This window comes from Cydia strobilella, chromosome 1 (assembly GCF_947568885.1).
Source record: "Cydia strobilella chromosome 1, ilCydStro3.1, whole genome shotgun sequence".
In the NCBI taxonomy this organism is placed as follows: Eukaryota; Metazoa; Arthropoda; class Insecta; order Lepidoptera; family Tortricidae; genus Cydia; species Cydia strobilella.
In genome coordinates this window covers 18,882,386-18,940,109 of record NC_086041.1, presented here as the reverse complement: position 1 = coordinate 18,940,109, position 57,724 = coordinate 18,882,386, and the positions used below count along the sequence as shown (strand labels likewise).

General features: G+C 38.0%; 1 protein-coding gene across 2 annotated transcripts; it reads left to right on the top strand.

The window, feature by feature from the left end:
• Positions 1 to 1,735: 1,735 nt before the first annotated feature.
• Positions 1,736 to 55,659, top strand: LOC134745992 (phosphopentomutase). 2 transcript variants are annotated; one of them, XM_063680167.1, is made up of 13 exons: positions 1,736 to 1,894; positions 17,123 to 17,290; positions 20,663 to 20,754; positions 24,331 to 24,499; positions 27,757 to 27,833; positions 28,698 to 28,920; positions 34,188 to 34,372; positions 38,123 to 38,313; positions 38,993 to 39,114; positions 40,163 to 40,339; positions 40,609 to 40,708; positions 53,437 to 53,590; positions 53,897 to 55,659. In XM_063680167.1, the coding sequence occupies exons 1-13, from the start codon at positions 1,826 to 1,828 to the stop codon at positions 53,997 to 53,999; spliced, it is 1,830 nt and encodes a 609-aa protein (XP_063536237.1). In that variant the 5' UTR covers positions 1,736 to 1,825; the 3' UTR covers positions 54,000 to 55,659. The 2 variants fall into 2 exon arrangements, with proteins under 2 accessions (XP_063536237.1, XP_063536230.1); XM_063680160.1 differs by lacking the exon at positions 1,736 to 1,894 and adding an exon at positions 14,954 to 15,242 and having other exon boundaries at positions 53,897 to 55,658.
• Positions 55,660 to 57,724: the final 2,065 nt, after the last annotated feature.

The following is a 57,724-nucleotide window of genomic DNA, read 5'->3' as shown; positions in this document are numbered from 1 at the left end:
CTTGACTACTATTACGTATTTTCAATATATAAGAAACAAATGAAGGGTACACGGAAAGAACATGTATAGTCAATTCTACTATTACTAATTTCCATAATTATACTGGGATCCTAACCCTGACTTCCATTCATCGGGATAAAGTATATCTGAATAAAACCGGACAAGTGCGAGGGTTCCGTACTTTTTAGCATTTGTGGTTACAGCGGAAACAGAAATACATCTTCTGTGAAAATTTCAACTGTCTAGCTATCACGGTTCATGAGCTATCACTGGTGACAGACAGACAGACGGACAGACAGACAGATGGACAGACGAACAGAGGAGTCTTAGTAATAGGGTCCCGTTTTTACCCTTTGGGTATGGAACCCTAAAAAGAAACGTCTCGACGACGAAACGAGTCTCGGAGGATTTAGCATAGGAGACGCCTTCATGTCGTTTCCCCTCTGTCAAATACACCGGTACAATGTTCCGACCATTTTATTAAAACTGACATTTTATTAATTTGGCCGACTAATCAGCTAAATTAGTTCGACTTCGAATCAATCCGTGTATGGGCGCCGCGTATATCCTTCGGGCTGAAAGTCGCAGGCGATAATCATTGGTAGTCCTTACTCCATCTCCAAGCTGTCTTACCAGGTCTTGCCAGATATTATGTTCAACGGAACTCCTATTCCTTTCTCTTCCACTGTCAACAACCTTGGTATTACTATGGACCAGACGCTCTCATAGGATCCTCATGTTTCTGAAATCAGCCGAAAAATCTTTGCTTCTCTCCATTCCCTGAGGCGCCTGCAGAATTTCCTCCGCTTTCATTTTTGTTTCTAATAAAGCACTTAACAACATATTAAATTCATTGAGAAAACCAGACATCTAGAGTCGATTACATAATAAGGTAGTTTGAAAAAAAAAACTCGCAAACATTTCGTATTAGATAAATTAAATTGAGCATGTTACAAGCAAGTGTATTAAAATAGTACATTATAATACAAGTGTGCTACGTTGGTCACTACATACGAGGCGATATTGTGCGCGCGAGCTGTAAGCGAGCGCGCAATAAGAAAGCCGATGTGTGTAATGACCAATGCACCACGTTTCATACGACGTTTTTCAACACACTTGCGAGGACAAAAAGGGAACTTTCATATTTCAAATTTTAATTGTTAAAACAGTAAATGTCTTGCATCTGTCATACTGCCTGCCGCGACTCTTGCCTGCCCCACTGGCGGGTCGGCGGGTCGGCGGGTCGGCGGGTCGGCGGGGCGCCGGCACCCGCCAGTCCGTGTTATAAAATCTATTCGACAAATATTTAAGAAGGCTCCGTTTCCATACCTATTATAGCAATCAGTAACCTTCTTAAGTCAGTTGGATTATCATTCATTACCTAACAAGTTCTATAATATAATGAAAAAGCACGCGTGTTTAATATCTAGGATTATGAGCCTAAAAGCGGTTCAATAACTTGCATGTTACGAGCAAGCGTGTTGAAAAATAAATTAAGTACAGATGCAAACTAAACGCAGCTAAGGTGTCAAGTCTCAAGTGTCAAACGTTATCACAAATTTGTGTAACACTTGTGTTGCTCTTTAATACATCGCCACAAAGGCCATTTTAAAAAAGCTTGATAATTTCTTGGTCATTGTTGAATTCGATTCTTGTCGAAAAAAATAAGTTAAAATTCTCAGACCAGACACGACGGTACCGATTCCAAGCAATTATTGAATACAATAAAATTCAATAACGTTTCTCAAATATAAATATAAAAACAAAAGTGAAGTTTGCCTATGAATTGCAGTTTTTATACAAAAATACATAAATTTTTAACAAAATGCAAGTTTGTAACAGTGGAGACCTAAAATTAGATGCTGCAGTGGAAGGATGGCTAAAAATAGATAAGGTAGGTAATTTTTTTCTACACCTGTGAAATTTTACTTTACTTGCTTTCGCCTAAGCACTATGTTCAGTAAGGTCATTTTAATAAATGCACAACTGGTGGAAACTTAGTTTGATTGGTTGGTGTGAGGTAATTGCAAATTGAATCCGGTTTTATCTAGATATTTCGGCATATTCAATTGACTATGGTAAAAGAAATCACTGACAGTTCCTTATTTTGAAATAATCTGTTATGTTTAGTCTATAGTTATGTGCTGTTTCTCTGTTTTGTATTATTTTCTATTCGTGTGTGCCAAAGAATAAATTATTTCTATTCTATTATATTCTTTTCTGTTATAATAGAAATAATAATTAAAAATACACAAAATTTACACAATACACAACACAATTACAACACAATACAATTACAGATTTTTAGTACAAAATTATTTTTAACAAAAAATCTAAAGCGATAACATATCTTTGTTTTGTACTCAATTTAAAGAAGACTAAATTAACTTTCAAATGATAGTAAATAACCTGATAGCTTTCTTATAAACATGCTGAGTTTAAGTAATTCAATTCCCGATAAGAAACGTTTGAATGACTCAACTTGCCGTGAAACAATACGTATTATGTTAATGATTGTTTTGTGGCCAAATTAAACACTGGAGTAATAAAATATAGTCATAATATAATAGTTTGACACACTTATTATCCTTAAATAAAATGTATATTAATACTGTAATTGTTGGTTTTCAATTTAAAATAACAGAAATGATCTTGGGTGCCAAAGGCACCGGATTGTACTTACAGCTCACCGTCACATTGTTTTGATCGCTAATCCTGTGTAGTTGTAGTACATTATGATTTAGGACATTATTTTTATGGTTTATACGTAATATATTAATGTTAGGCGAATCGATGTCTGCGAATCGATAATCTGCTAAAAATTTCTCGGAGAATCATTAGGTACCCGAAAAATAAATATGGACTTTTATTTACATGTGTAATAAGCTAATCTCATTCCCACTTTGGTAAAAAAGTGTAGCAGTTCATGAAAACTAGTGCAATAATAATTTTATGGTTTACACTATAAAATATAAATTCGATTAACAGTAAGTACTGTTCCTATGATGTAGAACCCAGAAACAAGGAAGGAGGTCCTCGACGACATAGCCAACTCGCGATGGGACAAGCTGCGTGGGAGCATGCTGAAGGGGCAGAAGTTCGGCACGGTGGGACTCCGCGGCCGCATGGGGCTCATTCTTCAAACGGTAAATTTTCTGCTTCCAGAGGGAAAAAAGTACCTGAGGAATTAAAATATCTGCCCGCATTTTTTTTTTCGTTACTACCACGTATTCTAACTGGGGCACGATTCCTTTTTTTTAATTTATTACATTTAATTTATACTCGAAACAGCAAATTGTATTTTTTTTACAAAGGGCCGAAACCTCAGAACCCTGGCGCGTGTAGCTCCCATTTTTTGAACAAACTACCCCGAAAAAACCAAGTTATGCATCGAAAACAAGTGTTTAGTCGAATGCTCCTTGTATTACTGCAATGTTCTACGCCAGAGACCACATATTGTAAACCATAGAGTACATACAGTTTTATGAGAAGTTTTCACTATGACATTGATGCATCAAGGCGGTTTGTTTAAATTAAAGAGGCTTACCGCAAAACGCGAAAATCGAAATTTTATTACCTATCTGCCTCTTTATCTCCTGGATATGCAAGAGTGATAGAGAGGCAGATAACGAAATTTAGATTTTCGCGTTTCGCGGTAGACCCTCAGTATGCGCTATTGGTGCCCTCTACGCAGACTTTTGCGTAATATGCTCTACTAGCTTTTGCCCGCGGCTTCGCCCGCGTGATTTAAGAATAGTTATGTCGTCTTGTCTAATGTATATGGTGCGAGGGAGGCAGGGGAAGGAAATCTACGAAAATATGGTTTTTAATACAGTTGCTCAAAAAGTGCTACTTTTCGTGGCTGGTTTTCGCGAACTAGTGCTTTTTACTTTTCCAATTTTTTTAAATTTTTACTTGTTCCAATTCATGACTACTTATTGATGAGTGTTAATATTAGTTTCCTTTAAACGTCGTAATCAACATAAAAACCTACTGTTAATGTAAGAATACGAAAAATATGCATATTTCATATACCTCCTCATCACAACAAGTGTCCTAAGAGTTTATATTTTTTACTCTAATAACATACTTACAGCTAGCTGTAAGTGTCGATTTAGGCGCACTTTATAAGAGAAGTCTCACTTATAGTCAACTTATAACGTTCTTATTGAAGATACAGAGAACAGAAAAGAAGTGTTAAGTATAACACTTACAATAATCTTGTTACTGCTGTTGTAATACCAAAATAATTTACAAAGGTTTTATAATGGCATGGTTTAAAGGAAATAAGACTTAGAGAGCTCTTACGACTGCTCTTATAAGTGTTATTCCTCTTATATTGCACTCTGGGAGATCATACTAGGAGTATTTATCACAACAACCAAAATAAGTGCGAAGTGCGAGCTCGTGTAGTAAAAAATAATAACAAACTTATGTAAGTACCTTTTTTTGTATTTGTAGTAAAGATTAATTCTTTTCCGTCATCATTTCGTTCATTTACTTGATAGTAATCAAAAAAAAAATAAAAAAAAATAAAAATTATCTTTATTCAGTATTATAAAAGACATATATATGCTTACATTTTTATACAACTACATAGTGTAGTGACCTTATGGTCACTAGGCGCAGCACAGTTAAGAGACCAACCGACGTCCCTAAGTCGTTAGATTAGAATAAGGTCTACAATTGGTCAGTCAACTGCACTGTCCAGTAAAGATAACAACAAAATAATATAGGTACTTTAACATTTTATGAATAAAGTACGCTACATCTGTTCCCCGTACTAGTATTAAACTGTATCACGGTAGAAACAGGATTCGCCATCCTCTATTTTCAATGTGTTGACACTTGACAGTCAATAAGCAACATCATTTAATTTTATTAGTTAAGTTAAATATTAGCCGTACACGTGGGTCGTTTGACAAAAAAACCGCATTCCGATGGTTAGTTGCAGTAAGAGTAAACATGTAGTATATGCAAGACTAACACATTATTCTTAATTTATTTAAGTATATTTAAGGTTTCATTTTAGGATCTTTTTTAATTAATATAGGCCCATAGTGTTTTGTAAGAAACTATTTGTAGTAATGCATATTACTTACCTATGAACTTAAACAACTTGCGGAGTACATTTCTTCGAATATTTTGTGAAATGAATTCAAATATTTTCTCAGGCCCACTTCGTAATGTATTTAGAATAAGTGTATAAAAATATTAATTAATTGTAAAAATAAAAACTGACGCCATTAGAGATTGATGCAACTAATTAGTCTTCTATAAGAAAGCTTAAATACTAAAATGTCTTATTTCACACTCCCTAAGTCAAATTTAAACCTTTTGGTCTTATTGAACACTTGCAAAAGGTAACTACTTCCAGCCATTTCATAAAATTAGGGTTCCTTTTGCCGTAAAACCGTGGCATACAATACAAATTATCATTTTGTGGTAGGTATAGTTTTAGGTTAGCTAAACATGCATAAGTATTAGGCCAGTCAAATTAGATTTTTTCCAGGAATTAATTCCCAGCACGATGGAAATCATCAAAAAAAAATAAAAATAAAAAATACCTTCATTTGGTTCTAAATTAGTGTAATCAGAGTTTGCTCCATTCTAGTTGTGGAATTTTTTTTTGCTCTTTCAGTTTTTGCTTGTAGTTCAAAAACGGTACGTCCTACGGAAAATATGCACTAATTATCATAAAAAATGACATTTGAGGATCCGAAAAGTACCTTAATATGAATTCGTAGTCAAGGATTGTAAAATATGGCGGCCACTTTGTTTTTTTTTTTTTTGTTTAATCGTGTTAAAATCCGATTTTTTTTTCATTAGTGTCTGATCCACAACAACCTTGCTGGTAGTCACATTGTAATTGATGATGGGTTCCTTCTATATCGAGTGGTTTTGTCAATCCAAGGTAAAATGTATCTCCCAAGGCTCCCAAAATTTATCCACACCTCCTGGGATGGAGCAAACTCGGATTATACGCATTTAGGACCAAATGAAGGTATTAAAATGATTTTCAGCTTGCTGGGAATTAATTCTTCAAAACCAGTTCAATCTCTTCAGAGCTGCTGTCTTCTTTTTTTTGTAAGGAACCATCTAATAATTTACAATACGTTACGAGTATATATAATGGCCGATATTCTTAATAAAGTGTTCAGAAGACTTTTAAAAGACAAAATATTCTAATAGAGTTCTACTAATATGCTTCTTCTCTTTAATTTGGCTCAGACAAGACAATTCAAACTTACAACTTGTTAGTTTTACAGCAGTTGTATGCAAAACTTTATTAAGGTCATAATTCTAATAAAACACTCACTGCAGACTATACTAAGAAAAAAAAGACTTTTAAGATGCTTTTTTAAGTGCAAATAATATTCAAGAGCAACTGCTCTTTGAAAATGCCCTTATAAGACAACTGTACTTATAAATGACTAATAAAACACTCAATGCAGACTCTACTAAGAAATCATACACATCAAGGTTGCTTTTTTAAGTGCAAAAAATAATCAACAGCAATTGCTCTTTGAAAATGCACTTATTAGACAACTGTACTTATAAATGACTAATAAAATACTCAATGCAGACTCTACTAAGACAGAATGCACTTTAAGGTTGCTTTTTTAAGTGCAAAAAAATAATCAAGAGCAATTGCTCTTTGAAAATGCACTTGTAAGACAACTCTTCTTCCTACCCTTATCCCACGTTATGTGGGGTCGGCACAACATGTTTTTCTCTTCCATTCTCCTCTATCTTTCGTCACCTCAGCACTCACTCCTTTCTTTCTCATATCCTCTTTTACACAATCCATCCATCGCTTTTTGGGTCTACCATACGCTCTCCGTCCATCAATATTCATCCCTAACATTCTTTTGCCTATATGGCATTCATCCCTCCTCATCACATGCCCATACCACGCTAACCTACTACTTCTTATCTTCTCTGTTACTGGTGCTACTTTCAAACTTCCCCTAATATACTCATTCTTAATCCGATCCTTCCTCGTCACTCCACACATCCATCTCAACATTCTCATTTCCGCTGCGTGCACTCTTCTTTCATCCGTCACTTTCGTCGCCCAGCATTCTGATCCATACATTACAACAGGTCTCACGATCGTCCTGTAAATTTTCCCCTTAAGTTTAAGATGGATGGCAAGTTGTTCCAGAGACCTGTCGCCATTTCATCCATCCCGCATTTATTTTATTTTTCACACAACAGTTCTTATAAATGTCTTACAACGATTCTTTATAAACCTCTAAAAGAGGACGTACTAAGTGTCAGTGTTCTTATAGTACAAAATATCTTAAATCATGCTTTTATAAGATGTACTGTCATAGTCAAGACACATGTAAGTCTGCTGTAACACCTTAGTTCTTAAATCAGCATATCCGTAAGAGAAAATTGCTAGTTGGGATTATAACACGTTTATTTTTTAATGCTAAAAAACCGTTCTTAATAAGTTGTCTGAATGGAACGGAACGCCTGTCAAAGAAGAGGCGTATTTTCTTACTGCAAGAATGTTTTAAGTTTCCAAAGGCAACATTCGATATTGTTTTTATAAATATACGATACACAAATAATCGTAAATAACGATATTTAGGTAATAATAGTACAATGTTTTAATATTTACAATTGTTTCTGTCTTATAGAACAAAGAACATGCATTTGAAAAAAAAACTTTCATTGAAGTTGGTTCAATAACAATAACAAAATCTATTTTAGTCGAATAAAAGCTAGAAAAACACCTCTTCATAATGTTAATGTCAATGATTTCACAGAATTAATAATATAAAAGTTTCGAATTCCATTCCATACTTGTTGCTTTTTTTATTTTTTCGCAACTGTATTAAAAAACGTCGTTCGATACACGTGCGGATATGTCATTCTTCACTCGTACCGAGTCTTGCCACTCGCCTACGACTCGCATACTTTCCGCACTAGCATCGAAATGTATTATTTTATGGTTTATGGTTCGTAGGAAGAAAAAATATATATATATATATATATATATAAGTACTTACAATTTTTTGCATTTTACTTAGAATGAAAAACTAAACTTATAAGAAGCAAACAGTCAACAACCTTCTTGCAACACCTTGAATGCACTCATTACGGATGCAGGAAGTTTCCCGATATTTTACTCCTCCCACCCCGTCCGTCCCGCCGCGCCGCCCGCACTCGCCTAAGTACCGATTGACGACATCGATATACAATACCCGACGATCGAGATGGCATTTGGTAATGCAAACTTAAAAATCTATTAGGATAACGTGGGTGTCCATACCTCAAAAGCAAAAATAGAACCCTTATAGGATCACGTGTGGCTGTCTGTCAGTCCGTGTGTGACCACCGATTTGCTCCGAAACTACTGCACCGTTTGAATTGTAATTTGGCACAAATACTTTTAAGAATTTTCATGACCACATTATTAAATTTCAAAATCGATGCCATTTTCGTCATTTACGTCCCAAAAAACCATAAAAACGACACCCATATTGATATTTAGACATTTCAACATTTTCAACCATTGCACCCCAACAGGGGAGATGGTTTTTCACGTCCGCCACGTTGGATTTTAAAATAGTTGTTGTTTTCGTAATCATCGACCCGATAAACCATAGAAACAATACCCGTGTTCATTTTCATACCTTGTCACCACATTTCCCCCTTTTAGGGGTTGAATTTTCAAAAAAAACCTGAAACACGTGTTTATTCATTTATCGTTAGGCATACTCCTGTGAAGTTCTGGATAAAATAGTCTAACTAATCTTGTTTCCCCATACAAACTTTGGCCCCCATTTCACCCCCTTAGGGGGTGAATTTTGAAAAATCCTTTCTTAGTGCACCTCTAGACCTTATAAGAAACCAACGTGCCAAAATTCAGTTCTCTAGGAGCAACGGTTTGGGCTGGGCGTTGATTTAAGTGAGTCAGTCAGTCAGGACTTTTACGTTTATATATGTATATGCTCTATTTGTCGCAGTTTTGTTTAAAATTACAACAATAGTACATTTCGATGCTAGTGCGGAAAGTATGTCATTACTTCACGAGTACCGAGATATCTTGCCACGAGCCGTAGGCGAGTAGCAAGACTCGGGACGAGTGAAGAATGTAACTGGCCATATGTTCTATCCATAGGTATAAAGCTTTTAAATAGTAATGCCTTCAAATAAGGTATTTCGCTTAATAAGCGTTTTATTGTAAGGTAAAACGCTGCTATTAATTTCACAATAAAATTAGTTTTTTTATATAATATTCATATGATCTTATGACGATTTTATTTGATATTCTCTCTCTCTCTAGGGTTTTGACAAAACATTACAATATAAATACAATCGTATTAAAGTAAAAACAATAAGAAAACTATTAGACAAAAACTTTGAAAATAACATCAACTTTTGAAAAGAACGCCATCTGTGGGCCGCGTGAGAAATTCAGTGCATTACGACGTACGTATAAAAGTATTGATCGTCGAAACATTATCAACGAGCTGTTTAACGTTCAAGTGGTTGCATGAGAGGGATCATAGATGGCTCTGATTAGGGTCACGGCGTGGTCAATTAAAAACAAATCTTATGTATGAGGAATAAGGGTTACTCGAAAGACACGTTGTTACGACTTTTGTTCTGAGAAATCGAATGTCCGCGCAGGTGCATGTTGTCCGACTTATGTTATCAAACAAAAATGAGACTTAACTAAAGGAAGTACAGACTATTTTATGAAAAATTTGCAAGCTTAAAATTCTGAGTATTTGTAACTCGGACAAATTTTCTTAGAACAGTGTCCGAGTTAATGTAGTGGCAGATCTTAGGTCCACCACCTTGCATTTTTGAGACAAAGCAAACCGTTTGGAACAGTTGTTTCTGGGGGTGATCTGAGCTGATTTAGCCCGGTTGCCACGAGGTCCCCCCCAGCAGGTGGGCAGGGGAGGGGGGGGGGGAAAAGTGGCTCCGGCGCGCCTCACTCTAAGCTTTATATCTGCATACATCTAGCAAATATATCAAGTTTGGTGTCTTTTTCGTATAATTCGAGGATGAAGAATTCATTTCTGTGATTAAATTTTCACTCACCCATACAAAAAATACGAGAAATTCAAAATTCAAAAATTTTCTTTACACTTTTTTTTTCGAAAATCCTCTACAAAATTAAAACTATGGCGATTTGCTCTAGAAAAAAAATACCTGTGAATAGCCCAGTTATCCTTCTATATAAAATAGTAAACTTGTCAAACATTTTTCTTTTATAACTCTGTTAATAAAATGTTTTGTGTCGCGCGGCGTACCCGCGTTGTAAGAGCGGTATGCAGCTTTTAGGATTTTTAAGTATGTTTAGATGATTTCTGATGAGTTGTTATTCTTCTGTTCGTAGATTACATTAATAAATTACTTCTGGACGTGATATATATACAAATATATAAATAAAGACTGGGAAAACTTTACTATTAACTAGCTTTCGTATTACTTCTTTAGCTAACTTCGTCTGCGTGGAGTTAGTAATTTGGGTAGCTTATTTTTTATCCCATATGCTTTTTATCGATTTCCCATACAAACATCCACCTCCCTTTTCACCCCCTTAAAGGATAATTTCTGAAATAAATACCACCCCGGGACTCAAACTATCTCTATATCAAATTTCAACTAAATCAGTCCAGCGGTTAAAGCCTGAAGAGGTAACAGATAGACAGACAGACAGACAGACACACTTTCGCATATATAATACTAGTTCTTGCCCGCGACTTATCCAATCTCCTTTTTATTGATTCCCCATATAAACTTCCACCCCCCTTTTCACCCCCTTAAGGGGTGAGTTCTGAGATAAAAACTATCCTATGTCCTTCCCCGAGACTCAAACTATCTCTACACCGAATTTCAAGTAAATCGGTTCAGCGGTTTAAGCGTGAAGAGGTAACAGACAGACAGAAAGACACACTTTCGCATTTAAAATATTAGTATGGATGTGATAAAATTAACAGTTAGATGTTTGACAAAAAATGCGGGTTGAAATAAGATATATATTGTTCGCAATTGCCACTACATGCACATAAATATGTCAGTGCATTTTAGTTTTTTTTAACGCAGTTGCACCTCCCTGTGCATTTTGTTTTGCAGCGGCAACGAATAAACTCTAAACAAGTAACAGCCGCCGCAGGTAGGCTTGTCCATATGGGCTCCCAATAACCTGTTGCTGAGGGGCTATAATATGTCCCCAAACATAGCCTCCTTGGTATACTGCACGGAGAATAATGTTTACTTAGCGCATCTTCCGTTGGAGGCAGATTCTCTAACTGGAGATTTCTTCGGCACTTATTTACACTCGTACTTGTACCTGATCTGAAATCAGTAACAAAATGCATAGTGTTAAAATAAGTCTAGGGTTGACACCTCGCGTAATTCAAATTTGTTCAGACTTAATATTGTAAGACTTACTTGAGTTACTTGTCATATAAGACAATAACAAATTTTTCCAATATTGGCAACGCCTGCTCAATATTGCCTTGTTTGCCAAATTTAAATCCCTTCGTTACAGCAGGATATGCGCTCCAAGCTTGAAATACGATTTTTGTCCCCTTTCCACACAAAAAAGAAATAGTGTCGCAACCTGAAAAGGCGTGGAAGAATGGCAAGACTTCAGTCCTTTCTGGTCCTGTAAAATAAATTATACATCTATGCGTTACAAATAAAATCATATATTTAAAGGAAGTTTGCAGCACGTGACCAGTTGCCCTCGTACAGGAAGCAGACACGCGCATGATGGTCCATTATGTGGCTGATGCTGTAGCCACAGGTCACACAAAAATTATGCTACGCACAGTGGATACTGATGTTGTTCTCGCAGTTGCTTGTATATCACAATTGCCGGAGCTCCAGGAGTTATGGGTACATATTGGCACAGGAAAGAATGACCAGTTCCTCTCGTGCCATGCTATTGCATCTTCATTAGGTAACTTTTGTAGTTCCTCCATTAATTGTAAATAAAATAAATATGTCACCGCAGTACGAGACAGGTCATCTGGGCAATTGGTCACGTGCTGCAAACTTTCTTTAAATATATGATTTTATTTGTAACGCATAGATATATAATTTATTTCACAGGACCAGAAAATACAGTAGTCTTGGCATTCTTCCACGCCTTTTCAGGTTGCGACACTGTTTCTTTTTTGTGTGGAAAGGTGAAAAAAAGCGTATTTCAAGATTGGAGGGCATATTCTGCTGTAACAGAGGGATTTAAATACGACAAACAAGGCAATACTGAGCAGGCGTTGCCAAATTTGCCAATATTGGAAAAAATTGTTATGGTCTTGTATCACAAGTAAGAGACTTACATTTTTAAGTCTGGACAAATTTGAATTACGAGGTGTGAATTGATTCCTAGACAGTATTTTAACACTATGCATTTTGTTACTGATTTCAGATCAGGTACAGTACAAGCTGTACAAGTACGAGGTACGAGTGTAAATGAGTGCCGAAGAGTACTTTATACAATAAGAAATCTCCAGTTAGAGCAGGGTTTCTTAAAGTGGGGTCCACGGACCCCTTAGGGGTTCGTAGCATGTTTATCAGGGGTCCGCAGTGAGTCAAATATCTACTGTAAATATACTTATTAGGAAATGTTGTAATAAACTTGACGAGACCTAAGGGTAATGAAACTTATAATAAAAGTAAATTTTAAAATATAAATAAGGGTTTTTATTATTTTTCTAAAATATATTTTAACCGGGGTCCGTGAAATTGTTTAAATTGTGAAAATGGTCCGTGACAGCAAAAAGTTTAAGAAACCGTGAGTTAGAGAATCTGCCTCCAACAGAAGATGCCCTACGTAAACATATTCTCCGTGCAGTTTACCAAGGAGGAGTTTGAGGAGGAGGTTTGGGGACAGATTATATCCTCTCAGCAACAGCTACCATGCCCCGCTGACTGGGGCTGGTCCAAACAAAATGGTTATTGGGAGCCCATATGGACAAGCCGACCTGCGGCGGCTGCTACTTGTTTGGAGATTATTCGTTGCCGCTGCAAAACAAATGAGCAAGGAGGTGCAACTGCGTTAAAAAAACTAAAATGTACGGACCTATGTGCATGTAGTGACAATTGCAAACAATAGATATCTAATTTTAACCCGCATTTTTGTCAAACATCTAACTATGTTAATTTTATCACATTTATAATAACTAATGGCAAATTTATAAAATGTAGGCGCGAAGGGATATCGTCCCATATAGAATTTGAATTTCGCGCCTTTTTTTGCTGACATGATTTGCTTAACCAACTATATATCACATCCAGAAGTAATTTATTAATGTAATCTACAACCAGAAGAATAACAACTTATCAGAAATCATCTAAACATACTTAAAAATCCTAAAAGCTGCATACCGCTCTTACAACACGGGTACGCCGCGCGACACAAAACATTTTTTTAACAGAGTTATAAAAGAAAAATGTTTGACAAGTTTACTATTTTATATAGAAGGATAACTGGGCTATTCACAGGTTTTTTTTTTCTAGAGCAAATCGCCATAGTTTTAATTTTGTAGAGGATTTTCGAAAAAAAAAGTGTAAAGAAAATTTTTGAATTTTGAATTTCTCGTATTTTTTGTATGGGTGAGTAAAAATTTAGTCACAGAAATGAATTCTTCATCCTCGAATTATACGAAAAAGACACCAAACTTGATATATTTGCTAGATGTTTGCAGATATAAAGCTTAGAGTGGGGCGCGCCGGAGGCAGATAGTTTCCGGTGTACTGTTGCCACTAAAAGAACATTTCAGGTATTCAGTAGATTATTAAATTGGATAAAATTTGAGAGGACGCGAACGCGAGTCTGGAGCCTAGTTCGCTAATCAGCGAACTAGGCTCCACACTCGCGTTCGCGGCTTCACGCCGCGATTCGCGCATGAGTGTGGAGGGACCTTATAGTTTGTCAAAGGACTGTTCGGTCATTTCCCCCCACCCCTCATGCCCGATCCAGTTATACTATAGTTTGTTAAAGGACTGTCTCATTTTAAACATAGACAGAAAGAATCCTACTATCTTTGTCTTACACTTACACTATTACTAGCACCCAAAAGAAAAGGATGAGTATAGTTTTTTTGTTCTTGTTTACTGTCAATTTGGTTTGACCAACTATATTTCATTATAAATTATAATCATTACGTGCCTATTTGGTCCCTATCATGAATCTATAGTTGGTCAAACCAAATTGGCAGTAAATAAGAACCAAAAAACTATACTCCTCCGTCTCCTCCTTTTTTTTGGGTGCTAGTACTAGTGTCAGACAAAGATAGTATGATTCTCTCTGTCTATGTTTGAAATGAGACAGTCCTTTGACAAACTATAGTATAACTGGATCGGGCATGAGGGGTGGGGGGAAATGACCGAACGGGATAGGAGTAGTAGAGAAAGCGCTGTTATTGTTTGTCCCTGTCACAGTCTCACTTTTGTTTTATTCCCCACCGTAAATTTATAGTTTGTCAAAGGACTGTCTCATTTCAAACATAGACAGAGAGAATCATACTATCTCTGTCTTACACTAGTATAACACCCAAAAGAAAAGGATGAGTATAGTTTTTTTGTTCTTATTTACTGACAATTTGGTTTCACCAACTATAGTATGGTTTATGGTGGGCTACAAATCTACTCGACCAATCATATTGTCGCATTGCGTATGTTCTGTCTCTCACGGGCGCACGCGTATAGCTCATCTATGTAATGCTAGGTCTATGGTCCCTATGTATTACAGCCGCAAACCAGCCGCAAACTAAACGCATCTGAGGTGTCAAGTCTCAAGTGTCAAACGTTACAAATTTTACAAAAATGTGTAAAACTAATGTTGCCCTTTAATTCATCGCTTTAAAGACTATTTTGCAAAAGCTTGATAATTTGTGATCCTTGTTAAATTCGATTCTTGTCGATAAAAATTAAGTAGTGATACTAGTGATTAGTATGCTCTTTGAAATAAGTTTAGAGATTCGGAGACCGGACAGGACAGGACGGTACCGGCATTCGAAGCTATTATTTAATATATAAATTATATAATAAAATTCAATAACGTTTCCCCTATTTGCCTTGGATGTTTTAAATATAGTTATTACTTTTCAAATTTAAATATAAAAGCAAACGTGAAGTTTGCCTAAGAATTGCAGTTTTCGCACAAAAATACATAAATCCTGAACAAAATGCAAGTTTATAACAGTGGAGACCTGAAATTAGATGCTGCTGTGGAAGGATGGCTAAAAATAGATAAGGTATATTTTTCTTTACCTGTGAAATTTTACTTTATTTGTAGTAGGTGAGTGACAGTATGAATTATTAATTTTTCGCCCAAGTAAGTGAAAACAAGCAAGGTTCAGCAAGGTCATTTTAATAAATGCACCCCTGGTGGAAACTTAGTTTGACTGGTTGGTGTGAGGTAATTACAAATTGAATCCGGTTTGTGCTGGAGATTTCAGCACATTCAATTGACTTTGCTGAGATCACTGACACTGTTCCTTATTTTGAAATGATCTGTGAAACTGAGTTACATACTGGATAATGATTAAATATCATTATTAAAATACAGTAGAACCCATTCAATAGGTATGATCACATTTAAAACAATTTCCCATGTATGGTGTCCCAGGTAGCACATCAATTATGGATGAAAAATGGAAATGTATAATAATTATATATTTTTTTCTTGCATGTAAATTAAATGTTATACATACTGCATTATATTATTATATTATATTGTTTAATACACTAGCAGCTGAAAGCTGATGCGTGTATATCACTCCACTTATTTTTTTTTTACTATTAGGTCTATTAGTGTTCATTTTGTTAGTTGTTTTAAGTGTTTGTCAAGTCTGTTTTTAAAGGTGTTCACTGAAGGAGCACATATCACTGCTTCTGGTAATTTATTCCACTCGTGTACGACGCGGTTTGATAGAAAGTGCTTCCTAGGATTGCTTGTGCTGGGAACTCGAATAATCTTTAAGCTGTGGCCTCTTAGACAATTATTCTCGCTCATAACAAACAGGTCCTTTAGTTCAGGTAAGTCATACTGATCGTGTATGATCTTGAATGTTTCAATGAGGTCACCACGCTGTCTTCTTCGCTCCAGGGTTGTCAAACCAAGATTGGCAAGCCTTAGGTCACATGGCTTATTACGTAATCCATATACTATCTTGCGTTGCACCTTTTCAAGTAAAGTTATATCCTTCTGAAAGTATGGACTCCAAATTTGGTAAGCATATTCCAGAAGAGGCCTTATGTACGTCTTATATAGTTTTAGAAACAGTGCTTTATCAATTGCCTGGAAGGTCTTCCATATAAGGTATACTAGTGAGTTGGCTCTTTTTGTTATTTCCAGAATGTGCTTATCCCACTTCAGGTTGCTTGTTACAGTGACTCCAAGGTCTCTTTGTGAGTTCACTTCTTCTAGGACCTGCGTACCCATGGTATATGTAAGCTGAGGATTTGTAGGCCCAATATGAAGAATGGTACATTTATCCGAATTAAGTGACATGAGCCAGTCCTGTGTCCACCCGCTAATTCGATCTAAGTCTTCCTGAATAATATTATGGGAGATGAGAGGGTTCCCCATTATTTTCGTGTCATCAGAGAACAGTGACAGTTTAGATTTGACAATGGACTTAAGATTGGTGACAAAAATCCCAAAAAGGATTGGACCGAGGACAAATCCTTGTGGGACACCACTAAGGACCTCAATGGGTTCAGACAGCTCCTCTCCTACTCTGATTTTCATTTTTCTTGCACTTAGGAAGTCTTGAATCCAGTTCAGAAGTCTTCCACGGATCCCGTAATGCTCCAGCTTACTAATGAGCCTTTTTATAGGTACCCGGTCGAAGGCTTTCTCGTAATCTATGTAAACCACATCCGTTGGGAGGTGTTCGTTCCAGTTCTTAGTCCAGTAATCGAGACAAATCAGTAGATTAGTAACCGTTGACCATCTAGGAATAAAACCGTGTTGTTCTTCAATTATGATTTGCTCTTCAGATAAAAATTGTATAATACATTTAGCGATAATTTTTTCCATTACTTTACAGGCAATGCACGTTAGACTTATTGTAAAAAAATGAGAGATAATGAAAGGCTCATTTATTTATTTACTGTTCCTATGATGTAGAACCCAGAAACAAGGAAGGAGGTCCTCGACGACATAGCCAACTCGCGATGGGACAAGCTGCGCGGGAGAATGCTGAAGCGGCAGAGGTTCGGCACAGCAGGGCTCCGCGGCCGCATGGGCGCCGGCTACACCGGCATGAACGACGTCGTCGTGCTGCAGACCGCGCAGGTCAGTTCCTATCATCATTCGCTTGTCCCATTCACTTGGGGCCGGCGTAGCATGCCTTTTTTTCCATTCTTCTCTGTCACCCGTCATCTCATCATTATTTATTTATTTATTATTTATTTTAAACTTTATTGCACAAGAACAAGTACAAAAGGCGGACTTAATGCCTTGAGGCATTCTCTACCAGTCAACCACTGGGCCAAACAGAAATTGTTAAGGTATCATTCACTTGCGTTCGTTTCATATCCTCTCTCACATAGTTCATCCACCTTTTCCTCGGTTTTCCTCTCCTCGTACCTCCCTCCACATTCATTCTTAATACCTTTCTCGTCACATGACTTCAGTAAGGTCAGGTTTAGGTCAGTTTCTATATTGCCTTCTATAATTTAATTAAACTATCTTCGCGTTCTAGAGCAGTGGTTCCCAAAGTTGACTGGGCTGCGACCCACCTTACAAAAACTGCCATTTTTGAGACATCTTAAAGCGAAACTTGAGAGCCTTCAAGAAAAAGCTGAAGACGTGGGCCTGCGAATCAACCGACGTAAGACTGTCAACATGCGAGTAAAATCAGATTGCACAGAACCTTTGCTGCTCAAAAACGATCGCCTTGAATCAGTCTCTAAGTTTGTATATCTCGGTAGTACACTTACATGTGGGGGAGGTGCAGACGAAGACGTCGAGAGCAGAATTAAGAAGGCAAATGCTGCATTTGCCCAACACAAGCCTGTTTGGGACTCAAATGTTCTTACTCGCCGCGTTAAAATCTCCCTCTTCGAATCCATCGTCAAATCCGTGCTGCTCTTCGGGTGTGAGACATGGAGAGTGACTAAGGGGCTGACACACAAGCTACAAGTGTTCGTCAATAAAGGTGCTCCAAAGAGGTGAAAGTTACATTGTTCAGGGCGTTTTGCACTTCCCTCTACACCTGCAATCTGTGGGCTCAGTATTCGCAACGGGCATATGGGGCTCTTAGGGTCCAGTACAACAATGCGTTTCGGGTGTTGATGGGGCTGCCTCGTTTCTGTAGCGCATCGGGGATGTTCGCGGCGGCGCGCGTGGACTGTTTCTACACTACCATGCGTGCACGCGCGGCATCCCTGGTGCGCCGGGTGCGCGGCAGTCCCAACAGCATTCTGCGATTGATAGCGGACAGGGTTGACTGTCCCTACTTGTCACACTGCGAGGGATTGCATTCTCCCGTTAGTGTTATTTTGTTTTAAATTTAAGTCTAGCTGTACCTACCTACTAACCCCTTAGTCTTGTAAGTGTTACTAATAAAATGTGTCTTTGTTACATGAAATAAATGTATTGAATTGAATTGAATTGAATAAGTCCCTCCGGTCGATTCTGGCCGAGGACCATTAGAAATGAGGATTTGTGGAGTATGTGCCGACAACCTCCGATCGCCAAAGAAGTAGCGCTGCGGAAATGGAGATGGAACCGACATACACTTCGAAGAGGAGCTGCGAACAACGCCAGTATCGCGTTTGAGTGGCGGCCTCAGGACGGAAGGCAGGCCAGCAAACGCCCAGTACACAGCTGGAGGCGGAGCATAGAGAACGAGCTGCGAGCCGTGGGACTGAGCTGGAGCGAGGCCAAGAAGGTTGCAGAAAACAGAAAGGCGTGGCGGGATCTTGTGGAGGCCCTATGCACCTCTGGGGTGCCGTAGGACATACAACAACAACAACTCTTGGCCGTCTTAAAAGGGACATAAAATATTATTGGCAACGCTCAGATTTCCTAGTATTTCCAGGCCCACTTAATATTCGCTTGCGACCCACCCATGGGTTGCGACCCTTAGTTTGGGTTCGTCCGCGTTAAGAATGTAGTAAAATCATCATTGTCCGCCGGCCTAGCAATGCTCTTAACCAATCAAACCGTTCCTAATTAGAAAGTATGCCTTAACTTAAATTTACTGGTCACTGTGAACTTGACTTTCTAATCGAACTATTTGATTGGATAAGACAATACTGATTTTACAAGAACGAACTATAGTAGTAAATATACCCAGGGAAGCGGCATAGGTTTTTTTGAATTCTACAAAGGAAAGTCTCTTTTATAGCAAATAAGCGGGCTTCACATTTAGTGCTAGCAGTACGCCACAAGACGCTGTAAATTGTGTTAAAAGCATCGGTACGATTGATCTTTAGGCCATTTGAATCAATTTCACCGGTAGTCGGACTCGCCCACCGAGGGTTCCGTACTTTTTAGTATTTGTTGTTATAGCGGCAACAGAAATACATCATCTGTGAAAATTTCAACTGTCTAGCTATCACGGGTATTCATGAGATACAGCCTGGTGACAGACAGACGGACAGCGGAGTCTTAGTAATAGGGTCCCGTTTTTACCTTTTAGGTACGGAACCCTAAAAAAGGAGAGGAGTTATGATGCAGAAACCTATCGTGTGTAGTATTAAATGAAAGGGTTTTTTGAGCCGATTCTACCGATGCCGAGCCGATGGAAGAGCCCCAGGCGAGGACGGCGTTACAAGTTACAACTGAGCTTCTGAAAGCGGGAGGCTAACCTGCACTGAAGGGTTATTCCCACTAGTTACCACCAAGTTGTTACCTGTCGTCTCTACTGGAAAAAAATTTCCCACCTTTTACCAGTGGTAACTACTGGAAAAAAAACCCAGTAGTTACCACCAATCAATGTTAGTGGTAAACTTGGAACTGGAACTTGATATTACCAAAGGAACATGTAATCAATGTTAGTGTTAAACTTGGAACTGGAACTTGATATTACCAAAGGAACATGTAAACCAAGTTTCAAAACTATTATTTTGAGTAATTCGACAAGGGTATTATCACACTGTAATAATTAAAAATGTAAATACTTAATGTAATTTTTTTTTATTTGCTTTCTTGGGGTTATATATTAGGTATTATTTCAGATATATAAAAAAACTAACGGTATTAAGACTCACGATTTTTACTCATTATTATTCACAACGACGGGACTTAATCGCGTTTCAATTCTATGCGATTAAGTCACGTTAGTATCTGGAGGAACCCAAACTTGGTATGTTTTGAAACATATGTTTATTCTAATTTTAAAAAAAGTGACTGAAATGTAATGATGGGATATTTTTGGAATTGGCTTAAAAGCCCTTTGCTACCACACGAGGCACACGACAGGTTACTGAACAATTTTTTTCCCATTCAAAAAAGATGACGTCTAAAGTCATAACTCCTCTCTTTTTTTTGGTGCTATGGGTCAAATTGATTCAAATGGCCTAAATAAAGATCAATCGTACCGATTTTCATACTTTTAACACCATTTGCAGCATTTTACTGACTTTCGGGGAGTACCGCTAGGACTAATTGGATGCAGATTCGCATGCCGCTTCAGTATGCGCCGAATGTTCTTTTCAGGGCCTGTGCTCTTATATCCAGAAGGAATGCCGGCAGAGCCAGCTGCAGAATGGCATCGTCATCGGATACGATGGCCGATACAATAGCAAACGGTAAGTTGTTTCACTCACTTTCGATGGCGGCCTGCATGCGCATTAAAAATATAAAAATTGGCCAAGAGCATGCCGGCTATGCTCAGTGTGGGGTTCCGAAGTTACCATTTCGTCAGAATATGCTAAACCCGCGTTTTTACCCTTTGGGTACGGAACCCTAAAAACAGCTGTTTTTGCATTATGGGATTTATGGGAAAATAATCATAAGTCATTTAAAATGGAACAACAATCCTAGCAATCCTAGGAAGCACTTTCTATCAAACCGCGTCGTACGCGAGTGGAATAAGTTACCAGAAGCAGTGATATGTGCTACTTCAGTGAACACCTTTAAAAACAGACTTGAGAAACACTTAAAACAACTAACAAAATGAACACTAATAGACCTAATAGTAAATAAAAACAAGTGCAGTGATATACACGCATCAGCTTTCAGCTGCTAGTGTATTAAACAATATAACAATAATATATAACCACATAGAACAATGGTCCAACGGACGAGAATGTACAAAATTTCGAGCATACGAAGTTTCCTAAAAAAGTTTTCCTAAGGAAGATATAATCGTAACAAAAAAAAACCAACATTCGTGTTTTTGACATTGATGGCTTTAACCATAACTTTAAAAATCTCACATTTGTATAAACTTTATCTTGCATGTAACGTTGTATAAATACATTATTAAACATGACCATGTTGATACTAGACCATGAAAATAACCATGTTGTTTTTATTTAATACGACATTGAATTTTGTTCAGATTTCACTCCGCATACGTTATAAGTTTTAAATTTCAACCTCTGTTTTCGTGATACTTAGAGTCCGGACAATGGAATCCACATTGAATACGCTTTGTTGTGATTAGATAATGATATATTGTTTAGTAAATTGGCTCCATTTAGAGATAAGCTATCGGCTGTCATAAAAACACTACAGATTTCATCACAAGAAACAGTCTGTAACAAGTAATTTACACTTATGTTAGCAGTACGTGACGTAGACGCTCGTGCGTGCGCTAATAATCTGAAAACGACGTTATTGTGATCACAGTTGCATAACGAACTAGGAACAGATAAATGAGAATAGCTTAGCTACGTAGTGCCTGTGACATTGACGCTGATTTGGCTAGTCTTGGGTTTTTTGCTACATTATTACTTACTTCTTTGATTTTCGTTAACAGTTAACTGACATTTTTGTAAACCAAGGCTTATTGTAAAGACTTAAGGTTTACCGATCGATAGGCAGGAAAGAGTGTTGCTGTTAGTTCCCAACTAACAATCTACTTGTAGAGCCTACTGACATTTGCAAATTGCTTCGTTATTAAGACGATTCTCGCTGATTTGGCCTTGAGCATCTCAGCGTCTCTGTACCCGCACCCCGCTCACTGCGATCGTACGTGAATTTCGTCTCGGTGCGGCGACTGCGGCGGAACGAGGTTCAAAGAATAACCTACAGCCCAGAGGCGCGCGGCATTTGGCGCTATACCTCGTATTTGTGTATCTTTTGCAGATATTTTGTTGTTTGAGTATGAGTAGATCATGCGTGTAGTGGAGGTCGTAAATTATAATAAAAATATATTCCCTTATGCATTATACTTTACAAGCCTCAATTAGTTAATTTGTGTTTTATCTGTTTCTTACAAATAAATACCTAAGTCAAATCGACGGATTAAGATTTATAGCTAAAGCTTGGTATGTACTAAATTGAGGCATACAGTGCGTTTATTTTACCGTAATAAATAAATATAAATAATGCCATTAATAGTTAACTTATAAAATTAAAGTACCTACTAGCTTCATAAACTACTACAAATGTGTTATTTTTCGAAGTTCGAAGTTTTCTCAATCATTACGTGGGAATATCATCATTATTAGGGTTCCGTACCTCAAAAGGAAAAAAACGGAACCCTTATAGAATCACTCGTGCGTCTGTCTGTCCGTCTGTCACAGCCTATTTTCTCGAAAACGACTGAACCAATTAAGTTGAAATTTGGTGTATATATGTAAGTTTGTGACCCAAAGACGGACATGTAACGTAAACAAATTAATTTTAAACACGGGGGCCACTTTTGGGGGGTAAAAGAGAAAATTAATAAAAAAAAATTTTTAAACTATATCGTGTTACATATCAAATGAAAGAGCTCATTGTGAGAATCTCAAATGTATATTTTTTATAATTTTAGGATAAACAGTCAATTCAATTCAATTCAATATATTCTTTATTCAAATAGGCCTAGCAACAAGCATTTTTAAATTGTTTAGAAGTTATTCACGAAAATAGGCAAAAAATGAGCATGTTTTTTAACAGGTTACTATTCATACATACAACGTAATAGGTAATAGTTAGCTTATGTTAAATCAATTATTTATTGTTTCGAGATGGAATGGAACATTATTCAAAACGTAAAACTTGAATGACATTATAATATGTCGGTTAGAAAACATTTATTTATTTATTTCAAATGAAGTTTTCTCAAACATACGTATATTATAGTATAATATATACGGATATTATCATTACATTCATTGTAATAGACCGCAAAATACCGTGTTGCGCTCGCTAATGCGCGTCGCAACCAAATCAGCGCTCTGCAGTTATTTATTCTTTGGCCACAATAACTCCGATATTATAGCACTTTGCTTGTGCATAAGCGAACATAGTGCAAGGAAGGCACGGAGCGACGAGCGACACAGCCTCCTCGTCTCAAAGCTGGCACGCGACTGCCGGCCACGCCATGTTCAGGCTGCATACGCATGAAATGTGGAAAAACGTTCGATTTCTTAAGAAAATATTTTTTGATTAAGAAAAGCTATGTTGCATTTGTAGAACCTGTTAAAACATGTATGTTAGTTTAAAAATAATTTTAATCGATTAAGCCGTTTAGAAGTTATAAGCAAAGTTAGCCGCAAAACGGCCTGTCGTGTTATTTTTTTTTTCGGTGAAACTACAAATTTCAGGAAAAAAGTCAAATGTTGCGATTGCTGTCCATAGAGTGAAGATGCATATATATTTTTTTCATAATTTTTGGTTGACTCATTAAGAAGTTATAAGCTCTAAAATGTAACAGTTTTTGGCCAAAAACTGCGCGAAGCGCCTTAAATAAAGAGTGCCTCTAACGATGTTTTTTTAAATAATAATTGTAGACGATAATACTAACAATCAGCGCCTTTTAATCAAGCAATTTTGTAAGCCTTGTGTTAAAACCGATGCTAAATACAAAACAAAACAAAAACATTGACGTCATTCATAATAATATTGTCTTCGGTTACCGCGATAGTTACTCATGAACTCATGATATAAAACTATGAAAACGGATTATATCGCGTATTTTATAATACATCCCGACGTTTCGAACCCTTTACAGCGTTCGTGGTCAACGGGAGTCACCCGCGATACCAATATAGGCGATATAATCCGTTTTTAATAGTTTTGTCATTCATAATAGTTATTCATAAATGCTTCAATTTGATATCAATTGTTTCTCATAAGCAAAGGGCCAAAACATAAATTAACTAATTGAGGCTTGTATAGGTATAGTTTTATGAATAAAGGGGCTAATCACGATTTTAAATTTTTCCCAGGTTCGCCGAATTGACCGCTAGGGTGTTCGTCTCTGCGTCCATCCCCGTGCACCTGTTCTCGGCCGTGTGTCCCACGCCGCTGGTATCGTTCGCCACCATCCTGTACGGCGCGGCCGGCGGCGTCATGGTCACCGCCTCGCACAACCCCAAGGAGGACAACGGGTACAAGGTGACCTGATCTACCATGTGACATATATCCATCCCCGAGCACCTGTTCTCGGCCATATGCCCACGTCGCTGGTATCGTTCGCCACCATCCTGTACAGCGCGGCCGGCGGCGTCATGGTCACAGCCTCGCACAACCCCAAGGAGGACAACGGGTACAAGGTGACCTGATCTACCATGTGACATATATCCATCCCCTTGCACCTGTTCTCGGCCATATGCCCACGTCGCTGGTATCGTTCGCCACCATTCTGTACAGCGCGGCCGGCGGCGTCATGGTCACCGCCTCGCGCAACCCCAAGGAGGACAACGGGTACAAGGTGATCTGATCTGCCATAGCGAATTTACGATATCCAAGCTTGCCGTTCGTCGTCTCGTTGGAGCTAACTTGATCCCGCGCTTTGATTAAAGCTTGGTTGACGGCAGATGCCGGCAGAAGTCAAGGCATGAACAGTAATGTCGCTAGGGTCCCCTAGACCCATATAGTGGGAAGATTTGCTGACTATGGATGAGGTCTTGGTGGCTCAGTTGGCAGAGCGCTGGAGTATCTATCCAGAGGCCGTGAGTTCAAGTCTCACCCAAGGCAGTAATTTTTCCACTTTTAAATTTATTCTAAGCTTAATGAACAGTAAGGTGTCGTGTTTATAATGTGCAATAACCAACCTTTTTGTAGTCTATCGTGTCGTGTTTATATGGTGTACCAAACTTATTGTAGGCTAGCAATAGGGTATTATACTGTATTTAAAATAAATTATTTCACACCATGCATGAAATGAAGCACCAGATAATTATTCGAAAAACATAGATAGAAGTTATTTTTAAACACAATTTATATTTAATCAATCGGATTGAAGTATAAAAAGTAGGTGAGTTGACCGTGGCGTCATTGTGTAATCTTTCAGGTGGTTCCCTGAGCCAGAAGGCGAAAAATCTCCTTATATGATCCTATTTTTCTAATAGTCGTTGATATTCGTAGACGTGAAAAAAATATATGTAGTTCTTGACTATATTATCTTTAATATCATAGCTTCCGATACACGAATGGACTTTTAATCCAACTTTACTCGGTTATTTATTATGTGATACTATAAACAAAAAAAGACGAAAACACAATCCTAACTTAAATATTAATTTCATAGCTTTCTAATTTCGATATTGTAGGGTAACGTTTTTAAAATAAATAAAAATCGACAAAATTCGATTAAAATTGACCCTTGGCGCGCATGATCTTTCCCGTTCTTTCTTGCGAAATGTGACAGAGACAGCGGCAATCCGATGGAACGGCCTTCATATAAATTCCATATTAGCCAAGTAGCGGAAGCCGCTCGACCCCAATTTCAAAGGAATACCGCAAATCGATGTACAGGTTCGCCGTTTGGCACACACATACTAGAGGCCAAAACAAAATTTTTGACCCGCAGTTCCTAAAAAAATTTCGCTGCGGGGGGAGTGGTAAAACATTTATTTTTGTATGGAAAACATATTTTTTTTTAAACCTATCGAGTGTGGTATCATACGAAAAGGTTTTTTGAGGCGATTCTAAAAATATATCACATCATTACATTTCGGGCATTTTTTTAAATTAAAACAAAAAGAATTTTCGAAACATTCCAAGTTTGGGCTCCTCCAGACACGATATGGCTGATTTTTTTGTGTACAATATACCACAAATGATACGTGATATCCTCATGTCTAATCCCAAGAAAGCAATTTTGAAAATAATATCATTAGCATTTTTTTATTTATTTACAAAGTGACACAGTTCTACTTCAATACCTATTTCACGAGACTTATGGAACTATACTGCAGATACGGTACATATTAATCATAAAATGATACGTAATATCCATATATCGAACGGGAAATACCTCTTTAACCCTTTAACTGCACCTTTTCATCGGTTGGTATAGTTTGTTTTGTTTTTGACACAAAATATCAAGATTGTATCCTTCAGATACGATATATGTACCTTACTGATTTTTTTTGTACAATATACCATAAATAATACGTAATATCTTGATATCTAACCCCAAGACAGTAATTTTTAAAATAATTTCATTAAGAATTTTTTTTATATATTTTTTATGTGTATAATTTTTCAATATTACAATATTGAAATATTAAAAACAAAATCTAAATGAAATTATTTTCAAAATTGCTTTCTTGGGGTTAGATAATAAGATATTACGTATCATTTGTGGTATATTGTACAAAGAAAAATCGATAGGGTATATCGTATCTGAGGGATACAATCTTGATATTTTGTGTCAAAAACTAAACAAACTATACCAACTGATGAAAGGCGCAGTTAAAGGGTTAAAGAGGTATTTCCCGTTCGATATATGGATATTACGTATCATTTTATGATTAATATGTACCGTATCTGCAGTATAGTTCCATAAGTCTCGTGAAATAGGTATTGAAGTAGAACTGTGTCACTTTGTAAAATTGAAAAATTTAAAAAAAATGTTAATGATATTTATTTTCAAAATTGCTTTTTTGGGGTTAGACATAAGGATATCACGTATCATTTGTGGTATATTGTACAAAAAAAATCAGCCATATCGTGTCTGGAGGAGCCCAAACTTGGTATGATTCGAAAATTCTTTTTGTTTTAATTTAAAAAAAATGCCCGAAATGTAATGATGTGATATATTTTTAGAATCGCCTCAAAAAGCCCTTTCGTACGATACCACATACCATAGGTTTTGGAAAAAAAAAATATTTTTTTCCATACAAAAAAAAATAATGTTTTACCACTCCCCCGCAGCGAATTTTTTTTAGGAACTGCGGGTCAAAAATTTTGTTTTGGCCTCTAGTATGTGTGTGCCAAACGGCTAACCTGTACATCGATTTGCGGTATTTTTATACGAACGGGTTAGACTAAAGGGCCTGACACTCTTTGATAGAGAAAGATAGTCTTATTGCGATTCCTATAAGAGGAAAGAGAAAATAGTGCCATGCTTTGTCCTTATCACCGACCGGGTTTTTTTTCATGGTCGGGTTATGGCAGCATAGGTAGGAGGCGATGGCGAAATACCGAAATTTATAAGTGAAAGAGAAAAAGCATTATGCTGCCATACAGGTTAATACCTGTCAATACATGAATATGTCTTTCTCTTACCCCTGGTCGCTCGGTTTCATGTCTATAACTACTATACTATGTTTTGACAGTTCTAAAAAAGAAACTGAGTTGACTAGTAGGATAATACCCTATTATTGATGATTTTGAACCGATCGCCACATTTTTTTTTTTTTCAGGTATACTGGGGCAATGGATCACAAATTACAGCTCCCCATGACCAACTCATATTGGATGAAATATTACAGTATTTGGAGTAAGACTTATTTTAATATTATCTTTTTCGTTAGCTTAAATTTACCACCAAGACCGCGTACCCCTGACCGCGATTTGCTCCAGGGTCTTCCCTTCCTTGCCTGTTCTCGGAGTCAACCAGGTCGAACAGCGTCTTGTACTAAAGGCTAAACGCGTTGTATAGCATTCACCTGGAGTACGTTTTTTGCATTCGATTTGCAGGTTTTTCTACAAGAAGGGCAATCTACCCAATGCAGTGTTTAACATGAAGCAACGAGTTATCGAACGTATAAGAGGAGTAAAATCTAAGAAAGAAATCGTGCCCTCGAGTTGGACAGCCAAACTAGAAGGGTTATACGGGGACATATGTTTTGTGGAAACTGAATTGTCAAACCTAAACTTTTGACATCCAGAGTTACCGAATAATGTATGGGGCTGCACAGTGATATGCATAGGTAGGTAGGTATAGGTACTTTAGCTGTCCATTTCGAGGCACGAATTTTTCTTACACTATTCCTCTTCTGTTAATAACGACCTTGACGAGTACGGTTATTTTAGTGAACTTCTACATATATTGTTGTAGTGAACAATTTGTACTTCTGTTAGTCCTGCCCAGATAGAGAGTTTCCTGATACTCTGTCATCCTAATTTTTAGGGTTAGGGTTAAAAACGGGACCCTATTACTAAGACTCCGCTGTCCGTCTGTTCGTCTGTCTGTCTGTCACCAGGCTGTATCTCATCAGCCGTAATAGCTAGACAGTTGAAATTTTCACAGATGATGTATTTCTGTTGCCGCTATAACAACAAATACTAAAAAGTATGGAACCCTCGGTGCGCGAGTCCGACTCGCACTTGGCCGGTTTATTATTGTTCGATTGTTTTTCAGTATACCGGACTCGCACTGGATGACAGACGGCCTGCGCAGCCACGCGCTCGTGTCGGACTGTCTGTCGGAGGTGACGTCGCGCTACATGCAGTACATCGCGGACAGCGTGGGTCCGGAGCAGCGCGCCACCAACGCGCGCGCCGCAGTGGACACCGTGTACAGTGCCATGCACGGCGTTGGATACGATTATGTGGTGAAGGCTTTCGAGTCGGCCAGTCTGAAGGTAGGTAAAGTTAGATCTTTTGTCGGTAACCTCAGATATGTAAGCTCAGCATAATAAGGCAGACTGAGAATGTGACTTTCGTATCTTTAAGGTCGCCTATTACACAGGTGATTTACACTTTTTAGGGTTTCGAAGCCGAAATGGCAAAGACGGAACCCTTATAGTTCGTTGGCGTTCGTTGGCTTGGTGTGTACGCACTACGCACCTTAAAGGAAACAAAGTCTATTCAAATTATTAGCAGATAATCTGTTGCGTCGTTCGTTTCCCGCGCTTTTCAAACTGCGATATCGGGTGTATTTAAATCAGCGATGCCGATATATCGGCCCGGCCTGCCGATTATATCGTTATCGGTATCGTTACATCGCTACTCCATATATTTAACTAAAAATGAGAAAAAAAATAGTAAAAATTAACGTGTGGCACACTGGCACATCATTCAATAGGTCTTTAAAAACAACTTTAAGGTTTCAAAAAAAAATTGAGTGAATGTTTTGAACTTGATTTCCTAAAACAATTTCTTTTTATTAAAATGACCTAAGTGCCGCGAAACTACGACCTTTTACTTGTATGGCTTTTTCATATTACTTAAGGTGGTTCGACTAGGTTACCCAAAGCTTAAACCCCGCTAGATGGCGTCACTTTCGCAAATTTTCAGGTTTTATTTTTTTGTGGAATAGTGTTGGTATCTGTATACCTAAAAGTATGTTTAGCGCACTCTTTACATAAATATTGAACTATTATAATAAACATTGAATACTTCATTAGTGCAAAAAACAATTTTAAAGTCGACAGAGTGTTTCTGTCATGCTATTTCCTACTATTACTCCCACATGCAAACAGTGTTTCCGTGATGCTTGTTGTGACAATTTCATGCAGTGTAAGTATGCTGCAATGGCGTTGCGGTATGTTCGTGGAAATACGTGCCAGAGGATTCGGGTTCGAGACTGGTACGTCAGGGGTACTTTTTTTTGTCCTTTTTGTATTATGTTTCTTATACCTTTTAGTCTTCGAATTCTTGTCCGATTCCGATATAACCGAAATATATTTCAGTGATATCGGAAACGGCTCTAACGATTTCGATGAAATTTGCTGTAAGGGGTTCGATCTAGCTAGGTCTTATCTCTGGGAAAACGAGCATTTTTGAGTTTTTACTTATGTTTTCTTTTTCTCCCAGATATTCAGTATTATTAATAAATTAGTTTATAACGTTTTATAAAAATACGTGACGTTTTGAACTAAAAGGTACCACATTGTCGGTTGTCGATTAGGTTGATTTCGTTTTGAAGCTTTATGGAAATATGACAACAATAAGTAGGTACCCGTTTGGTTGAAAACTCAGAAAAAGAAAGGATGGCCGAGAATACTGACGATTCTTAGTAGCACTAGCACTAGACCAAGGAAGTCCAGGTTTGTAAGTGTCAGGTATCAGTTTTTTTTTAAAGCGCTAAATATAGTTCTACAAGTAAAGCAATCCCTTACTGCCCAGCCTCTATAGTATTTTTCAAACTGGAAGGGTACGATGATAGATTTCATCTCCATACAATTTATAACCTAATAATGCCAAATGTTGCAAAATTATATTGAATTGAGATCTATCATCGTACCCTTGCAGTTTGAAATAGTTATTTACGATACAAGTGCGGAAAAGAGAAAATTCGAAACGAGTGGCGACAGATTAAAACACGACCGCAGAGTGTTTTAAATCGACACGAGTTGCGAATTACCTATTCGCACGTGTATCGTACAACGTTTTACAGTACATATGGCCCTTTAAACTTTCGACATATGCATGAAAAGTGCTCTTTACGCACTAGGGCGAGAAAGTTGCACCATATGTACTGTAAAATACTTTTTAGTACATATGGTGCTACATATACGTTACCGCCCTAGTGCGGTAATTAGTACAATACGTGCATATGTCGAAAATGTAAAGGGCCATAATTATGTACTGTAAAACGTTGTACAATACACGTACGAAAAGGTAATTCGCAACTCGTGTCGATTAAAACACTTCCTTCGGTCGTGTTTCAATTTATCGCCACTCGTTGCCAATTTCCTACTTTTCGCACTTGTATCGTAATGTACTAATAATAAAGTAGTAATTGTAAAATAAAATTAAAACTTTTTTTATATTTTTTTTTTGGATTCAAGTAGGTACAGTGAGTAACAACATTGCATGGCCTTCTAATTATAACTATTATAGAAAACGGGATATTTATCATGTTTATTTATATTATTTATTTCTCGATATTTTGGCCGGTCTTGCAAGACCAGTCGTTGTGGAGATCCCTGGGGAGGCCTATGTCCAGCAGTGGATGTCTTGTTGGTGTAGATGGATTCACACAACAAATGAAATAACATTTTTTCATATTTGTTATCCGTAGTTGTCCCTGTACCTGAAGGAAAAATAATATCATGATAGCACAAATTCTCTAATGTTATAGGAAGAAAGATGATGCAACAATATGGATTCTAATAAAGTTATCATTTACTTACCTAGTAATAATTGTGTTTTTCATTCATAGACAAAATTCCATAATTTTCATCCCCAGGAAATGTTTTATTTTACTTTATTGCAGTGAGGATGTCCTGATTATTTCTGGCTAATGAAGGAAAACATTTTATTTCCAAGAATGCCTCTTCATTTTGCACAATACCTAAAAAAAACCTAGTGTTAGTGACACATTGACTATTCGGCAACCAAAACAGTAATAATTACATTATATAGGTATTGTTCACTGCTTATATTACGGAAGAAGTGAGAATTATTTTCTAAAAAGATCGGCACGAGAAAATTACAATGTACAATGAAGGAATGAAACTGTACCTACCTTACGAAACTTCACCATCATGAATTCCGCTTCAATTGAGTCTGAATTTTTCTGGATTTTCGCGGACCAGAACACCGATGATTTTTGTAACTTGATTTAGACGTTGCTATCATTTTCAATTTATACAAACAAATTGATGTCACAATAAACATGACCCTTAGTGTCAGTGTCAACACTGTCAAATAAAAATGCACTAAACATGACGGCACTGCAAATCCTGCCAGGTCGGCCAGGCAACGTCGCCAACGTCATAAGAGTGGCAACGCCGCACGCAACGTATTTGTACACGACATTTGTGACACACACATACGTAAAATTGATGAAAAAATTACGTTGATTTATGTATGATTTCTGTATGAAACAAAGTTTTTTTATTGATTTAGCGCAAACGAATATTCGAAAGTAGATAAATGAGCAAATATTTGTGTAGTAATAGTGTGTACTTAATTAAAGCAGATTGAATTTTGTATGAAAATCGAACCACCTTAACATAGTTTTAAATATAGTTTTATCGTTCATTTAGTTCGTTCATTTTTATTTTGCATCGTGTTTGTTATGTATATTTAATCATGCCGTGTCTTTTATTATTTGTTTTATATATTGTGTTACTCTTGTTACTGCACAAGTTCATAGCCCCGACGGAAGATCAGCGCTAGCCCAGCCAGGCTAGCACCATGATGAGTCGGGACCACAGAACTAAATCAAGATAGAAGTAAAGAGCTCGGCAAATTGTAGGGAGACCGAGCGTGTAACATTTTGCGTAGGTACTTTGATGTCACGAGCGTAATTTAGTGATGAGAAACATAAGCCGCGCGAAACGATTCAAAAGCATCGATTCACAGATCGATTAGAACACGGCATCGATTCTAAAATATCGATAAGAACCGACAGAAGAAATGATAATTATTTTCGACAGAGGAAATGATAATTCACGTTGACGATTCAACGGAGCCACGACGTTCTATTGCCAAAATAGTGTTTAGTTTTTAAGTTTATGAAATTTATATGTATGTTAGTCTATAAGGTATATGTAATATAGGCCTTGTTGTCTGAATTAAATTTTAAAATAAAAATCACAGAACTATATCAAGATAGAAGGAAAGAGTTCAGCAATTTGTAGGGAGACCGAGCGTGTAACATTTTGCGTAGGTACTTCGACGTCACGAGCGTAATTTAGTGATGAGAAACATAAGCCGCGCTAAAACGATTCAAAAGCATCGATTCACAGATCAATTAGAACACGGCACCGATTCTATGCACCGCCACCCCCACCGCACCGCGCCGCGGCCCCGCCGCTCGGCTGTCAGTCACAAACAAAAACAGTCGCACAAATAGTAATATTAATAAGACAAAATATACCACACACACGCACGCACGCACATTTTTAAAAATAATATTTAGCCTTATGTAAATGTGTACCTTTTCATCATTTGATATCATCACTACATCAATAGTCGGATAAGCTGTACTGATTACTCGTCGGTACTTTGATGGGCCAGTAAAGGTGTCTTCGTGGAAATGTATAGAACACATCCGGCTGTTCTTTGTAGGAAACCATTTTTTACGACCAGTTGCTTTAATCCATTTATTTTTAATATTGGGATCATTCGGAAAACTAAAACAAAATTACAATATAGAAGTAACCATAACCTGTTTGTTAATAATATTTGCTTTGCACTACGTACATTATATAGCTGCATAATAATATAAAACGTAATTATCATTTCGTCTGTTTTCAAAATCGATTTTAATAATCGAGTAAGAAAATCGCAGTGTACAGCACTATTCTTGCTTTTGACAGAAAAAATGAGAAATCGACCTTGAACGTGACTCGACAGTGCTCGACAGTTTGAATAGCTTATTTTTACATCGCTGGTTTTGAACGCACGCCAAGTCTGGCTTGTCAAATTTAAGCCGCAATGGAAAGCTAAATTTGGCACATAATCGCCCGCTACTGTTTTGATGAACATAATAAAATAAATAGTTTTTTAATCAATAATAGATATTTAAGGACAAATTGTACTTACCAATGAAAGGAAATACCTCCATTAACAGCTCCAACTTTATTGGTAGTGTTTGAACAGTTAATTATTGCGCAACAAACCATTTTGTTTTTAAAACCTGACGTCGCAAGCAGACATCGATCGGGAGCAGACTGAAGTTCGCGGCGAGCAACTGAGACACCGTGTCTTAGTTTCGCCACGCGAGGTACATACACTCTTTCCTTCTATCTTGATTTAGTTCTGTGGTCGGGGCCATTTCGTGGCTTATATTATTTATGTTGTGTGTATTACCATTACCTACGTGTTTTCCTCTTTTTGTGCCACGAATAAACGCTATCTATCTATCTGTATTGTATGAAGTTACGAAATTCTCTTATGCGTGGCCTGCCAGTCACGCACTCGGCCGGTTTTATTAATGAATGAGTTGTTTTAGCCGCCCATCAGCGTGCCCGAGCAGCAAGACCCCAACCCTGACTTCCCGACCGTGGAGTTTCCCAACCCCGAGGAGCCCGAGTGCCTGGAGCTCAGCAAGCGGCTCGCGGAGCAGAAACGTGCCAGGCTGGTCCTGGTTAACGACCCTGACGCTGATAGGCTGGCTGTAGCCGAGTTTGACAAGAGGTATTGTTGTGGTGTTGCAATAATGTTATATTTTAACTACAAGAAGGCTAGGTGTCTAGAGCTAAGCAAAAGATTTGCTGAGCCAGGCTACGCAAATGTAGGCAAACTGCATTATATGATTTATGTTTTAACTTGATAAGGTTAATCTTACAAGTCCATGGAACTCGACGCTAATTGTACAAGTCATTGAACGTTAGGGCCTGGATGAATTAATGTAAATAGCATAGCAACAGTAACGGCTAGCGGACTTGAAAGGGCTACCTAATGCTAATCAACGACCAGCACCGGTATCATGGTCGCGTTTTTGTCACTTGTCATATCATGCGTCACTTTCGCACTTACGTACTTGTTAGAGCGTGACAGGTATGGTGACAAATGATAGACAGCCGTCCTTCTTAGCCCCGTTAACCAAGGGTGGAAAGTGGCCTATATCACCCGAGATATTGTTAGTTTATTATTATTTTTGTCATAAAAAATAAAAATGTAGCTACTGCCAAAATGCTTATTATTATGTATAAAAATTATACTATTTGTATAATATTTAAATGTATGAAAAAATCAATATTTTAAATGACGATGAATGTTTAAAACATTATCATTACATTACATTCATTCATTCAGTTTCACTCTTTTTAAGGCGCGTATACATTATTTTTTCAATCAAAATGTAAATGGCGCCAATTTCAGTCTAATTCTCTTAACTGGCAATATTTTTTTTATAATGATATGCAATTGACATTTAATTTCGATAATACTTGGTCTGAAAATGCGGAAGCTAATATAAGAGCTTTTAACTAAATAATATGGCATAATATATGGCTGTTAGCCGTTGCTCGAAGTACAAATTAAAAATAAAAACTTTTATAAAAAAAAAGATAAACCGACTTCAAAAAGGATGAAATAAAATATTATCCTTTTTAGGGTTCCGTGTTTAAGTATATGCGTTACCAACTCATATGTTTGAAGTCGGTGCCAAGCGAAATTTAAAACCATATATTCATATTCATTCGAGTTGTAGATGTAGGTGTCCAGACCGCTAAGCTTAAGTGGGACTGGGCTGGGCATGTCTGCCGCATGCACCCTGAAAGGTGGGCCAAAATGGTTACCGAGTGGGACCCACGGAACACCATAGATGGTGCTGGCCGGGGTGCAGGCAGGCCGAAAAGGAGATGGCGGGACGACTTAGACGCATTTTATCCGGATTGGCGGGACACTACAAACGACAGGGTCGAGTGGAGGAAACGAGGGGAGGCCTTTGCCCAACAGTGGGACACTAATTTAGGCTAGTAAAAAAAAATTCATAGTGATTTTGGTGCAATTCGATAAGGATGCGGCTATATAAGTATGTACGTTGGATTACGTAACGCACCGTACTACGTAGGCGAACAACACGCGAATGCGAAGCGGCGCGGCACGGCGCCTTAATTAATCCTTTGATACATATAGAAGTGTCCTACGTGGGCGATCTCGTTGCGAACGCGAACGCCTTGGGCCGGCCGCGCCGTGCCGCGTGGCTTCGCTTCGCGTTCGCGAGTGTTCGCCTATGTAAGACGCAGCGTTACACGACGACAATAAACGAACTTCCTGTACACCTCAGAACAGAACACACGGTTGAACCTTCTTGGCGCAGTTCGTACTATGCTTGTCGGCACGTTAGTGTAAATCTAATACGTTTTGTCGTCGTATTTTTTTAAAGAGCATTTCTTACTTGTTCTTAAACAGTCATAGCACGCAAGTGTGGGATTGGGACTGAGTTATTTTCTGTCGCTTATCCAGAGGACTACATTTCAAAATATAAAACAATTCAAGGAACCTTCATGCAAAATTTCAGCTAAAGCGGTTCAGTTGTTTAGCCATGAAAAGGTAGCAAAGAGGCAGACATAATTGCTTTCACGTTTATAATATTTGTACAGTTGTAATGGGATTTATAGACATTAAGCGGATTATTTTTGACTGGTATTGTTACTACTTGGAGTACTTGGCTTGGCACCGACTTCAAACATATCAGTTGGTAACGCATATACTTAAACACGGAACCCTAAAAAGGATAATATTTTATTTCATCCTTTTTGAAGTCGGTTTATCTTTTTTTTATAAAAGTTTTTATTTTTCCATTTTTAGTTTTAAGACATTGTTAAGAGCGTGACGCATGAATAAAAACATAATCATGTTTATCTGTAAATTCGTAAACTTTATTAAATAATCAGAATTTTCCTCGAGTCCGTCTGGGAAATCATTCCTGTCACTAAATCCATTCTCCGCCCCGCCACTGACCCAATCCCTCAAACCCCCCGATCACTCAACCTCACAGCACAACAACCCCTGATCACTGAACCCCTCGACTCTAAACCACCAACCCTTCAACCGCCATTCCCCGACCCCTAACCCCAGACCCCTTAACTCCTAACCCTAACCCCCAATCCCTTAACTCCCAACCCCTCAGTCCCCGAACCAACCTCAAACCCCCCAAACACTAATACCCTCTACCTTCACCTCTCAGTCTCTTTGGTTGTTTCCAACACTAACTACTTCAAAAATCATAATACACAAACGAGGGAAGTTATCAGTAGCCTTACCACGAGTTTGACATTGATATATTCGCTATCGTGTGCGTAACTTACTGTTTATGCATCTCGCTCGTACTGGCGTATTAGTGTACAAAGTAAGTTACGAAGAATATTTAGTGCCAAACTCGTGGTTAGGCTACAGTTGCACTACATCAAATTGGTGGTTTTGGGGAGGAAATGCTTGAGTTACTTTAGAAAACACCGAAATTACCATACACGTGCCTTTTTAAATTGAGGAGTTCCCTCAATTCCTCACGGATTCCATCATCAGATCAAAACCAAAAATATTACGAAAACACCTTGGAGAGGTAACTTCTTTCAAACAGAAAAAGAATAACTCAAATCGGATCATGGGTGCCGGAGTAATCGCTGAAATCATTATCATCAAAACAATCATCATCATCAGCTCCACTTCATCAAATTGGTGGTTTTCGAGAAAAAATGATCAAGTTGCTTAAGAAAACGACCAAATCACTATACATGTACCTTTAAAAATTGAGGAGTTCCCTCAATTCCTCATGGATCCCATCATCAGAACAGCACCAGATTAATGTGGGACCACCTTGGAGGTAGTTCCTTTCAAACAAAAAAAGAATTGTTCAAGTCGGACCACGGGTCTCGGAGTAATCGCTGAACATCCTACATTAAAAAAATCATCATCACTATCTTCAAAACAATCATCATCATCAGGTCCACGTCATCAAATTGGTCGTTTTCGAGAGAAGATGCTCAAGTTGCTTATGAAAACACCCAAATCACCATGTGCCTTTAAAAATTGAGGAGTTCCCTCAATTCCTCAGAGATCCCATCATCAGATCAGAACCAGATTAATATGGGACCAACTTGGAAGTAGCTCCTTTCGAACAAAAAAAGAATTACTCAAATCGGACCACGGGTCTCGGAATAATCGGTGAACATACATAAAAAAAAAAAATAGCTACAACCGAATACAGAACCTCCTCCTTCTATGAAATTGAAGTCGGTTAAAAAATACTTTCCGCTCTAGGGTGGGAAACGCAATTTTCCACCCGGCTATCAGCCTATGGAAGGTTAACTTTCCGAATAGGAGAGATAAAAATGCTTATTTTACACTCTACGTGTATGATAACTTGACTACAAACTTCAAATATTTATTTAATTAACATTGGATGCTGTTATTATAAAATAAACTTGAATGTTTCAGTTCAAAGAAATGGAAGGTGTTCTCCGGCAACGAAATGGGTTCTCTGCTCAGTTGGTGGCTGCTTAAACACGCGACGGGCGACGGCGACGACCGCTACGTCATCACCAGCATCGTCAGCTCCAAGATGCTGCGCGCCATCGTCAAGGGCCGCGGGCACTTCGTGGAGACGCTCACTGGGTTCAAGTGGATGGGTCAGTGTCAACATGCACCATTATAGTTGGTCAAACCAAATTGTCAGTAAATAAGAACATAAAAAACTATACGCATCCTTTTCTTTCGGGTGCTGGTACTAGTGTAAGACAAATATAGTATGATTCTCTCTGTCTATGTTTGAAATGAGACAGTCCTTTGACAAACTATATTACAAATGGGTGCTCTGCTCAGCTGGTGGCTGCTCAAACACGCCACGGGCGACGGCGGCGACCGCTACGTCATCACCACCACCAGTGTCAACACTTACACAACACACAATTATTACAAATTCGGGTCCTTTCGTGGGATATCTGCATACTAATAATCTACACTTTTTACTTTGATTTTTGTTTTTCAAATGTGGCAAAAACCACCTAACTGGAATTAAGTTTTTTGTCAAAAAAAATATTGTTTGATACAATATTTTATCGCTGAACGTACTTTTCTTTCAACAGTTATCCACCACTCATCGAGTCGACTAACAAACACAAACACGTTAGAGTAGATGGTAGCTATACCATCGAACCTTATACAAGTAGCTACTTGTTTGCATTTTTTGTTACTTGCTATTATGTATGTATTTGTTATTGTAGCCTTAAGCAAAAGAGAACAATGTCATTGTTCACAAGATAAGCTCTAGTGCGAAACGGTCAGTTTATAAAATTTAATTTTCTGCAGGCAACACAGCGCTGCTTTTAATGCAGCAGGGCAAGAATCCGCTGTTCGCGTTCGAGGAAGCCATCGGCTACATGTGCTCTCCGCGCGTGCCGGACAAGGACGGAGTCTCCGCCGCCGTACATGTAAATATCTAACTATGCATCGTACGCAAATAAATTATACAGGGTGGAATTTCTAAATGGGTCAGTGAGGGCAGCTACCAGATCCCGTGCTGCTACGCGAAAACGGTCTTAGAAAACCTTCCCTCGATTTCAAATTAATGAACATTGGCGTTTACAGATTTTGGAAAAAACATACAGGATGCGAGAAAAAGGTCATTTTTGACCTTTGTATGGGAAAAGTTTTTCTCGATTTGTGGCTTTACTAGCCGTTTATTTATTTTTTTGTCCCATACAAGCTTTTGATCCTGGATAGGAATGGAATCGATTGGCATCAAAAAAAAAGTTTGTCAAAAATGACGTTTTTCTCGCACCCTGAATGTTTTTTCCAAAATCTGTAAACGCCAATCTTCATTAATTTGAAATCGAGGGAAGGTCTTCTAAGACCGTTTTCGCGTAGCAGCACGGGATCTGGTAGCACCACTGACCCATTTAGAAATTCCACCCTGTATATTAATGTACTGAAATAAGTTGACATCGTTTCTGGACTTTCTGGGAAAAATCTATTAACCTCTTAATACGCGATACCACATCCTAAATGTCAGTATCTAAAGTAAAAGACTAGTTACTAAAGCATAGAGAAACAAGTAAGCTTGAAGTGCTTACTCCATACAACTGGTTATTAGCTTTCAAGCTTGACATAATGAAGGAATGACGAGTAAGGGGAGTGAGGGAGGAGCGGGCGGGCTCGGCGGTGAATACCAAGGTTTACAACGGATGCCCGCCCGCTCCTCCTTACTCGTCATGCTTTGGGGAGTGAGGGAGGAGCGGGCGGGCTCGGCGGTGAATATCAAGGTTTACAACGGATGCCCGCCCGCTCCTCCTTACTCGTCATGCTTTGGGGAGTGAGGGAGGAGCGGGCGGGCTCGGCGGTGAATATCAAGGTTTACAACGGACGCCCGCCCGCTCCTCCTTACTCGTCATGCTTTCATTATTTCAAGCTTTCGGGCCGGAGAATAGCCGGAGTGAGCACTCTACTTATTTCTCTATGAATAAAGTGACTTGTTTTCAGGTGGCTTCCCTCGCATCGCACCTGTACTCATCGGGGTCGTGTCTAGGTGAACAGCTGCAGGCGCTGTACCGCGAGTACGGCTACCACGTGTGCCTCAACGGCTACTTCGTCTACCACGACCAAACCGTCATACACGACATATTCGCCAGGATCAGGAACTACCATGGACCGGCTAAGGTACATTTTAGTCATGTTTATAGAAGTTCTCGTCAGACTCGTCTCTAGGTGAACAGCTGCAGGGGCTGTACCGCGAGTACGGCTACCACGTGTACCTTAACGGCTATTTCATGTTGGATCTATATCCCCACCCGACACGCAAGCCTATCAAAAGACCAGGATTTATAGGCCCGTGAAATCCAAAATGGACAAACAAAATAATAAAATGCTTTATTGCACACTACAGAAAGAAATGGTACATAAGTATGTACAGGTATTATATATTTCAGTACCCGCAAAAAGTGGGATCATGTGAGATCGTGTCCGTCAATGACTTCGCTGCCGGCGTCAAAGTTCCCGAAGAGAGCACAACAAACAACCGGCATCTAAGTAAGTCCTTTTATATTTGTCAACATCAGAGAACATAAGTAACACAACGTGATCGTGATGTTCTTTGATCCAGCACATTTAGATTGTAGGTGTTGCTTAAAACCATTTCGCAAGTTCTAATAATGAAACCAACTACCGACAATGAAATATGGACCGAAATAAAATGTTATATAAAAGTGACCAAGGCCTAGTTATTTCGGTTTATATATTTATACTATCTGTTGCCCGCGACTTCGTACGCGTGGATTTGTATGTTGGTGATTATATATTTTATATGAGCATAGAATATTATGCAGCAAAAGATATAAGTAGGGACAGAATCATTATCACAACATAGTATTATACAAAGCGTGAAGTTTACTTTCACAAACTACGAAGTTGCAAACCTCTAACTGAAAAAAAAAGTGTTCTCGATATAATCCCTCTCAACGACCCCCTTAGAAGATTTTAAAGTCCACTATTCAAAAGAAACGTTCGCTCCCGATGCAAACTTTATTAATACAAACTTTAAAAAAAAGGTGAAATTAGTTTTTGTCTAGGTATTTTAATATAATGCCCTTTTACCAAGTTTCAAAGAAAACTTGTACCACATATGAACTTACATCTCCTTTTTAACCCCCTTAGGGGTTGAAATTTTTAAGAACGTTGAAATAACTTTTTTTGTAATCTTATACAATGCCTTTCTAAGAAGTTTCAAAGCATTTGTAATGGGCTCATACTTTCAACCCATTGTTAACCCTTTAAGGGGATGAACATTTAAAAACGCTTAAATTTTATTTTCTTGAATTCTAATTAATAACACCTATGCCTTTGTACAAAGATTGAAGTCCCACACTCAAAAACAGGTATGATCTCTATACAGTCCATACAAACTTTCAACCCCTTATTTACCACCTTGAAGGATGAATTTTCAAAAGTACAGAAATTAGTTATTTCTCTTTTAATTAAATATCTTTCCACGAAGTTTCAAAAAGTACCTAGCTTAAAATAAAATTCCCCTACAAACTTTCAACCCCTTTTTAACCCCCTTAGTTGAATTTTCAAAAACGTCGAAATTATACTTTTTTTGTAATCGGTTATTATGTCTTTCTTCAATTCAAACTTTCAACCCCGTTTTAACCCTGTTAGGGGATGAATTTTTGAAAACGCTGAAATTACTTTTCCTGTATTCTGATGATGATGATGATGATGTCCTCCCAGACGTATCCGTCGACAGCGACATCCCGACAAGCGTTTTATTTGTATATTATTAATATTATTATTTCCAAAAGGCATTTTATTAACTATTACGCGCGTGGGCGCGAGCGTGACTAACAAATCCAAATTTGTTTTTGAAAGTCCTACAGCACGAAGCACAGTAGAGCTGCCCAGATGAGTTGTAGGTGTAGTTGTAGGAGGGCTTGGGCCGAGTTTTTCGGAGCTGTCGTTTGGCGTTAAGATCTTCAAGCCGGGTGCGTTCAAAGTTATCAAGACCCGTATTGACAGCAGCTCGCCAGTCCGATCTCCGAGTTGCAAGCTCCTCCCACGACTCGCATGATATGCCGGTGGCCGACAGGTGGCGTTTTACCACATCCTTGTAGCGCAGGTACTGCCCGCCAGCCTTGCGTTTACCAGAGGCTAGCTCAGAGTAAAACACTGCTTTAGGCAGTCTCGATGGTGTCATACGCACAAGGTGCCCACACCAACGCAATTGGCCTTTCATGAGCAGATACTCCATACCTGGTATGCCTGTTCGACGTAAAACCTCCGAGTTTGGAACACGATCCTGCCACCTCACCCGTAATATTGCCCGGAGACATCGTAGATGAAATGTGTCTAGACGTTTAATGTCCCCTTTGTACAGACACCATATCTCCGAGGCATAGAGCAGCAGAGGCAGGATAATTGCTCCATAAACGGCGAGTTTTGTGTGCAGGCTAAGATCGTGTGATTTCCAAACTCGTTGGTTCAATCCACCAAAGGCCGCAGCAGCTTTGGCAACCCTAGAGGAAACTTCGGACTCTAGACGATTGTCACTCCGCAAAAGACTCCCTAGGTATCTGAATGTACCCACTTCGTCAAGTGCATTTCCCCTTAAATAAGCAGATGCATCGCTCGCAGATTTCCCTTTAGCAGGTTGTTTGACAATCTGGGTTTTCGATGCACTGATTACTAGGCCAAACTTGCGACAAGATTCATCCAAATTGTCCAAATAGCTCTGTAGGGCCTCCATGCTATCAGCCATAAGACAGACGTCGTCAGCGTATAGGATTTCTGTAACCGAGGCACACTGTATTCTAATAATATGTCCATATACAAAGTTTCAAGTCCCGCACTTGAAAAAAAAATTTAGATTCTCGTACAAACTTTCAACCCCCTTTTCACCACCTTAGGGATGAATTTTCAAAAACGCTGAAATTAGTTTTCTTGTATTTTATTAATTTATCTTTTAACGAAGTTTCAAATTGCTAGCTTAAAATAAAACTTGAACCCCATACAAACTTTCAACCCTCATTTCATCCCCTTAGGGGATGAATTTTGAAAAACCCCTTCTTAGTGGATACTAACGTTATAAAAACTACCTATTGTGAAAAATTCAGCTCTCTAGGTCCAACGGTTTGGGCTGGGCGTTGATTTAAGTGAGTCAGTCAGTCAGGACTTTTACGTTTATATATATATAGACTAGCTGTTGCCCGCGACTTCGTACGCGTGGATTTGTATGTTGGTGGTTATATATTTTAAATGAGCATAGAACATTATGCAGCAAAGATATCAGTAGGGGCGGTTAATCATTTGTTAATAATTATACAGCGCATGAAATTTGTCTTTCACAAAGTACGAAGTTTCAAGCCCCTAACTGAAAAAATTGTTCTCGATATAAGCTTAGATTTTCAAGTCCACTATTTAAAAAAAACGTTCGCTCCCGATGCAAACTTTATTAATACAAACTTTTCAAACACGGTGCTATCAGTTTTCGTCTATTTTAATATAATGCCCTTTTACCAAGTTTCATGTTCCTAGCTAAAACGAAATCTTGTACTACATATAAACTTACATCCCCTTTTTAACACCCTTGGGGGTAGAATTATTAAAAACGTTGAAATAACTTCTTTGTTATATTATACAATGCCTTTCTAAGAAGTTTCAATAAGCATTTGTAATGGATTCAAACTTTCAACCCCTTTTTAACCCTTTTAGGGGATGAATATTTAAAAAAGCTTAAATTAATTTTCTTGTATTCTAATAATATGCCTTTATACAAAGACTGAAGTCCTGTACTCAAAATTGGTTTGATCTCCATACAAACTTTCAACCTCTTTCGAACTCTGAAATAAGTTTTCTTCCCTTTTAATTAAATACCTTTCTACGAAGCTACCTAGCTTAAAATAAAATTAGGACCCCTACAAATTTTCTACCCCTTTTTAACCACTTTACGGGATGATTTTTTAAAAATGCTGAAATACTTTTTTGTATTCTTATAATATGCCTTTATACAAAGATTCAAGTCCCGCATTCAAAGAAATGTTTGATCTCCATACAAACTTTCAGCCCCCTTTTCATCACCTTGGGGGATGAATTTTCAAAAACGCTAAAATCAGTTTTCTATTTTTTTAATGATACCTCTTTACGAAGTTTCTAATTCCTAGCTTAAAAAAAAAATTGCACCCTATACAAACTTTCAAACTCTTTTCAACCCCTTTAAGAGGTGATTTTTTTAAATAGCTGAAATTATTTTTCTTCTATGCTAATAATATACCTTTATACAAAGATTCCAGTCCCGCACTCAATAAAATGTTTGATCTCCATACAAACTTTCAACCCCCTTTTCACCACCTTAGGGGATGAATTTTCAAAAACGCTGAAATTAGTTTTCTTGTATTTTAATAATATATCTTTTAACGAAGTTTCAAATTGCTAGCTTAAAATAAAACTTGAACCCCATACAAACTTTGGACCCTCATTTCATCCCCTAGAGGATGAATTTTGAAAAACCCCTTCTTAGTGGATACTAACGTTATAAAAACTAGCTATTGTGAAAAATTCAGCTCTCTAGGTCCAACGGTTTGGGCTGGGCGTTGATTTAAGTGAGTCAGTCAGTCAGGACTTTTACGTTTATATATAGGTATATAGATAAAGCCTGACCAGGAGTATATGATCACCAGAGTTCGGACCAATTATCGCAAAAATGAATGATATGGAACAGGTTTAAACTGCAGTTTTGAGTATAATCTGGAAATTTTATTCAAAAATACTGTACATAATACGAGTTTAATAAATGTTGTCCTATTTTGAGAAATGATTTTTGATGGTTTTGCGATGGTTTGTCCGATCACTGATGATAACACGCCATGTTGCGGAATTTCACTGGAACTAATTTACAACACACTTGCTCAAAACGACGTTTTTATTCCACCGATTTTTTGGCTCATAATCCTAGACACGCGTGCTGTTTCAGTATATTATAACACTCGTGCTTTTTCATTATGTTATCCGACTGACTTAAGAAGGTATCTGATTGCTAATAATATGTATGATAACTAAGCCTTCTTAAATTGGTCGAGTACCTAGATTTTACCACGCGGACTTGCGGCCCCTTGCCTGCCGCGGCCCGGCCGGCCCGTCATCGGCCGGGGCGAGGGCCGGCTTGCAGTATGACAGATTACTAACTGTTTTAACTAAATTTGATTAATATGAAAGTTTCTTTTTTTTCCTCGCAAGTGTGTTGAAAAACGTCGTATGAAACGCGTGTGCATTGGTCATTACACACATCGGCTTTCTTATTGCGCGCTCGCTTACAACTCGCGCGCACAATATCGCCTCGTGTGTAATGACCAACTTAGCATACTTGTATCACAATGTACTATTTTCATACTATGCTGAACTGTTACCCTATACATGAGGATAACAGCATAGATTAGTATATGTTATTACTGTAATAACAGCGTCCTCTTGACAATGATTATATATTACTGGTCAGGCTTTAGTAGTGTTTCTACTTGAAATAACACAAAATCATTAGCATCCTTTAGGCCAAGCAATAAGAAGGTATAGAGGGAAATGCTAATAGGAACATAATTTTTGACTCCGTAACTTTGTTTGGACTAGTTAGGAGGTGAACATATCAAAAGTCCCCCGCCGTAACCCTGGTGCTAAGGGGGGTTTGAAGGTCCCATTTTTCGGTTTTTCACTTCTTGGAAAATTTGCGTCTTATCGACATGACTCCTTAAACAAACCGAAAGCTGATTAAATTTGCTACAAGTTTAAAATCAGATTTTTCGATATCTTAAATAGTTTCGAGATGTTCTCTATTGAAAGTTTGTTTGGGGCTATCTTGATATCTACATCAATAAAGCTACAATAAAAAATCAATAAGGCCATGTTTGGTATCGTTTTCATATAAATCGGGAGCGCCAAATTCATTTATGGTATCACATTGCCACCGTTCCGAAGTAAAAACAAAAAAAATAAAAAAACATTTTTAACTCCTCTTCACGCTTAAACCGTTGAACCGATTTCGTTGAAATTTGGTATACAGATGGTTCACTGGTGGACTTCACTGATGTAGATAATCAAGACAAAAATGAAATGAGAGCTCTAAATAAACCTTCAAGAGCGGATATCTCAAAAACTATACAAGATATCGAAAAACTTGACCATAGAGTAACTTATACTAGAGCGGTACTGTCATAGTAAATTTTGTAACCACAGTAAATTCACTGCCATCTATCGACACACTTTAAAACTAAAAATGAAAATTTATAAAAATACGATAATAGTACATTATGATACAAGTGTGCTAAGTTGGTCATTACACACGAGGCGATATTGTGCGCGCGAGCTGTAAGCGAGCGCGCAATAAGAAAGCCGATGTGTGTAATGACCAATGCACACGCGTTTCATACGACGTTTTTCAACACACTTGCGAGAAAAAAAAAAGGAAACTCATATTAATCAAATTTTAATAATTAAAACAGCATTGCGTGTTGCATCTGTCATACTGCCGGCCGCCCCTCACCCCGGCCGCGGGCGGCGAGCCGAGCGGGCCGGCCGGGCCGCGCACCGCGCAAGGCGGTCGGGCGCGCCGGTGCCCGCCAGTTCGACCAATTAAAGAAGGTTCCCTTTCCATGCATATTATTAGCAATCAGTTACCTTCTTAACTCAGTCGGATAATATAATGAAAAAGCACGAGTGTTATAATACACTGAAAGAGCACGCGTGTTTGCACGTGTGCCTGCATAAAAAGGGAAATAAAGATAATTTGGACAACTACAGGCCCATCAGTATATCATCTTGTATGTACAAACTGTTTATGACAATATTAAGACGAAGAATAGAAAGAACCTTAGAAGAACAACAGCCGGTGGAACAAGCTGGATTTAGATCTTCATTTAGCACAATCGATCACCTCCACAGCTTGAACCAAATTATAGAAAAATGTATAGAATACAATCACAAAATTTACATAGCATTTATTGACTTTTCTAAGGCCTTTGATTCGCTTGAGCACACTTTTCTCTTCAAGACCCTAGAAGCTCAAAATGTAGACCAAAAATATATAAATATATTAAAATACATATACCAAACCAGCAAAGCCTTAATCAAAACTGACATACAAGGAGAATCCTTCGCACTACAAAAAGGTGTAAAACAAGGCGATCCAATCTCACCAATACTATTTAATGCTAGTCTTGAGGCAATATTTAGAAACCTACCTTGGGATACAAAAGGCTTAAAAATAAACGGGAAATTCCTAAGCAACCTGAGATTTGCCGACGACGTTATTATTTTTGCTAAAGACCCAGCGTCACTAGAAATGATGCTAACAGAATTTAATTATGTGTGCAAAGAAGCAGGACTAGTGATGAACCAAAACAAATGCAAAGTTATGACTAATGGACAAGAGACGCCAATTAAACTCGGACAAAAAGAGATGCAGTACGTCGAAAATTTTACTTATCTTGGACAACTGGTTTCATTCGACAACAAACAAGACAAAGAGATGGAAAACAGAATAAGTAAAGCCTGGAAAAAATACTGGGCATTAAAATTTATTATGAAAAGCGACCTATCCATAAAAATAAAGCGAGCAACCTTCAATACGGCTATTCTTCCTACACTGACATATGGGTCTCAAACATGGAGCCTGACGAAAGAACAAACGGAAAAGCTTAGAGTATGCCAGAGGGCGATGGAGAGGTCGATGCTAAAAATAACCAGGCAAGATAGAATAAGAAACACAGCTATAAGGGAAAAAACAGGCATAGAAGATGTCATCCACGCAGCCAAAAAAACTAAATGGTCATGGGCAGGTCATGTATGTAGAATGCCAAGTAATAGATGGGCAAAAATAACAACAGAGTGGGTGCTCAGATATAGAAAAAGGAAAAATCATAGACCTAAACTTAGATGGAGAGACGATCTGAAGAGTTATGACAGACACTGGTGGAGATCAGCTCAAGACAGAAAAAAATGGGAACGTTTGGGGGAGGCCTTTGCGCGCAAAGCGCCATGCAATTAATTAATGTATATAATTCATATCTAATTCATTATTTTAATCATAATTAAATTGGAAAAATATTATAAATAATTAAAATTTAAAAGTTATTACTATAGATAGCTGTAAATGTAAATTTACTACTTATAAAAAATTTTTTTTTTATAAATACATAAGTAGATACTATTTGCATGTTATGTTACCTGTACCTGCTATGCAGTTAAAAGTAAAAAAAAAAAAAAAAAAGTATTGTTATGTTAAATTGCATGAAATAAAAGGCTATTATTCTCTTTATTTATCTTTCATCTTAGGCTAGGTTTTTATAATATGGATATAAAAGTAAAATACAAAAACACTTACAAAACATTACAAAAAATATATAAACACATTATAAAAAACCTAACCTAGGGTACCGCCGGCAGCGGGGCAAGGCCCAAGCTGCCGGTGGTCAGGGCCGCAGAGAGAGGAACCGGCGGACTATCCGCGCCGTGTCCAAGATAACCGCCTTCTGCATCTGACCCTTGATCCAACCACCCAGCGAGAGTCTCTCTAGGTGTTGGTCGAGACTCTTCGCATTGAGACCGTTCGCTGACACGACTATAGGAACAATGATCGTCGAGTCAACATTCCACATGGCGGTTATCTCGTGAGCCAAGTCTAGGTACTTGCTGGACTTGTCCTTCTCGGCCTTCACGAGATTCTCATCATGGGGGATGGTGACATTGACGAGCACAGCTCGGCGCTGCGTTAGATCTATCAGCACGATGTTAGGCTTATTGGCTACAATAGTCCTGTCAGTGATGATAGACCGATCCCAATAGAGCGTGGCACGACCATTCTCGAGAACTGGCACAGGTAAATACTTGTAGTACGGTACTTCGCGGTCCACAAGGCCATATAGAAGAGCAAGCTGCTGGTGAATAATCCTGGCTACGAGATTATGTCTGTGCAAGTACTCGCCGTTAGCAAGATGAGAACAACCGGAAATGATATGCCTGAGTGACTCTCCGGGACGGCGGCATGCCCGACAAATGTCGACCGTACCGTCCCTCAGGATATATTTCCGATAGTTGTTCGTCATCATAACTTCGTCCGCAATTGCACAGGCAAAACCCTCGGTTTCTCCGAAGAGGTCCCCGAATCGTAACCAGTTCACCGACGCGAGCAGGTCTACATCGGGTCCCGTGAGGGAAAAAAGGCTATTATTATTATTATTTGTATCTCCTTCGATATCACGGGCCTATAAATCCCGGTCTTTTGATAGGCTTGCGTGGGGATATAGATCCAACACGTAGAGGCCCCTTGGAGAGCTTTAATGTCATGTAGAACGCCTGCTGGAACCCGTTCACAGGCGCAACAATAGACACCCATGAACCGGTCGCAGCAGGCATTGGGACTATTGCAGAAAAAGTGAACAGTATACCGGTCTATGGATTGAAGTTTGGGTGGACAATGAGACTGGGCTATTGTAAAGAACTCCGGACACCTGCCATAACAATGTTAAAACACGTTATCGAGGCAGGTGGTGACTTGCCGCTGACTAGATGGGCCCCTGAAACTGCCGTCGTGAAGACGACCAGGAGCAACACCGGTGTGAGCGGCTCAGGGGTGTCGAGAGGTGTGCGCCGCTTTCTACCCAGTGGCTGTTAGCAGCCACTGTGCCAACTCGCGTCTTATGCATCTTTCACTTCCAGCCCTGGAGCATATAGCTCTTACGACTCCCCTCTGGACGGCCAATGAAGGCAAGCCAGAGCTGAGAGTCCTGCGGGTCCCCTTGGGGTCCACTCCGACCGACGAAGACACGCCGGAGACGGAGACCCTGACCGACTCTCTGGAGCACTCGGGTCCGTGGGGTCGTCACTCCCCAACAGCTCGCCACAAGCTGCCCTGCGGGCTTATTATTATTATTATTATTGACTTGACTTTATTTTATTTATTTTATTTTATTTATTTAAGGTTTACCAACAATTGTTGACATCGATACATTAATAATGTACTAAGCTAAACATGTAAGGAGTGGTGTCACAATTACTTACAGGTAAACACCGCATGCATAACAAATATAAGTAAACAACTATAGTAATACCTAAATTTAAACTTACTTTCTAATTATTTATGTTTCTAATTATTTTTGTTTTAATAAATATTTTCGGACAGATGTTATAAATTTATTTAGTGGGTCACAGTGCATATCCGCCTTGTCACAACAACCATTAGCAATTTTACATAACCTGCATATTGGAGAGTTAGTGCCTGAAACTGTTCTTCTAAGCGGGGCGTAAAGAGGGGTGATAGCGTTACGGGGGAAACGAGATGGAGCACGAAAGTTCAACAACGTCAGCAGTTGCGGACAATCTATTTTGTGGTTCACTAACTTGTACAAAAAAGTTGCATCTAAGAGCGTCCGTCGGTCTTCTAGGGAATCCATCTTGAAATATTGCAGTTTCCTTTGATAGGATATTGATCTTTTAGCCATAACACGTGCCTGAAAAGCTAAGTGACGAGTGAACCTTTTTTGAATACGCTCTAACCGCAATGAGTGAGTAGCATAATGCGGCCGCCAGACAACGCTGCAATATTCCAAAACACTCCTCACCAGACTATTATATAGCAATATTTTGGTTGCGCTGCGCCTAAATGATCTAGTGTTTCTCATGACAAAGCCCAAAGTCTTAGATGCCCTCTTGACAATATTTTCTATGTGGGGGATAAACGTTAATTTACTGTCGAAAAGAACTCCAAGATCGCGAGTGTTCTGAGCTTCGTTTAGTTTGTAACCGTCTATATGGTAGTCTGACTGTGTTACATTTTGTTTTCGAGTGAATTTCATATGGATACATTTTTTGATATTAATGTGCATTAGGTTATGCTTACACCAACTACTCAGTCTTGTAATATCGCTTTGAAGCAAGGTGATATCCTCAGTTGTGTTGATAACGCGTGCGAACTTTAGGTCATCTGCATACATAAAAACCGTAGAGTGGTGGAAGCATTCAGTTACGTCATTAATAAATAAGTTAAAAAGGATAGGACCTAAATGCGAGCCTTGAGGTACGCCAGATGTTATATTACGGTAAGACGATTCGTAGCCATTTACTACTACATAGAAGACCCTTTCAATTATATAAGACTGTAACCATTGTAACATATTGCCTGATACACCGTATGCTGATAATTTGTACATTAGTATTGAGTGAGAGACTTTATCAAAAGCTTTACTGAAGTCAGTATATATCACGTCTGTTTGTTTACCTGAGTCCACAGCACTCGTTAGTAGCTCGGTAAAGGATACTAAGTTTGTACATGTTGATCTAGAACCCACAAATCCGTGTTGATAGTCAGTCAAATAATGTTTAAAGTGTCTTTGTATGTAAGGGTAGACAAGGGATTCTAAGACCTTAGCATAACACGATAAAATCGATATTGGTCTATAGTTTGAAACTATGCTATCGTCGCCTGATTTAGGAATGGGGACAACCTTAGCGATCTTCCAAGCTGTAGGAAGGACACCAGAAGAAAGTGATTTGTTAAAAATTTGCCATAAGGGCTCAACTAACTGCGATGCGCAAGAAACAATAAAGATAGGTGGGATACCATCAGGTCCGGCTCCTTTGCTGCAATCCATACTTTTCAGCTTAACAAGTAGAGCTTCTTTGTCTATAACAACCGATGATAAGCACTGGCTATTGTTGATAAGGGATTGTGGCAACGGTGAATTATATTCTAAGCCGACGTCATTAGAATCAGTGATGTACACCGAGGAAAAGTAGGATGCAAACATGTCGCAGATTTCGGTATTATCTGTGGTGGCAATTGACCCGTGAGACATTGATGCCGGATAAGCACTTGACCCACCTCGTTTAGCTTTTAGATGCGACCAAAACAATTTAGGATTTGCAGTAAGCTCATCTTCCACCTTTGATATATAAGCATTGTACCGCGAGGTAGCCAGACACTCGCATCGCTTGCTAAGCAATTGTAGCTCTAAGGCATCCATAGGATTCTTGTATTTTTTATAGCGAACTCTTATCTTATTTTTCTCGTTTAACGCTCGTTTTAAATTCTTATCAAACCATGGGGGAAAGCGGTTGTTTTTAGGCTTAGCAAAAGGTACATGTCTTTGAATCAGCTGTCTGACTACCTCCGAGAACGCGCTTAGCATATCGTTTACGTCGGTGAGGCCAGAAAATATATCATCCCATAGACAATTACTAAGATCCGCACGTATAAGGTCATATTTGGCTTTATAAAAGTTTGGCCTGGTGTTAACATTATTGTACGACAATCGTGGTGCGCTTGCAAATGTAATAACAACTTCAAGTGAAGGATGGAAAGGGTCTATATTGCTCAGAGGACTTACATTTTGAGAAACATTACATGACGCTACTGTAGACTTAATAAAACTTGTAACAAATTAAATCACTTTGACGCATATTTTCCGAGGTATATTCGAAAAATGGAACCCTCAACCCCGGCACCAGGGTTACGGCCGGGGACCTATGATATTTTCAACCTCCTAACTAGTCCAAACAAAGCTACGAAGTCAAAAATTGTGTTCCAAGCAAGCATTTCCCTCCATAACTTTCAATTTCTCTTTGTGCTTTCAAGAGGCTTCAAGTAAGTTTTATCTATGTACGATTTTTTTTCTTATATTCTATTAATGGCTTTTGAAAAAACCAAGCACCGCAAAATTATAGGATATAGTTTTGGTCGAATTAGCACATCTTCAATAATATTCCTACAATTCTAGGTTCACGACTTATTTTTGCATTTTTGTTATGATTTTGATTATTAATATTACACGCATCTTAAATATTATTCACTCAATATTGCTTAGAATTTTATACTAATTTTTATTGCTTATAACCAGATTGCTAAGTACAATCGCCATCAGATATACATATCGGAACGGCCAATGTGTTCATAAATATCTGAATCTTATACATATTATAAAACGAGTCATATATGTATTTTTGAGCACCTTGGCCACTTCGGTATACATCTGATGGCGACAGTACACGGCTACACGGCGACGGCGTGTCACTGAAGTGTCAGTGAAGAGTTGAAACTATATCTTTCATACAATAGTGTTACCTACGCAAAGACATAACATAATATAGGTAATACTAGTATGTATATGATTTAGGTTCGGTTGCACCAATGTTATCGTATGGGGGTTGATTTAAGGTTTTCTGGTGTTATGCTACTGACACGGATAGCTAAACAGGATATTATATAAGAGGTGGTTCGGCAGACGTTGTAGGCACGGGTCTGGACCGGGACTACACGAGCGGCGAGATGGTGATCCTGCAGTGCAGGAACGGGCTCGAGGTGATCGTGCGCACCAGCGGCACCGAGCCCAAGCTCAAGTACTACACGGAGCTGGTCTGTAAGGCCGACACACTGCAGTGAGTACTTATAGCTAGATGGGATATCTAACGAGAGCTCTTTCAGTACACCGGGACCAACACACATACACAAATAGAATATTGTATTATTATTGTATTGTTGAATCGTGATGTGAAAGTCGCTAAAATTATTGGTAAATAAATTAGGTAGAAATATTTACTTCTTCTTCATTTTATTCAGAACAGGTTTGGAGCGTATAATTGAGAAATGTTATTTATTGAATGACATTGTAAAACTTGCATATAAAGGATCATTTTTCCTTCTGTCTAATAAATCCTAAGTCCCATAAACTATTGTGTTTTCAGGGAACAAAAACAGATGAACGCCAAACTGAAGGTGATGGTGAAGGAGTTCATGGAAGAGCTGCTGCAGCCGCACCGACACGATCTGATTGGAGAAATCGCTTAAAAGTAACCAAACAAGACACGGCCGCGTTATGTACATATATATCAATTTTCTTGTGATACTATTGAACCAAAAACTACTTTATCTTGTTAACCTCCAATAGTCTTACATTTTTGACAATTTTTAAGCATTCCATTAAAATTTCTCATTAAAATCGTAGGTAAGTAGGTAAATTGATATTTTGTGTTTGGTAGTTTTATACCCCGCGATCCGCGATTGATGTGGATCCTCCTTTTTTGCATTAAGTGTGTGAAACAAGCTATTGTCAGTCTATAACGTCCAATCCATTGCTTTTTATTATTGTCCTAAATTTCTTGGTTGCGCATTCGCCGCTTTTCCGCAAATTAATATTGTTTACAGGCTTTATTGTCTGTTATGCTAGTAAATTTATTACAAATTGTACCAAATATAAAGGCTGTCTTGAGTGGATGTATCGTTTCAAAAACTGCCTACTTAATATTGTAACAAACAGCTCAAAACCGCAAAGCCTTCGTTAAACATGCAGATATGTAACTAATTGCTAAATAATTTGTAGCTAGATGGCTTACATTGCGAAACTTGAACAAATTACATATTTATTTCGAAGTGCGCGAAGAAATGAGCTGAGAGAAAGAAATGTGTCGTAAATAACAAACGAATGGCACCAAACCTAAGTTACCCATAACATAATGTATTACGGTGTTAAAATGCTACATAGACTAATTATTACAAAATAATTAGACAGTCTATTTTTAAATGCCTATATTATTATCTAACTAGTGTACTAACATTCCCATATAGTTGTATTACGGAAGGAGACATTGGAGGAAAGTTATTAAACATTAATTTTAATGTGAACGCTTATTATGATTTGTTTTGCACTAGCGACCCGCCCTGGCTTCGCACGGGTGCAATGCTGATGTATTATACATATAAACCTTCCTCTTGAATCACTATCTATTAAAAACAAACCGCATCAAAATCCGTTGCGTAGTTTTCACAATATGATCTAAGCATACATAGGGACAGATATCCATCCAGATAGCAGGAAGCGACTTAGTATAAACTATGTAGTGATTCATACATAAAAATTCAAAGTTAGTTTTATAGTGTTGAAGAAGTACTTACTGAATATATATCAACGAGCAACGACGTGATTCGAAAAATTAGTGAAAAGTTACTGTGATACTTTTAATATGGGTGTTTAAAAACGAAACATATTCTTTAATTTCGTCGATCACACATCAACCCTTGCTTGCATTTGATAACGAATTTAATCAGCGATTATTTAAACATCTATAATATATTTTAGTAGGTTGGTAATATGTAATTACAAAATCTACCAAAGGTAAATAAGTGCCGTGAAACCTTCCAACTATAGTCCAAAGCTCCCAACTATGCTCCAAAATTAACTGTAATTTTTTCGTTCAGGTGTGTCTTTTACTGTGTTTTTTATAGTTCTAAGGCAAGGGATGTTTCTAAACGGCAGTAAAAACTGTAAAACAATAGGAACGTTGGTATTGATACTTAATTTCCTTTTGAATTTATGGACCATAGTTGCAATATTGGACTAGTTGGGAGGTTTTACGGTGCCTAATGTTGCTAAAACTCCATTAAATATTATCGTTTTAACTCCTCGACTTATACTTAAATACTTATTTAATATTTATAACATGTACTTACAAATAAAACTAGTTATTATATAAAATGAAAAGTGTTTCTTTCGTACCACAATTTTATTTAACGATAAGTGTAACAATTCGCGAATAACTAACACAAAATATAATATACCTACATCTCGTCCACTTGGCGTGGAGTCTAAATTATCGGTAGATAACCTGGAAGCAAATCACTGATAAACGTCTGTCAATTCTAAAATGCCATTGATAATGATATAAAAGGGGGAAAGGGGATGATCGATTCTCCATACAAACGTAGTCCTCATTTTGCTCCCTGGATATTGATATTGACATTATGGAAAATATTTTTACAGTTTTTTTTTGTATTTTAGTCATAGCTATGGCCGGTCTAATAATTTCATTTCTTTTTTTATTAATTTTTCAATATTACAAAGTGACACAGTTCCACTTCAGTAGTTTTTTGAAATTATTTTCAAAATTGCTTTCTTGGTGTTAGATATGAGGATATCATTTGTGGTATATTGTACAAAAAAAATCAGACATATTGTATCTGGAGGAGCTCAAGCTTGGTATGTTTTGAAAATTATTTTTGTTTTAATTAAAACTATTATATTTTTAGAATCTCCTCCAAAAAGCCCTTTAATATAATACCCACACACGATAGGATTCTTATATATATTTTTTTTCATACAAAAAAAATTACAGCACCCCTAAGGAATTTTTTTAAAGAACTGCGGGTCAAAAATTTTGTTTTGACTAGTATACATACATGTGCAAAACGACTAAACAGTACATCGATTTGTGTTTTTCTTTGAAATTGGGCTCGTCCGAGCCACATCTTAGGCTTCCACTATAAAAATATTTTCAATAGGGGATATTACTGCAATGTTCTGCCACCAGTGTGCAGCACTAGCCTTTTTAGTAAACCATAGAGTACCTAACTTATACATACCTTTATGTTTAACAGGTTTTTGACAAGTTTTCAGAGATAATAAAATATGACATTTGATGTATCAAGGTGGTTTGTTTACAGAGGACGTACCGGTAAACGCGAATCCGAAATTTCGCTATCTGCCTCTTTATCGCTCGATTATCAAATATGCAAGAGTGACAGAGATGTTAGGTAACGAAATTTCGATTTTCTTGTTTCGCGATAAACCCTCAGATTGTGGTAGTGGCGCCCGCCCGCTACGCAGAGTTTCGCGTAATATTCCCTATTATGTTAATATCCAGAGAGGAACATGGGGACTACGTTTGTATGGAAAGGCGGTTTCGGGGCAGTCGTCCCCTTTTTCGTCTTAATGATAATCGTTATGATTATGACATTTGTGATTCGCGTTTGTTTGAAAGAGACCAAATTTAACAAATATTTGCTACTAGTTTTATCATAAGGGGGTTAAACATTGATAACGTGCTTAAACATCTTAATGAGTATCTGTATATCATATACATATACTAATCTATGATCATATACACCTAAATGGCCCGAGATGCCGCAAGTTTTCTTTCTCCTTTACTCTAATTAAGGCGTAATTAAGAGTGGCAATAGTTATTTGTTTTACAAGGGGGCAAAGCAAAGTCGTTGTTCAACCTCTTGTGCTAATATTGAAAAAATTTTGAGCGTTGCGAGTGTTCCAAGACACGAGGGTTAAAAGATTTTGCCACCGAGTGAAACACAAATTTTTTTACCACACCAACACAAGGAAAATTACTAACTGTATAATATCAAACAAAATCAAAGCAAATCAATTCAAAATGAATGTTATTAAATGTGCTATTTTCTATAAAAAGGGACCTTATTGTACTTACCAATGCCGCGCGACGCTGTGCGGCGTAAGCGCCATCGACAATAAGGTCCCTTTTCATAGAAAATGCCCCAAATATCTATCATTAAAAATCATCATTTAAAAGTCAATTCTACCAGCCAACAAAAGGAAACAGCTCAAAATTTGCATTTGATTAGGTACTTCGCACCACATGTGGATAAAATTAAACTTTCTCATCAGTTTGAACAATCAAGAGAACCTTTACCAGCTGGTGTGAAAAGATAGTTGCTCGAAATTTATACGAACTTCGATTTTCGCGGATATCTATAGCCTTGGTACTCTG

Bases quoted from the DNA above. Each gene is read 5' to 3' on its own strand.
- LOC134745992 (XM_063680167.1), top strand. From the start codon at position 1,826: ATGCAAGTTTGTAACAGTGGAGACCTAAAATTAGATGCTGCAGTGGAA. The intron at 1,895-17,122 runs GTAGGTAATTTT...CCTATGATGTAG, and splicing joins GATGGCTAAAAATAGATAAG to AACCCAGAAACAAGGAAGGA. The intron at 17,291-20,662 runs GTCAGTTCCTAT...TGTTCTTTTCAG, and splicing joins TCGTGCTGCAGACCGCGCAG to GGCCTGTGCTCTTATATCCA.